At 51.8% G+C, this 57,251-nt stretch overlaps 3 protein-coding genes across 3 annotated transcripts; 2 read left to right on the top strand and 1 right to left on the bottom strand.

Moving 5' to 3' along the window:
• Positions 1–203: 203 nt before the first annotated feature.
• Positions 204–15,685, top strand: HHATL (hedgehog acyltransferase like). Its single transcript, XM_082285099.1, has 12 exons — positions 204–419; positions 2,040–2,190; positions 2,818–2,885; positions 3,210–3,323; positions 3,484–3,678; positions 4,729–4,938; positions 8,163–8,334; positions 9,749–9,893; positions 10,232–10,267; positions 10,976–11,177; positions 13,125–13,266; positions 14,510–15,685. The coding sequence occupies exons 2-12, from the start codon at positions 2,085–2,087 to the stop codon at positions 14,632–14,634; spliced, it is 1,515 nt and encodes a 504-aa protein (XP_082141225.1). The 5' UTR covers positions 204–419; positions 2,040–2,084; the 3' UTR covers positions 14,635–15,685.
• Positions 15,686–19,759: 4,074 nt separating this feature from the next.
• On the top strand, positions 19,760–30,177 carry KLHL40 (kelch like family member 40). Its single transcript, XM_082285086.1, has 6 exons — positions 19,760–21,065; positions 24,514–24,674; positions 26,076–26,183; positions 27,284–27,469; positions 28,043–28,189; positions 28,983–30,177. Exons 1-6 carry the CDS (start codon positions 19,926–19,928, stop codon positions 29,092–29,094), a joined length of 1,854 nt encoding a protein of 617 aa, XP_082141212.1. The 5' UTR covers positions 19,760–19,925; the 3' UTR covers positions 29,095–30,177.
• Positions 30,178–32,611: 2,434 nt separating this feature from the next.
• Positions 32,612–54,644, bottom strand: ZBTB47 (zinc finger and BTB domain containing 47). The gene is made up of 6 exons (XM_082292782.1): positions 54,253–54,644; positions 42,905–44,272; positions 39,442–39,589; positions 38,777–38,892; positions 38,241–38,385; positions 32,612–37,386 (listed from the first exon to the last, which is right to left on the bottom strand). Exons 1-6 carry the CDS (start codon positions 54,253–54,255, stop codon positions 37,019–37,021), a joined length of 2,148 nt encoding a protein of 715 aa, XP_082148908.1. The 5' UTR covers positions 54,256–54,644; the 3' UTR covers positions 32,612–37,018.
• Positions 54,645–57,251: the final 2,607 nt, after the last annotated feature.

Genomic DNA, 57,251 nt, shown 5'->3' on the forward strand with positions numbered 1-57,251 from the left:
CTCTGGAAGGAGCCAGTCCCTCCCTGGTGCTGCCGTGCCCCGGGGCTCCCCGGACCGACTCCCCTGGCTCGGGGTGAGCTTTGGCAGCCAGCACGGGCCCTCTCAGCAGCTGCCGTGACAGACAGCTCCCGAGCCACCCCCCTCTGCAGTGCTGCTCTAAAATAAAAATACCTCCCGCCTGCTCCGCTCCACTCCCAGCCAAACTTCCTCCAGGGGCAAGGTGGGGGACGGCAGCCCAAAAATACACCCGCTCCCCCCGCCCCAAACCGGGCTGAGAGATGCTGTAGGGCAAGTCAGCGGCCCCCCAAACCCTCTGTAGTGTCCCCCTGTCCCTTTTCCCCCTCCTGCCCCCCCGTCGCGGTGCCGGACGCTGGATCCCCGACCCTCGCCCGCCTTCCCCCGCGGCCCCGGGGCTCAAGGTCAGTAGCGGGGAGCGATGCGGGGCTTGGGGGGGCCACGCTGCGGGTGGTGACACGCTGCTCCCGCACCTCCAGCGCTTTCTGTCACCTCTGCCTGCCCCCACTGCCCGGCCGGGGTCCGGGGAGGGGAGCGGGGCGATGAGGATGATGAGGATGCTGCTGTCCAGCGGCCGCTCGGAGCTGCGGGGGGCTGTGCCGGGACCCCCCCCCCCCGAGCCTCACTCGGCAGCCCGGGAGCGATCAGGAGTTAAAATTGTCTGAGGAGTCCCCGCCAGCCGCCTCGCCCCCGCGGGGTCGGTCCTTTGCGGGGTGGCTTCGCCCGCTCCCCGACAAAAAAAAAAAAAAAAAAAAAAAAAAAAAAAAAAAAAAAAAGATAAAAGGAAGCTTTGAAAAGCGTGGGAATGAGGAAGAAAAGCTTTTTAAAGGCAGCTCCGTGCGTGCCCTCCCGCCGCAGGGGCACCGCAGCGCGGCGGCAGCGCCCGCCCGCAGCGGCTCCGCACCGGGAGTGACCGCGGGGCGACCCCCGAAATTCCCCCCGGGATGAGCCCAAAATTCCCCCCGGCAAACGCGTTTGGTCCACGCCGGGGGGAGATGAGGTCACCCCGCATCGCTGCTAAGGACTCCCTTGCCCCGCTTAAAAACCTCGGCGACCAAACAAAAAATAAACGTTTGAAATTAAACCAATAATTTTAATATGATTTTAATTGTTCTATGGAATTATTTGAATAACCGCAGAAGCTTTGCGACGCGGATGCCAAAGCTGAGGGTGACCGAGGCTCCTTTTACGCCTTAATCCCTTCAGCGCTCTCAGGGATGGTGGCGGGTGGGGGGAGGCAGCGCCGGGGGAGGGTGTCCCTGTCCCTGTCCCCCCGCATCCCTCATCCCGCACCCCGCCTGCTCCAGCCCTGAGCCGTGTTCTGGCAGCTGCCGGACAGGCAGTGAGGAGGCTGCGGAGCTGTAAGGCACGTCTCGCCGAGGTTAATTAGCCTCGGCAGGAGTAATTAGCCCAGGGCTAATTGCAGGGCTGGGTGTCGCCATCCCCCGAGCGCTGCGGATGCCGCTGGGGGGCTCGGCCGTGTCTGCGGGGTCCTAAAGGCTCCTGGCCGGGACAAATTAGGGACCACGGGGCTTTGGGAGCCCCCCAAGAGCCGGAGGTTGGGCAAATGCCCAGGAGAAGGTGAGGCAGCCCAGGGCAGAGGAGGTGGGGAAACCCATCACGTCCCCTCCGCCAGTGGTGTCCCCGTGCTCTGTCCTGGATCCCACTAGGAATTAGAGGTGGGGACATCAGAGACACACCGGAGGAACCCCATCCTGGACAGCTGGCATCCTGGAGCAGCTCTGAACATGGCGATAGATGGGAAGAGCCCCTCATCAGGAGCACCTGGCTGAGCTGCCCCAAATCCTGGCTCCCGGGTGGGGTTTGCAGGAACCTTTTCGCACCTGAGTTGTGCCCCGGGGCTCAGCTCCAGGTGTGACCCTCTTCTCCTTCCCTTCAGCCTCCAGGGAAGCCCACAAAGCAGAGCTGGGGAGGAGCAGCAGGAATTCCGGGTGTTTGAGGAGTATGAGGGCAGGTGAGCTCTCACTCCTGGTTTTCCTCCCTCTCCTCTCTCCCTTTCCCAGGTCTGGATCCCTCCCTCGTGCCGGCCGGGGCTGTGACCTCCCGCCATGGGGGTTAAAGCGATGCTCCCCAGCTACGAGCTGGGGTTTTATGCTCTCGTGGTGACCTGTGCTGTGCTCTACAGCGGCAGCGGGATCTTCGAGGCATCCAGAGGTAACGCTCCCATCACATCCCCGGGAGGGAGGATGGGTGTAAGGTGCCTGCTTTTACAGCTGTTGATACCAGCAGCAGATCCCTGGCTTTGATTGTTGCAGAGAACAGCTTGGAAATCCTTTTTAAAGGGATTTTTGCCTTGTTGCTTTCTTGTCCCTACTTCCAAGTGCTCAGGGCAAGAGGCTGTGGGATGTCACAGGTCTCCAGGCAGTGCCAAAACAGGCAACCAGCACCCTGCCTAATTCCCTTTTGTGTTGGTTTGTTTCTTGGGGGTTTTGTGTTTGTTTTGGTTTGGGATTTTTTTTTTTGTTTGTTCGGGGGGTTTTTTATTTGTTTTTGATCTTTTGGGGAGTGTTTGTTTGTTTTTCGTTTGGAAGCCCACAAACCTGAAAATTTCATGTGATCAGCCAGGGGATGTGTAGTGAGAAAAAGGCTTTGCTGAAAATTCCTGCAGAAACCTGTGGCCACTGACTATTTTGGTTGTCCATGGCAATCAGGCACTTTTGGGATGGGGCATTTGAGCCCTGCTAGCTCAGTATCACAACGATGAAGGTTCCCTGCCTGGCTTGAACACGGATCCCGTTTCCCAGAGCTGTTTCTCTCCCTGTAACTCTGGTTCTTTTGCAGACAGCATGAACAGAAAGGCCTTTCGGGATGGCATAAAGCCAGGCTGGCACTACTTCGGCAGAAAGATGGTGAGTGAGGAAGGGCTCGGGCTTTTCTAGCTACAGACAGCCTGGTCAGTGGAGACAGAGAGCTGGATTTCTGGTGCTGACACACTTTTGCAAAGTCCATGTAACTCGTATTTTTCTCCCTAAATTAGTGGGGGAAACACCAGCCCTGCAGGGCTGGGGATGCTCCGCTTCGTGTGTGCCGGGACGAGCGACCTCTGCACGCCCCTCCGGGGTTTTATGTCCCAGCTAAAGTGCTCGGGAGTCCTTGGGTGGAAAATGGGCAGAAAAGGCTTTAAAAGTTGTGGGGCTGGGGGCAGTTGAAAGTGCCTGGTGCTGCTCCTGCAGGACGTGGCCGATTTCGAGTGGGTGATGTGGTTCACCTCGTTCAGGAACGTCATCATCTTCGCCCTCTCGGGACACGTCCTCTTCGGCAAGGTCTGCTCCATGACTGTGCCACAGGTGAGCCAGGGATGTGGTGGCATGGATTTGAGAGCACCAGGGGTGGCCTGGCACCTGTGGAACAGGTTTTGGGGGATGCTCTGGGATGGGGGGATGTTCTGGGCTAGGGGGAGCAGGGTTCGGGCTTTCACCCTGCTGACCACGGCCGCTCTCTCCCCAGCACCGGGCTGTGATGTACATGATCTACGGGGTCCTGGCCGTGCTGGGCAGCATGGGGCCAGTCTACCTGATGATCATCCTGTCCCACTGCCTGGTCCTCTACTCGGTGGCGCTGGCCAAGCAGAAGTGGCTCTGCTACGTGGCCGGGCTCTGCTGCCTTGCCTCCTTCAAGGTGGAGCCATTCGGCTCGTGGCAGGTGGGTGCTGTCCTGGCTATGTGTCCGCCTCGTTTCCAGGCCATCTGGTGTCCATCTCCTTGGGTTTATCCCCAGGGAGGGCTCCAGGGGCAGCCCTAGACCCTGGTCATTTCTCCTGGCTGCATCAGAGCTCCCACAGTGTGTGAGAGGGAGGGGATTGTTGAGATGCTGATCTTGGGAATAAATCCCACAGCGACTATGCCATGTTTTGGTGGCTTCATGTTGTTCCAGTACAAAGGGCATCTGGGTCCTTCTTGCTGCCCAGGCAACAACTTGTCAGCCTGTGGCTGCCCTGTGGCTCAGTTTCCCCAACAGTAACACGCAGCTGGGATGGATTCAGCAATGCCCATCTTTTAGGTCACAGCCTAGTTAAGATTTTCTCTCACTGCTGGGTGGAGAAAAGCCCAGGAAGGGCCTTATTAAAATATTCGGTCTCTCAGCAGGACAATGCTGCCTCTCCCTGCCACCAGAGATGTGTTCCTTCTCTCTCCATCAACCATGTGCTGGCTCTGCTTTACTCCCTGGGGACACCTGTGACAGGGTGACATTGCCACCCCAGACCAAAGCCTGTGTGACCAACAGCTGCTTGGTGACACGGCCAAGAGGATCTACCACTTCCTGACTGCTCTGAGCTGCAGGAGCCAGCTGGGAAATCGAGCCCCAGTTTCCTCTTTTCAGCTCATTAACTTCAGAGACAATTGGTGTCAGAGCATAATTAGAGGTTTTTCTTGAACTGAAAACTAAACTGATGGAGGTCAGGGTTAGATGAGATGTTAGGAAAAAAATCCTCCTTGTGAGGGTGGGCAGGCCCTGGCACAGGGTGCCCAGAGCAGCTGAGGCTGCCCCTGGATCCCTGGCAGTGTCCAAGGCCAGGCTGGATGGGGTTTGGATCACCCTGGGACAGTGGGAGGTGTCCCTGCCCATGGCATGGACTTCAAGGTTCCTTCCAACTCAAACCATTTCTGCTGCCCCAGGAGTGGTGTCCCCAAAAGCAAGGGAGCACAGAAGTGACACCACACTCCTGGTGGTAACTCTCTGTTTCTTGTCCAGAGCGGGTTTGTAACGGGAGCTTTTGACCTCCAAGACGTCCTTTTCTATGGAGGATGCACCTTCACCATCATGCGCTGCATGAGCTTTGCCCTCGAGAGCTCCAAGAAGGAAGAGGGCATCTACTCCATCTTTGACCTCCTCAAGTACAACTTCTACCTCCCATTCTTCTTCTTTGGGCCTGTCATGACATTTGACCAGTTCCATGCCCAGGTGAGTGATCCTGAGGCCAGGCTGAAGCAGGACTTCTCCCCAGTTTTGGTTTTTTTTTGGTTTAATGTCTTCAAAAAATCCATCTTTTGCCACAATGAAGGTGCAAATGGTTGTAGAACTTCTTGTGGTCACCTGTAGTCTGTGGCTGTGCATTTTTGTGGGGAAGGGCATCAACTGATGGATTTTTAACCTTCTTTTTGGGTTTTTTTGGCCCTTTTCACTGACAGTGGAGGATCTTGCTGTGATGTCCTTGCTCACTGGACATCTGCACTGCTCAGTGCCTCAGTTTCCTCATGTTGTCACCCCAGGACCTTCATGGTGAGGGCCACACGTATGGTGCCCACCCGTGGGACCTCTGCAGGCTGTGACAGCAAGGACAGTCTCCATTTGCATCCAGCTACTTCACCCAGGGAGCAGGAGCTTCCAGGAGTGGCCTGTGTGTCTTTAAACCAAGTTATTTCCCAGGAAATAAATACGATTGGGTGGAAGCTGAGTTCCAGCAATCAGGGGCTCCATTAAATACCCTGATGCTCCAAGTCTTTGCCTGTTCCATACAACCAAGGGAGCTTTTAGACAAGCAGACTCCAAACAGCTCTGGAAAACACCAGCAGAAGCCTGGGCTGGGACTGACCTCTGGAGCTGCTCCACAGTCCAAGATCCAGGAAACCTGCAGTGCTGTGTCCCCCCTCACTCTTCCCACCTCAACCTCCTTCTACACCAAGGATCAGCCTTGGCCACCAAATCAAACTGGTGATGCTGGAAAAGGGAGGTGTCTGGTCAGCACTGATGCTGTGGAGGATTCCTACCATGCCCCTGGGTCCTTCTGCAGAAGAACAGCTACATCGAGTTTTTGGACCCAAATTGATGCCTGGGTACAAGAATGTTTTGGAAAAACACTTGTGAGTTCAGAGGAAAAACCAGCCCAGGCTGGGGGAGAGCAGCCAGAGCCTCATGGTGAGGAGGAGATCAAAGACTCACCAGCCCAGCACCTTCTCTCATGTGTGGGGCTGGTTCTGTTTGCCTAAGAAAGGCATGGGACCAGCACGAGCCACGATCCAAGCCCTGCTCCTTGCCTGCTCATCACCTGTGGAATTAACAACCTCATGGTGTCTCTTAAAAGGAACAAGTGCCCTTGGATCTTACTGGACATGTTAAAAAGGATTTTTAGAGCATTTGACCCCGAAGATCATAAGGTCAGCTCTGGTGTCCCCTTCAGGGATGCAGCCAGGTCCTTATAAATGAGGATGTTAAACTCCCCATGCCTCCAACACCTGAACTCCCACTGCTCCTGCAGAGTTGGATCCAGGGGGAGTTTTATTTCCTGCTCCTTTGCACAGCCCCCAATCAGGATGTCTGAAGCCACTTAACGAGCAATTCCCCTCTCTGCTGCTTCAAACGCTCACCCCAAAGGCACAAGGATTAAGTCTCCAACCCCGTTCCCCTGCCCTGGCCAGGGGTCCTGGCTTGGCCTGGCCACCACTGCCATCTCCTGGCTACATCCCCCCTGCACTGCTGGAGCTGCGGCTGGCTGCAGAGGTGAATTCTTAATTTCCCAAGAGCAATTAGGGCAGGAGGCAGATAGAGCCCTTCCCCAGGGTGGGATGTATAGCCCAGTTAGAGATCTGATCTGTCCCTTCGGATCCTACTGGTCCTGCATCCTGGTGGAGCTCTTGCATCCCTATGTGAGATGGGAACTCACCTGTACCAGGGCTTGGCCAGCCAAATTTGGGTGGAGAAGCATCTTTCTTAATGAGATCAAGGGAACAAATTCCCTTCTATAGGGTTGGGAATGTGGGGGACACAGCCCTGATCCCAAGGGGGTGGTGGCCAAGTGCTGGCACCACACACAGACAAGAGGATGAGAGGAAACAACCTCAGGTTGCACCAGGGGAGGCTTGGATTGGATATTAGGAATAATTTCTACAAGGAAACAGTTGTCAGGCATTGGAACAGGCTGCCTCAGGGATGGTGGAGTCACCATCCCTGAAGGTATTTCAAAGATGTGTGGATGTGGCACTTGGGGATGTGTTTTAGTGATGGGCTTGGCAGTGCTGGGTTAATGGTTGGACTCAATGATCTGAATGGATTTTTCCAACCTCAGCCATTCTGTGATTCCATGGAAGGAGGGTTCTGTGTCCTCCCACACAGCTCCATGGCAGACCCTGTCCTCCCTCAGCTCAGGGTCCAGCGACCTCTTTGTATCCTTAAAGCACCTGGTACTTAACAGACACAAACAAAAATCTGGCAGAGGCTTTAATTCTCAGGAATCATCTGGATTTGACAACAGGGCTGGTGCAGTAGCCTGTGGATTATGCAGGGAGAGCTCCCACCTCTCTCACGGAATAAAGGGGAAGTAATAAACATAAGAGGATTTTGAATACAGCAGCAATTTTACGGCGATGTGGGGAAGCAAGGACACGGCTCTGCCCCGTGTAATCCTGAGAGCTCACTCTGGTGATGTTTATACGACAACAACCAGAGATGTGACAGCTCCTGGAGGCAAACCCCAGCCCCTGTTCATGCAAGACACAGCAGAGATGAAATCCCCATCAATCAGGTCCCACCGATTCGGGACAGACCCTCGAGCAATTCTCCCTCTCGCTGACAGCCAGATCCGCAGCAGGAGCTTCAGAGAGCATCAGTTCTCCTCCTCCTTCTCCCAGACGACCCTGGACAAAAATACAGCAGAGCTGCCAGGTTGGGATTCCAACCCTGGAATCCATCCTGGAGATGTGATGGGTGCAAGCATTTGCTCCCTCTTAGTGACCTGTTCAAGGGGCTGTCCTGAAGCAAAGTTGATTTTCTGAGCAGGTTGCTGCAGAATGAGCATGAAATCCCGGCAGCTCCCTGGTCAGCGTGGATTTCACCGCACCTGGAGCCCTGAGTACAGCCAGACCTGTCACTGCTCTGTCTCACCACATGCCTGCTCTGCTGGAAACCCCAGAGATGGGACCAGGAGGGACATCCCTGCCGTCCTCAGCGCGGGGGGTGTGGGAGGGGTGCTCTGGGTGACATATGTCCTGCTCCTTGTGGATGTGCTCACCTGAGCCAGTCCTTGGGTCTTCCTTAACCAGTGGAAATTCGGGCCACATAGACCATGGTGTGATTTCTAAAGGCGAGTGATGAATCCATTCCTGCTTGGACTTGACCATCCTTCTGGATGAAGGAATGCTGCCCATCCTGTCCCTGTCCTCAGCCCCACCCTGCTTTGTCCCTCCCTGCAGGTGAGCACCCGAGAGCTGAGGCGCAAGGATGACGAGATGAAGAGTATCCGAGTCAATGCCCTGCTCCATGCTGGGGCCATCGTGGCTGTGGACATCTTCTTCCACTTCTTCTACATCCTCACCCTCCCTTCCGACCTGAAGTTTGTGAACCGCCTCTCGGACTGGTCCTTGGGTGAGTGGCCGTGCTCGGGCACGTTCACCCCTGTACTCAGCTCCAAAGCAGTGGTGAGTGATCCAGATCTCCATCCACCCCCCTTGAGAGGCTTTGGGAATGTCTGTGTTGGACAGGTTTGAGTAAAAAACCCCTCATCCTCTCCCTGGCCGTGCACAGAGCTGGGGTTGGGCAGCCCTGGAAGGGACACCTTGTGTTGGTCTGACCTTTTCACAGGGTAAATTGTTTAGTTTGGGGTTTAGGAAACTGAGCACCAAGACATTTTTGTTGCCTTTGGACTGGAAGGGAGTTCAGCACCTCCAAAAAATCAGCAGGGCACAGCAAACCATGTGCAGAAAGGCAAAGCCTGAGTGCATGTAAGGAATGGTGTCCACAGAGCAGTCAAACACTGGAGTAGGTGCCCAGATGGGTTACAGATGATCCCAAAAGAGTCATATTCAACACTTAAATGAACAATGTCCAGAGCAACAAATCTCTATTTAAAGTTGGGTGTTCTCCAAGCAGGGCTGGACTAGAGATTTCCAGAAGGCAAATTCCCAGGATAAGTGATGGTAGCAGCACTGGCCTTCAGCTGGCAGCTGGATGGAGGATTCCAGCTGGTCAAATCCATGTCTGATGGCAGCATTTCAGACACCACCACACAGCAGAGGAAAAGCAGGGGCTGGAGGAACCTCATATCTCTCCAGAGTAGCATCTGGAGACCAGGATAAAATCCTAACGCAGCTGGAATGTCACTAACATTGCTTTAGGGTGTCCCAAGAGTCGTGGATGGACTGATCCCAGGTTACTCCAGAGGGAGCTGAGCTCTTCTGACTGACCACCCCTGCCTGGCCCACGGTGGGAGCATCCCTTAGTGTGGGAGCTGGATCCCACCAAGATGGGTGCATTTTAGCTCCTGTTTGCAGAGGCATTTGAAGTCTTTAGTGGCTGTTCCTGCAGGGTTTGTTCCCCAGTGTGAGACACCTCTTTAAATCAGAGGTCCTGGCCCTGGCTCTGCTGTAACATCAGTGTTACATCCATGGCCAGAGGGAGCCGGGGTGGGAGGAATTTTGATGGAGGTGCCAAAAAAACCTCACAGGTCAGACCTGAGAACTGTGATAATTTCATCACGGCTTAACAAGCCTCAGAGGGAAGGAACAATGATGGAATAAATGACTGTATAAACAGAATTTCTTCACCAAGACCAATAAGCAGTTTGCTCCCAAATACCTCAAGAAGAGATTGTACTTTGGTTCAAGCCTCTTAAAAAACTTAGTTTCAAAAGATTTGCTGGTCCAACACAGCAGTGAGTGTCTTCTTGATGTTATATTTGTTGCAATGGACTCCACGCTCCCATGGGCCATGATATCCCCAGAAATCCTGGTGCATCATTCCATGCTCCTTTTCCCCCATTTGACTCCCATTTTTGCTCCAGCTGGCCTGGCCTACTCCAATTTGGTGTATGACTGGGTGAAAGCTGCTGTCATGTTTGGGGTCATCAACACCATCGCCAGACTGGACCACCTGGACCCACCCCAGCCCCCAAAATGCATCACCATGCTCTACATCTTTGCCGAAACGTGAGTACCCCGCGAGCATGAACAAAGAGCGTTTGAGAACCTCCACGAAGGGGAGATACCTGGGCTGTCCTGGGCAGCTGGTCTGTGAGTTGGAGGCCACCTGAAATTGTAGTCTAGACCTGGCCATAGCCCAGGGAAGTATTTGCTTCCAGGCAGGAAGCAAAAGATAAGGAGAGAAGTTAAACGCCATCTATAATGGCAGTGGTCCAAGGAAGGAGCATGGAGGGCTTCTGTGAGCAAGGCCCAAGTTGTGCCTTGCCAAGGGATTGGGTGTTTTCTCTGTTTTAACAGGTTTTTATCATCATTGTGTGTTTTAACATGTCCTTATCCTGTTTTAGGCATTTTGACAGAGGGATTAATGACTGGCTGTGCAAGTAAGTGTCTGATCCACCACCTCTGGTCTGGTTCAGGGTCTTCCCTTCCATCCCAGAGCAGTGAAGCATCACATGCTGTTCATCCCAAAGCTGAGCTGTCCTGTCTTCTGGATAAATGCCACTATTTGCTCTGTTTAACCCCAAACCCATTGAATTTATTGCACAAAGAGCAAAAGTCCCCTCCTCCAAAACTAGGAATAGAAGAGTCCTGTCCCCAAATCCCTGTAAGTCTGGTGGGTTTAGCATTCCCTCAGAGGAGGAAGAGCCAGGTTTATATTTCTCTAGGAGGAAAGGGGAACTGAGTCCTGTAGCTCCATCTTCATCTCCCTCAGCCCTTCACCTCCCTTCATCCATGAGTTCACCCCAGCAAACCTGTCCTGAGGGAGGTGGCTGCTCTGCGATAAGACCCTGAGCACCAGCAAGTCTGAGCCTGCAGCTCCAGAGACCCCAAGTTCTAGCAAATTTTACCTGCCAGAGGGGGAAAGGTGGATATTTTGTCCTCAAGCATTTTTAGGTTTGTAGGAACACAAGTCACAAGCGGTTGGGGCACAGCAAAAATCAGTTCATTGCAAGAATGTGTCAGCAGAACATCCTCCCTGTTTTACTGGGGTGTCCTGGACTGACCTGCCCGTGAGGAGCTTGGGAAAAGAGACTCCAGAAGGGTGTCCCAGACTACAGGGAGCACCAACCACCTTCCCTGGCCCTTAGATACGTGTATGACCACATTGGAGAGAACCACGACAACATCCTGAAGGAGCTGGTGGCCAGCATCTCCACCTTCGCCATCACCACGCTGTGGCTGGGGCCCTGCGAGGTCGTTTACATCTGGTCTCTCTTCAACTGCTTCGGCCTCAACTTCGAGCTCTGGGTGCAGAAGTTCTTCCAGCTGGGGCCCTTCGCCAGACTGGAGGTGAGGAGCTTGGCTGCAGTGGGGATGGGGAGGGGACAAGGGGGCTGGGGATAAGCTCTGGTGCTGGAAAATATCTGTGACTGGAGGGAGCTCACGCTGGTTTGTAGGAGTCAGATTTTCAGCTGAGGCTGAAGAGCAGAATCCCTGAGGATGCCATGAAGCTCCATGGCCTGGGCTCCTGCGTGGAAGCCTGAAGCTCTTTTCCTGTGGCATTTAAAGTTATGGAATCATTAAGGCTGGAAAAGACCATCAAGTCCAACTGTCAACCCAGCACCACCACTGTGTTCACCACTAAACTGCATCCCTAAGTGCCATAGCCACACGTTTTTTTGAACATTTCCAGGGATGGTGACATCCCTGGACAATCCTTGGGATCAGCTACTGCACTGTGCAAGGGAAGCACGGTCCTGGTGCTCTGTGCCCCTTCATTTTATGCACTTTGTCACCCATCCACGGCACACTCCTGCCCCTGTGATGCTTCACAGGAAATTTAGGTTGGGGTGGAGATCCCAGAGGGGAAAAAAGAGGTCCAAGAGAAGCAGAAATGCATCTCCAATGAGGCATCAAAGTGTCAAAGATGGACACAAAATATGAGGTCTGTCCTTGGAAATATGTTTATGCACATGGGGGTAACCCATGGGAATATTCCATGGGGAATGTCCGTATTCTATGATCCTGTGCAGAAGTGTTTATGTATTTCCTTACAGGAATAATTTGTTCTTCTTGTTCTACAAAGCATTTTGGCATTCTCAGTGGTTTTGATTTGATTTCTTTTAAAAGCAAGTGTTTAGATGCTAGAACAAATGATTTTTAAAACACTCCAAAGCTTAGTGCCCTGTCTCTGTTTGGGACCAAGGTGTCTCAGGGACATGCTGGAAACAAAACTTAGGGAACTCCATCCTGGAAACAGTTATGTTCCTTATTTCTTTTTCCCAATCTAAAGTCTGGAGCTCCTAACTGGGTAAATAAAGATCTATTTTTAATAAAAACCATGGAGAGCAATCCTCCTGTTTGCTCTCCTTGTTGAACTCCTAATCAGATTAAGACTCTCACAGGCAGTGAAATCTCCTTCCCTGTGGCACCACAATTCCCAGCACCAAGTGACCTGGGGATTCACCGTGCTCTTTGAGGGCTTCTATAAACTCCTTCCCTGCTCCACTCACAGCAGCTGATCCTGAAGATTATGTGCCAGTGACAATTTCACTCTGGTGCTGCCATTAGTTTTGAGCTTTTTAAATTTTTTTAATTCCTAAGAAAATATTTTTACCAGGACCCAGGAGTGATTTGCACGTAGGGCTAATAATAATCCTGGGATACAACAGATTCTTCTGCCTTGAGGAGTGGCTTACCCAAGGCAAGAGGTGGAGAAAGCAGGACTCAACCATTTCATTTTAAAGGGGCTCTGAGAGAACTGGAGAGGGACTTGTGACAAGGATGCGGAGGGACAGGACAAGGAGAAATAGATTTAAACTGACAGAAGGCAGGGTTAGATGGGATCTTGGGAAGAAGTCCTTCCCTGTGAGGGTGGGGAGGCCCTGGCACAGGGTGCCCAGAGAAGCTGTGGCTGCCCCTTGGAAGTGTCCAAGGCCAGGCTGGACAGGGCTTGGAGCCACCTGGGACAGTGGAAGGTGTCCCTGCCCATGGCAGGGGTGGCACTGGATGATCCTTAAGGTCCCTTCCAACCCAAACCACTCCATGTGTCTGTGATTCTACAATTATCATGAAGCTATCTAACATCTTGTCCTTACCCATGGGACACAGTCCAGGGTCCCTCATTCACCACAGCAGAAGTTTTGCCTTGTTCTTACATTTCTTTGTCCCAGAGGCACTAAAGGCTGCTCTGATTTTTGCCTCTTCTCTGGAATCCCAGCTGGAGTTTCCTGGAGTTGCACTGGTCCCCCCCTTTCCTTACAGACCCTTTTCCCTCTGCTCCTCTCCTCTCCACAGGCCAAACTGTCAGGGGCCATGTCTCGGCGGATCAGGGCAGCTTTTGGGGCTGTGAACTTCTGGGCCATCGTCCTCTACAACATCCTGGCTCTCAACAGCCTGGAGTTTGCACTGCTGGTGACCAAGAGACTCCTCGTGACGGGTAAGGTGCTGCCAGCCTTCCCCACGGAGAGACCCCTGTCTTAATGGGGGGACACTGGTGCAGGAGCTGAGGACTGGGATTCTGAGTCCTTGTGGGTCCGAAGTGTCCTGGCCAGTGGCTTGTGGCTGCTCCCAATGTCCTTAATTCTTATGGGGAAAGTGCAGGCAGTGGTTTCTTAGCCCCTACGCTCCTCAGTGGGTGTTCTGTGGTACCAGCTGCCTTCCAGGTGTGCTTGTACAGCTCCTGGCACAGCCTGACACTGGTTTAGGCTCCCTGGAGCACTGCAAGGGTCACATTCACCTCACCAAGCAGGGCTGAGACCCTGCCTGTGAAACAGTCCCCTTGCTGGAGAAAGGGATCTACTCATCCTGCCTCATTTCCTCTGCTTCGGCAGACATTCCTGCATCGTCCTGAGGGTGACAGGTACAAATCCTCATCCTTGCAGTCTGTACATTTCTAATCAGTGGGTTGTGGCACTATTTTAAAGTCTTCTTGAGCTATAAATAACCATCCTCTCTGGGATGGGGCTGGCTTAGGGAATGGATAATGTCACGCTCTGGGCTCCGTGTGCCAGGAGTGCCTGCCCGCTGAGCTCGGTGGCTTTTGCTGGTTGCATTATTCATTGCAGAGGTCCTGTTTTAGCAAGAACAAACCCTGGATCCACCTCTCTGCTGTGGATACCGGATTTGTGATTGCAAACACCGTCAGACCCTTCCTAAGCGGAGGGAGAGCTTCAGGCTCTGTCACTGACGTAAGTGACAAAAAATATGTATTTTCCTGGGCGGACACTGTGTCCCCACTAAGTCCAGGGCAAGGCTGGGCTTGATCCTCAGCATCAGTGGGGCCCAGAGCTTCCAGAAGGTCACAGTGTTGAGTCACAATGGACATGGGCAGGTTCAATGGGCAGAAAGTCAACCATGATGTCTGAACTTGGGGAGCAGAAGGATTTCTGGGGGTAAGAGGGGCTCAAAGCCCCTCCAGCATGTCCCCACGTTAGCTGCAATCCATGGTGCCTTCGTGGGCTCAGGCACCAAGGTGAGCTTCATCTAAAATCTGATTCTGAGGATTTCCCTTTTCTCTCAGTGAAGCTGCAGGGCTGGATCTAGGATGAAAAACGTCATTGGCCATCGTGAGCTTGTGGGGCCTCCCAAACCCACCTGAGAGGCAGCTGTGCTGGTGAAGGATTGGCATTGTTAGGCAAGCTAACAGGCCCTGGATGACCGTGTCTCCCTCCCTGCTCTAGGTTTCCCTGTCAGCACCTTGTCCATCTGGTTCATCACGTACTGCGGAGTGCAGCTGATCAAGGAGCGCGAGCGCATCCTGGCCATCGAGGAGGAGGAGAAGGGTGACAAGGCAAAGGTGGAGTAGGGGAGGCACCAGCAGGCTTGTCCCGAAGCCTTGTCCCCTTCCCAGCCACTGCTGCCAGGTCAGCCACTGGCCAGGGCTCTCCAAGCCCTCCTGGCAATCGGACTGCTGTAGCTCATCCACGTAGAAGTCACCTGGAAGGCACAGGTCACCCCCTTGCTGCAGGAAAGATTTTCCATCAGGCACAGTGGGCATTTCACAGGCTCCCCAGGCATGGCAGGATGCTGAGGCAACTCCCACGACATTTCTTTCATGCCAGAGCCATGCCCATGAATTTTCTGACCCTCTGACATTGTGCAGGCCCAGAGATTTCACCCCACAGCACTTGGTCCACCAGCACTGGACTCTTCCACAGCCCATGTCGCCCAGAGGAGACTCTCTAGGTCCCATGGCTGGAGCTTTTAGGGTTCTGCACTGCTGGATCTGAGAATGAAGTGGCCACCACAACCACCCTGCTGTGACACGTGCCCTGGGACTCAAGCCAAACCCCACCTCTATTTCTTTATATGCCGCGGACAAAGGTCTAAGGTCACATTCCTGCCCATGGCTGAGGGACAGAATGTGCTGTAGCCAATCCTTGCTCATCTCCAGCCACCCATCCCTTTCCTCAGCTGCCTTTGGTGTGCCAAGCCCACGGCTGTAGGGCTGAGTGAGCACACAGGTAAATACAACCAAAGGAGAAAAACCCTGAATCAAGGGCAGGGACTTGGGGCTGGGTGGTGGAGGGAAAGCCATGGGAGACTCCTTGGAGAAATAGACTTTGGGAGTGTGTGAAACACGGTGCCTTGGGGGAAAGGTGGGTTTGTAACTGAAAAATAGCTCTGGCTCTCTTGCACTTTAGAGTAACTCTCAGTGGCCTTATGTCTGAGTGATGTCGGTGTTTGGTGAGGGCAGGATCCAGACCCCTTTGCAACGAGGGTCGAGACTCTTGGTGCATCCCTGTGGATGAAACGGGATGGGTTCCTAGCCAGCTTTCAGCTCTGCCAAAGTAATTCGTGAAGTCCTTGATAAATGTCACTTATTTATGTAGCCAATAAATGTTGGATAACTCTGGCACCTGCTGCTCATCCCTGCTACGCTGCTGTGCTGCAGGTGACACCCCCGGCAACGCCCGGCCACCGGAGCTGAGAGGACAAGGATCTGTTTGCAGGTCCTCACCTGCCCCCCAAAAACAGTGACGCAAGGTATTTCTGACTTCAGCAGAAACCCTCCTTGGTGGCATCACCAGACTGAAGGTTGGGCTGCAGCTGGATTCATACCTTTATTTTGACTCTGCTTTCATACGTATGTTGAGCCTGTGGCCAGCAAACTGTCACCCATATGGGTTTGGGGTTAGAAGCTGGGTTTGTTTTATTTCTGGCAGCCTGACCAACAATGCTGGGAGTCAGGGGCAGGTATTGTGCCTTGGTGGGATCTCGTCACATCCCCTAAACCTCTCCAGATGCCAGGCACATCCCTTTTTGACACATCTATTGTTGCTGGACTTTTTGTAGGTGTTTCTTGGCACCTCCATTATTCCAAGTTTACTTTTTCCATCCAAACAGCTCTGCCACCATGTGCTTCCTGCAGGGATAAATTCATCTCTTCCCCTCCCTGGGGGTGTCCTTGCACAGGTGGAACCACCCTGAGGTGCCAAAACCAAGGGCTCTGTGGTGGCTCAGCTCAGCCCTGCGGCTGCCTGGGAGGACAGAGTCACCTCCCAGTGTCGAAGTGGGTGACTCACATGGCAAAGCCCAGTGACTCTGCACTGCCCTCCTGACTTGGATGCTCCAGGAGAGAAAATAGCCCATTCACTAAGGGTCTATATTTACCCAGCAGCTGCATCTGCTGAAGCTGCCAGAAGGAGATAATCTTAGAGACCAGCCCAGCGAGTGATTTGTCAGAGACACTTTGTGGGAGAATTTGGGCTTTGTCCTCCTTTTCCAGGAGTTGTCCCTTTAGTTTTCACTGCTCTGACAAGCCCAGGAGGTCTGGTGGGGCAGGAGCACCCTGGTGCTATCTCAACCAGCTCAGCCTTGCACAGAACACCCTCAGCATCCCTGAATGCCTCTGTAGGGTGGGATTTATCCACTGCTCATCTCTCTGGAGAAGAGCATCTCATCTGCTCTGGTTGTTGCCTGCCCCTTCATAAAATTCAACCAAGAAGCCAAGAAAAGCAATTATTTATTGCAATTGAATTCCCAGTTAATAGCCCTGCACTGGGCACTTCCTTGTTCAGGCTGACATGGCTAAAATTCCTGCATTCATCCTTTTTGTTAGAACATTTTGTAGGGGAGGGAGTGATCCTGCAACACTGCATCCCTCTAGGATGTATCCATGTATCCTCACTGTTGTGGTTTAATCCCACACAGTTTCTCACTCACTCACTCCCCCTCACCCTGCCATAAGGAGGAGAATCAGAAAGAAGAGGTAAACAGGTAAATCTGTTGAGATAAGAACAGTTTAACATTTGAGATCAAACATAGTGATGATGATGATAACAATAATGATAAGGAGAGGAGAAAGAGCGACAGAACCCAAGAGAAAAAAGTGATGCACAACTCAATTGCTCATCACCCACTGACTGGCACCCAGCCTGTCCCCAGACAGCAAGTTGGCTCCCTCCTGGGTCATTTCCACAGTTTATATACTGGGAATGATGTTCTGTGGAAGGGAATACCCCTCTGACCAGATCAGGTCAGCTCTCCTGGCCACGCTGCTTCCCAGCTTTTGGTGCAGCTCCTCACTGGCAGAGTGTGAGACATGGAAAATCCTTGACTCAGGGTGAGAATGACTCAGTAAGAGCCAAAACATGGGTGAGTTATCAATATTATCCCCATCCTGACTCAGGAAAAACACAGCACTGAAGGAGGAAAATTAGCTCTGTTCCAGACAAAACCAGGACATTCACCCTCTCCCATGTCCTGGGGGAACTATTGCCCACTTGGGAACACACTTAGTGACTGGTGGAGTCCACTCATCATTGGGAATCCCTGGCTGTGGCCCTGTCAGGTCTGGGGGACAGCACACCCAGGCTCTTGGAAAACCAGGGCTGCTTCCCCAAGCCTTGGAGCTGCTCCAGCTGCTGAGCAAAGCCACTGATGCCCATGGAGTCCCCAGAGCAGGTTTGGGACCAGCACAGTGCCCTTTCCCTGGGTGAAACACAAACCTGGGAGATGCCAGAGACCCACCAGGTCCCAGAGCTCCTCTGGGAAGGGCTGTAGCTGCATTTTAGCAGCGGCATCTCGTGGGGTGGGGAATTAGGAAGCCAAACTCAGATGGCAGCACAACGAAAAGGAAAACAACTCAGGGCTCAAGGGCGATTAAAGGCAGAGGGCGGGGGGAAATCCTGGCTGGTGGCACAACAACACAGGATTAAAGTTGGGATGATACAGAGCTAATGCAGAGGGAGCAGAGAGAGGAGGGGGGTGTCCAGCCCCAGATGTCAGGGAGCAAAGATTCCTGAAGTTCGACCCAGTTCAAAGATCAGCACTCAGCGTTTGATCCCATCACAGATGAGCAGCACAGAAGAGCTTATGATGTGAGCTCTGAAAACAGCTTGAGATTATTTCCCTGCTATATTGGTACTTCCCAGATGCTGCTGGAACCACACCAGTACAGAAGGGCTTCATACCAGTATAGCTCCCTCCCTCTTCCCACTTCTAAAACAACCACCATGGCAATTTTTATAAATACATCCGTGCCAGGGTAAGGGGTTATGTGGTTTTAAATGCACCAAGAATAGTGGCTAATATTTTTTCATAGACTTAATTAAATCGTTAATTAAATCTGTGCCATCACTGAGTGTCAGACAGCCCACAGGGTACACAGTAAGAGATAAAACAGACTCATGCACAAGTTTTACTCTAGGTATAAATAATTATAGCTACTCTGCTCACCCATGCCTGTCAAAACTAATTTGCTTCTTTGTGAGCTCCGTGGGAATAGCTGGACCTGGACTGGCCATTTCAGGGCCCATGGGACTTCCTAGACATCCATGGGCAGGCAAGCAGGACACAAGAGCTACTGGAGAACTCAGCCACTATGGAGCACTGGCTCCAGGCCAGGCAGGTTGTCCTGCTGTGGCTCTAGACTTCATCATGGGGGTGATGAACCAGAAGATTGGAGCAGAACACCCTCAATTTGCTAAAGGTACTTGTGTTTAGATGTCTTAATCTGTGAGCTGAAGCCCACCATTGCATTTCCTTTGCTTCTGTTCTGCCTCGGACACTCTCTCTGTCACCAGGATCTGGAAAAGATGGATTTGTTGGTGCCAAGGTGCCCAGAGACTGTGCCACTGGGACCCATTTGCAGGTATGATGGAGTCACAGAATCAGTGAGGCAGGAAAAGAGCCTTGGGACTGACTCCAGCCTATGATTGAACCAGACCATGGCACTGAGTGCCACGTCCAGTCTTTCCTTAAACACTTCCAGGGACGGTGACTCCACAACCTATTGCAGGGAAAAAGAGCCATCCCTCTCCCACAGTCCTCAAATCTCCTGCTTTAGAGAGAATTTTAAAATAACTTCCAGTGCAGGTCTCATATCCCATACAGGGCTGTAATTAAACAGCTCTACCTCCATTTCCCACCCCCTTCCAGACCCCTGAAAAGTGACTCTAGAGGAGAATAAAGGACAAACCTGTGCAGCAAAGCAGCCCTGTGTGGCAGCTGGCTGGAGTTTGAGATGCCACAAAGCCCACATAAGACCCTCCCTTAGCGCATCTTTCCAGCTTTGACTTCACAGACTATTTTTAGCACAGCTAAAGGTCCAGCACTTTCGGAGCAGCCCGTTTAGCATCATTAGGAGGAAGTCCCAGCCTTGCCACCCATGACCCAAAAGGCAGATTGGGCTGTTAGACTCACCCAGAGGCCGCTTCCCAAGCCCACGGGTCGCACGCGTCCCCTGTGGTGTCACGGCGGTGAAACCTCCTGCTCCCCCCGTGGTGACTCATGAGCTGACAGACCCTTCCTGAATTACTGAGGCTGGAATTACAGCTGCTCCCCCTGCCCCCTCCCTTCCTCCTTGTCCAATGTGTCATATTAAAGGGTGATCGGCTTACACATGCTGCAGTATGGATTCCTTAAGCTCTGCAGCGCTGTGTCTATATATAAAGCCCCGAGCTGGAAACTGAAGTACACAGACAGCTGGGAGCGTAGCGAGCGTTTCACATTCCCAGTGTGCCGGCGGTCTGGGAGCCCGCGAGGCTGCGAGCCCTGCTTTGAGCAAGTTTCCTCAGTCAGTTATAGATATAGCCACCAATATTTAGCCATAAAAGAAGGATTGCGGAAAACGACGAGAGGTTACTCGTCACCATGGGTTTGCCTCTTGATCAAGTGGAAGAGTTGCGTCTCTACCAGCAAACTCTTCTCCAAGATGGACTCAAAGACATGTTGGACCACAATAAGTTTCTGGATTGTGTCTTAAAAGTCAAAGGGAAGGAGTTTCCCTGCCATCGGCTGGTGCTGGCAGCCTGCAGCCCGTATTTCCGGGCGATGTTCCTTTCAGACATGGAAGAGAGCAAGAAGAGGGAAGTCAGCTTGGAAGATGTTGATCCAGACGTCATGGGCAAGATCCTCCATTACATCTACACCTCCGAGCTGGAGATCACCGAGCAGAACGTGCAGGACATCTTCTCCGTGGCCAACATGTTCCAGATCCCCTCCATCTTCACCGTGTGCGTGTCCTTCCTGCAGAAGCGGCTCTGCCTCAGCAACTGCCTGGCCATCTTCCGGCTGGGATTGATGCTGGATTGCGCCCGGCTGGCCGTGGCCGCCCGGGATTTCATCTGTGACCGCTTCGCGCTGGTCTCGCGGGACGAGGAGTTCTACCAGCTCTCCCCCGACGAGCTGATTGCCATCATCTCCAGCGACTCCCTCAACATCGAGAAGGAGGAGAGTGTCTTTGAGGTGGTGATGAAGTGGGTGGGGACCAAGGACCGTGAGAGCCGACAGAAGGCCTTGCCCGTCATCTTTGAAAGCATCCGCTTCCGCCTCATGCCCAACAACTACATCACGGACCACGTGGAGAAGCACACCATGGTCAAGTCCAGCCCGGAGCTGCTCAAGAAGCTGCAGATGGTGAAGGATGCCCAGAAAGGCAAATTCACGGTGGTGAAGAAGAGGAAAGTGAAGAAGAACAGTGAGAATCAAGCGAAGGAGAATGTTGTCAATGGAGCAGTAGATGAAGATACAGAGGAGGAGGCTCTCCCTGGGATCCTGAATGACACGATGCGCTTTGGGATGTTCCTCCAGGACCTTATTTTCATGGTGAGCGACAGTGGGGCAGTGGCCTATGACCCCAATGCCAATGAGTGCTATTTTGCCTCCCTGTCTACTCAAATCCCGAAGAACCACATCAGTCTGGTGACCAAAGAGAATCAGATCTTCATTGTTGGAGGCGTATACTACAATGAAGACAACAAAGAGGATCCCATGAGCTCCTACTTCCTACAGGTACTACCTTTATCTTTTGTTTCTTTTACCACTTGGGAGCATCACGAGGCTTTAGCTTCCATGTGAAGCCAGTAATATTTTTGGTCACATGATGTTAAAATGAAAGTTGTAAATGAAGGAGAAGCATCTGAATTGCTTTACTAGAGGTTCTTCTCCCTTTATTTTTAAGGCAGATGCCACTGAGGGGTGGTTCTGGTAGTTGAAGAAGAAGGTTTGAAGGAGTAAGAAATAGGAATGAGCCTTCCTGATCCAAGTTCTGAATGGAGGATTGTTTAGAACAGTGAATTTGGCCCAGCCCTGGCTGCCATAGTGCTCACAAACTGGGAGGTTTGTGGCATCAGACCCAGGTTCTGCTTTGCATCTCCTGTGTTCCCTGGTTACGAACCCCAGCAAAACCCAAGGGTGAAGCTGCCGGGTGCCAAAAAAGGAGCAGCAGCAGCAGCAGCAGCTGCAGCCACAGAGCGAACACCCCAAGGACACAGGGCATGTCCTGCCTCCCAACATGTGTCCCATTCCTAGGGCTGTTCCTGCCCCTGGAGATGGATTTGTTCCAGCTCAGAGTCTGTGCCTCAGCCATTTCCATCCTGAGAGGGAGAAACCACCATGTGGTGTCTTTGGGGATAATCCTCAGGGAAAGTGGCTGTTCTAGCTCAGCAGTGACCGAACTGTGGCTGGATTGAGCTGCACAGGCAATCTGAGCCCCAGCTTGGGCTGTAGCCCAGATGTCTTTCCCTGTAGACAGCTAAGGCAAGGCGCCTACCCTTCCTGCTGACCCCGAGGAATCCAGTAAATCCTCTGTTCTTCCTCCCATACCCAGAAATACTTTTTTTGTTTTTCTCCATGGCTCAAGTCTTCTGGGAAGAAACAATAACGTGTCCCAGGCTCACATCTTCTGGGGAAAACAATAACATCTCCAGGCAGAAAGGATAAAATGAGGGTGGTTGTCAAGTTGAGACACAGAGCCCTGATGCCTCCTTGCCCTCATCAGTACGGCTGCATACCATGCAGGGACCATGTTTGTCCTCACCTGGAAAGGGGCAGGAGGTTGTGCAGGCCAGGTGAAGTCCAGGGAATGAGAAGCAGGAGGGAGTGGGGAAACTGTGGAAGTGCTGGGGGTGTCCTGTTTGAGACACAGCCTTTCACACTGGACAATCCATGATGACAGAGATGTGTCCAACCCCACCTGTGCAGAGCAGGCAGATTCATTCAGCCCAAACCTGTGGCTAAAGATCAATCTTCCCAGCAGAGGTGGAGCAGGGTCCAGAGAGGTCACAGAACATCCATAGAATCATAGAATGGCCTAGGTTGGGAGGGACCTTGAAGATCATCTAGTTCCAAACCCCTGCCATGAGCAGGGATACCTTCCACTACACCAAGTTGCTCAGAGCTCCATCCAGCCTGGCCTTGGACACTTCCAGGGGTGGGGCAACACTGGAAACATTCCTTGGAAACATTTAATATTTGACTGCAGAAAGCCCTCCAATCTTCTCCAACTCTGTGCCCCTTTGAACATGGGGGTTGGATGAAAGACCTTTGGAGATCCTTCCTCCCAAAGCACTCTGTGGTTCTAAACTGCAAACAGCAAGATTTCTCTATTCAGCTCCCAGTTTGCACTGACTCAGTGGTAAATGCCTTGAGCATCGTGAGGTCATTTTTAGCTCTCCCCCACAAGAAGGGGACAGTGATCCTTCCACACCTCACTGTGTCACTTGTGCTTGTGAGAAGCAGACAAGTCCTGGGGCTGGAGAGTGCCATCAGTTTGCAAATGTTTAATTTATTACATCAGTGTCATTTTGTAGCTCATGGTTGTTGTACGAGCAAGAGAAGTTTTGAGCCCTTTTTTTCAGCTGAAATGACATAGTTAGATGCGCACCTTGATGACAAGCTCTTGAACCACTGTGCTGCAGCTCCCTACACCTTCTGACTGTTTCTATCCTCCCAAATTTCACATTCTCCCTGCTGAAGTCAGGACCGCTAGGTCAGGGATAATTTAGATTTAAGAACAGGCACCAAAATATAAAAATGCTGATAAATCCCAGAGGCCTTGCAGATTTTGGCAGGAGCAAAATGATTCCATTGACATTTCAGATGGAAAAAGGGTATCCTTTCTTTGTCACTTGAAAGATTTATGACTCGAAAACAATGCTGAATCCATCAAGAAGCAGGAACTATCCTGATGACTGAACTGCTCAGGGTCGCACTATAAATAACACATATGTGGACCACAGCTTACAAAGAGACAAAAACCACAGGCACCCAGCTGAGGCTGAGTCTTTGGAGCCAACCCATGAGGCTGGAGCTCCTTGGCCTGAGCCCACGGCAAACAGTGCTCCCAGGCAATGCTGCGTCACAGCTCATCCTGCAGTCCCACTAAATTGGCTGCAAGACATCCCTCCCTCCTCTATCAAGCTACATTAATTTTTTTTTGCCCCAGTTCCCATTAAGCCACAGTTCTCAGAGTCCTCAGTCTCAGATTCTTTCTTTTTTCTGGTGGGAGATGAGGCATTGCCTTGATCTACGGATGTCCAAGGATTCGGTGGTCTGATCCAGCAGCTTGCTCATCTGTCAGATGGGTCTGGCACACTTTATCTGTGTAGCCAACATTGCTGGCACCACCCTGTTACCTGGCAGAGAGGGAGAATATCAGGATGAAGCACTGTGAGGTGTTCTACATATGAAAAGGTTCAGGAAAATTTCCAAGACTGAAATGCTTCCCTCCTCCAGTCCCAGGAAAAATCCATTGTAAGTCCATCATGGAAGTCTGTCACCCAAAGATGACCAAGCTTGTTCATAGTTCCAATTTTTGAAGGGAGACTCGAGAGAAAGCTTATCCCCCTCTACACCTCCCTAAAAGGAGGCTGTAGCCAGGTGGGGGTTGGCCTCTTCTCCCAGGCAACCAGTGATAAGACAAGAGGACAAGGCCTCCAGCTGCACAAAGAGAAATTCAGGTCAGATATCATGGAGAATTTTTTCACTGGAAAGGTGTTCAGGCATTGAGATGGGCTGTCCAGGGAACTGGTGGAGTCACCATCCCTGGAGGTGCTCAAGAAATGACCAGAGGAGGCACTTAACACCATGATTTATTTGACAAGGTGGTGATTAGTCAAAGACTGGACCCAATGATCACAGAGAGATTTTCCAGCTTTAATGTGATTCTATAAAGTCCAGGCTTTGATGAATAGAGCATATCATGTTGCTGCAGACCCATCTCTGCTCATATGCCTTGTCATAAAATGTTTATCATACAATATGTGGCTTGGGTTTGCCCTCAGATCTCCCATCCTGCTCCAGGTGACAAAGGCACAGCCACAGGAATATTGCACAGAGTGCTGCTGGGGTGACCAAGCTGCACATGGGGACAGACTTCACCCTTGTCCTCTGGACCCTGACTTTTGCTAACCAAATGGGCATGGTGAGCACAAACTAATGACCATATGTTCCCTTCCAGTATGACCATCTGGATGCAGACTGGCTGGGGATGCCCCCGCTGCCCTCCCCTCGCTGCCTCTTCGGCCTGGGAGAGGCAGAAAACTCAATTTTTGTGGTTGGAGGGAAGGAACTGAAGGAGGGAGAGAAGACCTTGGATTCGGTCCTGTGCTACGACCGGCTGTGAGTGCTCAGTGCGAGTGTGGGGCGGGAGGGGGTTAGAGGAGAAGGTGGAGCAGCTGCCATGCAAAGTGACTCCAGCTCTCCAGGGGTCAAAAGGTTTGGGAGAAGGGCTTGAACTCTGTATCTGGATGCTGGGACTGTCTCGAGCTGTGCCCTGGGGCTCTGAGCTGCCTCACTCCAGCTGCTCTGTTTATTGAGTCTCCTGGAGATGGAAGCCTTTGTGGGAATATTTTGTTATCTGGGACTGATATCAGTAGATGTTCATGTGAGACATGTACAGAGGAATTTTTCCTTCTGCTAAACCTTCTGCTCTTGCCCATTGATTAAAGGTTCAGTGACATTCACTGTAGTCTCACCAAAAGAGGTTTGAACAGAAAAGCTTGTTTTTAAAATTTTCAGATGTGTCACAGAACGGCTCATCCTGATTGATATCAGGCTCAATATCTGATTATTTTTGGACAATGGGCTCTGACCCATGCTAGCTCATGAGCTTTATTAAAAGGCACCATCCTGTTCTGCTCTCAGGAGACAGAAACTTCCAAAGCCTGCTGCTCTGTGCCCCAAAGAGACAGAGCAGCAGGCATCAACAAGCCTTTGCTTGGTCTATATTTAGCTGTGTGTGCTTCCAAGCCTGTTTTATAGGCAGAGATTTGAAACCAGTTCCATTCCCACAGAACAGGGCATTTATCTGCCCCTGCAGACTCTGGGAAAGAATTTGTCTGCCCCCACTAAGTGCTCATGGGGCGGTTTGAGTGTCAATTTGCAGCTGGTAGAGATGTGATCAGCATCACTTTATCTCTGGTTTTATTTGGTTGATATTATTCCAGCATTATTCTGATGGACAGTGGCTGAACATGAGCCAGCTGTGTGCCCAGGTGGCCAAGAAGGCCAGTGGCATCCTGGATGTATCAGCAGGACGGTGGCCAGCAGGACCAGGGAAATCTTTCTTCCTTTGTGCTGGGCACTGGTGAGGCTGCACCTCAAATCCTGTGCCCAGTTTTGGGGCTCTCATGACAAGAAGGACATTGAGGGGCTGGAGGGATCCCAGAGAAGGGAACAGAGCTGGGGAAGGGTCTGGAGCACCAGGAGCAGCTGAAGGAGCTGGGAGGGGGTCTCAGCTTGGAGAAAAGGAGGTTCAAGGGGAAATTATTGCTCCCTCCCTACACCTACCTGAAGACCTCAAGAAAATAATAGCTATTAGCATAAATATTCTGCTTATTTTATTGTCAACTTTTTTTTAGGATCACAAAATTTACTGGATGAGCCTGTCTCATTGCAGACCTTGTGTTTTTGAGATTGAGTCCAACCCCGTGCTCCCCTCTAGGCTGGGAAATGCCATCTCCTCTAACTGTCACCCAGCAAGCGACAAATCCTTTTGCTTCCCATCTTTCTCTGAGCCAGGTCCTTCAAGTGGGGCGAGGCCGATCCCCTTCCCTACGCAGTCTATGGCCATGCAGTGGTATCACACAAGGATCTTGTCTACGTCATCGGGGGCAAAGGAAGTGACAAGTAAGTCAAAAAGCAAGAGAAAATCCCCAAACCAGTGGGAGTGCAGGCTTGGTACCTCCTCAACATGGTTTAAGGAGGGCTGGATGGGCTGGGAGATGTGGATCTTTCCTTCCCAGCTCACCTTTGTGCCTGCAGCCCTTTCCAAAACCTTAGGAGGCCAACAGGGACATCAGGAAGGTGGCAGTGTCCTTACAGGAGAAAGAATGTATTGCCCCATCCCTGGTGGCATGCTGGAAGGGGCTTTAAGGAAAACTGGTCTAGTGGAAGGTGGCCCTGCCCATGGGGATTGGAATGAGATGGTCTTTGAAGATCCTTCCAAATCAAAACATTCTGTGTTCCCGTTTGCTCACAAAAAAGTAAATGTCACACAGATTGGGAGAGGCACTGACGAGCGAGAAGCCCCTTCACTTTTAGGGTCTCCTGTCTTGGACTTGTGGAGCAGAGTGGTCACAACAGCCAAATCCAGACGTGTATTTGCAACAGGAGGGAAAATCCTCATTCCCCCTGACCCCATCCTGCCCTCCTGCAGGAGATGTGCTCAGCAGGAAAAGCCTCTCAGGAGCGTCACAGTGGCTGCCTTGCAGGGCACAAATGTGAGTGTTTGCAGAGCAAACATTCCACAATCCAGCAAAGATTGGTCCTGCTTGGGAAGGGTTATGGTCTGAAAGGTGTGAACATGCATATATTCACACCTCACGCTGCTGACCTGGGGACAGGGACGTCACTGAGGATATTTTGCAGCATCACAGTGGATCAGGAGCACTAAAACAATGGATGTGAGAGCTCCTGAGAGGCTGCTGGTTACATGGACCCATATCTAGGTGCATGAGCACAAAGCTGAGCTTTCAGGGCTCCTATCCACAGTGGGCACAGCAGGAGGGATGTGTTACACACACAAGTGGTGACTCCAGGCATGGACATCATTGGGTGCACACCCAACACAACAAAGGTTGTGTTCCTCCACTCATGCCGATGTGGAGGAGCAAAATCCTCCCTAGACACCCCCCATTTTCCCCAGCAGACACCCCCAAACCCCTGCAGTGCAAAACCACCCCTTGGCAGGCGACCGAGGCTCCTTTTTCCCTCTCATTTTCCTCCAGGAAGTGCCTGAAGAAGATGTATGTCTACAACCCAGCCAAGTTTGAGTGGAAGGAGATGGCTCCCATGAAAACCGCCCGCTCCTTGTTCGGAGCTGCCGTGCACAAGGACAAAATCTACGTGGCAGCCGGTGTGACCGACTCCGGTTTGACCAACTCGGTGGAGGTCTACGACATTGCCACCAACAAGTACGTCCTGAGTTGTGGTTACACAAGTAGTAGCTGCAGGTGTACAGTCAGCAATTTCCAGCCGTTCTGGAGTTTGTTTGTGACTCCTGATGTCAGTTCCTCCAGTTTATATGGCCATGGCAGGGGAGTTGGAACTGGATAATCTTTAAGGTCCCTTCCAACTCAAGCCATTCTAGGATTCTATGGTTCCTCAGAGAGCTGGGCATCACCAATGTCACTGTGGTTGGGCTGTGGATCACCTCAGGTTCATCCTCAAAGTGGTTCCACCCACTGGTGCAGTCCTTGAGTTCCCTGAGAGCTTCACCCAACACAATAAATGCTCTGATTTTGGGTGGCTCTTGCAGCTGCAGTCCCAGCACTGGGACATACTGGTCCACATGCTCAAAACAAACTTAAACAATGATGATGGAAACAGCTGCCCCTAAAAACAGCCAGCGAATGTTCCCATCCCACCTAGACTTGCACTACTGAATCTGTCACTAGTGAGCTCAGTAGCTGAATCCTCATTTGAGGCCATCCTCACTGTGGGGGTGGCCAGGGTGCTCTAACTTGTCCCCTCTCTCAACGTGGCAGGTGGGACACCTTCACTGAGTTCCCTCAGGAGCGCAGCTCCGTCAGCCTGGTCAGCCTGTCCGGGGTGCTCTACCTGCTCGGGGGGTTTGCCACAGTGGAGACAGAGTCGGGAGAGCTGGTGCCAACAGAGCTGAACGATGTTTGGAGGTGATGATCTTCCCCAGGGCTGTCCAAGGGAGCGTGGGAGGGATGTCAGTGATGAAATGGATAATTTCTCTCTTTTTTGATGCCGTCAGTGTGAGATGGATTTTGTCACCCCAGCATGAGGCTGCAGGCTCAGCGCAGGGTCACCTGGTGGGAAGTCTGCCCAGTGCTCTGCTGGAGAGCACATTAGTGCTTCAGTGATCTCTCCCAGCCTCAAACAGCAGCAGACCAGGGAAAACCTGCTCCTTTGGCTTTGTTGTGTGTTGACATTTTGCCTGGAGCTGGTTCCAGCCTCCCCTTTGGTGTGGAGCAGCATCTGTATGATGCTTCCTCCCCCTGGGAACAGCCACTGCTCGGGCTGGGAGGCAGATAGGCCTGGATGGGAAGCAGAGAGTCTGGGCTGGGAAGCAGAAAGACTTACATGTGAGAGGAGTGGGATGAAAGCACTTTGTGACAGCTGCTAATGCAGTGTTGGCTGCTCCTGTCCCTCACATCAGTGCTCTGGCACCCTCAGCAGGATCCTGCTGTCCTTTACTGTGGATGTTCCACCTTGGTGCCATCAACCCCTTTCCTAGAGGAAAAATATCCCCTCCCCTGCAAGACCACATGCTGATATCCAGGTTCCCCCAAACCAGAGCACACCAGGGCTGAAAGTCTCTGTGCAGCTCCCATAGATTCTTGTGCCCAAATATCTCCAGTGGGACATCACACCAGGGTTCCCACCACTATGGAGAGCAGCTGGAGGGAGGGACAGGAGTCTTTTCCTCAGTGTAACTGCCTGTCTGCCTCTCCCCAGGTATGATGAGGAGCAGAAGAAGTGGGAAGGGGTTCTCCGGGAAATCCAGTACGCCTCCGGTGCCACGTTCCTTCCCGTGCGCCTCAATGTTCTGCGCCTAACGAAGATGTAGTGATTGGTCTTCTTTTCATGGGGGTCTGGGGCAAGGAGGGATGGGGGGAGATGGGGAGATGCTTATGAGAGATGTGGCATCTGGACACTGTGCAGGACATTGCATCTGTGATTGGCAGTTTTTTGTAGAAGTGGGAAAGAGGAGAGTGTGTCTGGAAAACCTCTGGGAACTTGAAGGTGCTCACAAGGCAATTGGAGAGGGGATCTGGAGCCTGCAAGGAGCTGGGGAAGACTGAGAAGCACGGAAAAATTAGTTATTCCAGTCCCAGGAGACAGGACAAATAGATCATACATTTTTTCACTTCTTTCTCCATGTTTTCACCATCTTTTCAACTGCAGTTGGACCTCCCCAGCAAAGAGTGGAAGCAGAAAGTGGGGCCTAGGTTGACATTCCCCAGGGAAAGGGTTCTACAGAGTATTTCCTCACCTAAGGTGTCTGTGAGCATGGTGTTCCTTGGAGAGGAGAAGGAAGGGTCAAAGTCAAGTGGTACAGGGGAGACCTGATGGAATTTGGAGTTCCTGGGTGAAGTTAAAAGAAAAGATCATATGAGCAACAGAAGGGCTTTGGAAATTGAAATGGAAAGCAAATAATCTTAGTTCTTTGCCTCCACCTTGACTTTGGAGTGATGAGAGGCCGGGAGCTGAGTCTCAACAGGGGAGGAGTCGTGCAAGTTGTAGGGTAGGGAAGGGGGAGAGCTGGACAGGGGAGGCCATGTGTGCTCATCTCCAGCCTTTTGGGCTTCTCATCTTCAATCACAGATCACAATGTCCTCACCTATGGATGGAAAAACCTGTTTTTTAGGGAAAGGTTTTATATTTTTGCTGTTTCTCTTATTTTTAATGTTCAGACTTTTTTTTTTTTAAAGAGTATTTTACTTTGCTAAGGAGATCTCAGATGTGTTTGGCTCAAGGAGAGCTTCTGACTGAGGAAAAATGCATATTTATTTTAAAGTTGTCAATAATGAAGTTTTGATAGAACTCTACTGGCAGCAGGACAAAGATCTGTTAGAGCAGAAATCTCCTGATGCCCACACCATCTGACCAGTGGTTTGTTTAAAAATAAATGTTACTATTCCAAAGGAAATCCCCTGTGTTTGCACGTTTATAGAGCTGAAACTGATCCTTCACAGCAACCAAAGACAAGGACCAAGCGCAAGTTGTGATGGACACACAGAGCAAAACAGCCCCATGGAGAGCCCCAACGTTTATTCTGATTTTCTCCCATTTGAGTGCTGACATTTTAGGATTCATATCCTTACAGCTCTTCCCCATGGATACCACAACTAAGAGTTTACCCAGGACTAGAAGAAAGCTGGATGCCTACAGTGTCAGGACGAGAGGAAACAGCCTCAAGTTGTGCCAGGGGAGGTTTAGATTGGATATTAAGATGCATTCTTTCACAGAAAGGGTTGTAAAGCACTGGAAGAGGCAGTGGAGTTCCAGGGATGGAGTCACCATCACTGGAAGTGTTCAAAAAACATGTGGATGTGGCACTTAGGGACATGGTTTAGTGGTGAACACGGTGCTGGTGCTGGGTTGGTGGTTGGACTTGTTGAGATTAAAGGTCTTTTCCAACGTTAACAATTCTCTGATTCTATGATGCCTTAGTACCACTAACAGGGGTGATAATCAATGATAATTTTTAGAAAGAACAAATGCAAACATTGCAAAATAATTGCCTCACAGTGGTATGAAAATTCTGGTATCATAAATCATACCTGGCTGATTCATCTAGATCAAAATGCAGTTGTGGAGGAACTAAAACACGTTTGGAAGGAAAAAGAATTCAGGGCGAGTAAAAGAACCAGTCCTGGTTTCATTTGAAGGATTTAAAAAGTTACAGGATAAACTCCTTAGAGGACAATCACATCAGAACAGTAATGAAATATTTTCAGAAGAAAAAGAAATCCAAGGTGACTGGCTGTCACAAAGTAGCTTGAAAAAAAAAAAGGAATAAAAATCTTTGAAACAATCAAATGTGTGAAAAATGCACTGAAAAGAAATAAACACTTTCTGCCCAGCTCTGCAGAAATTCATGTAGACAATTCCCAAGCTAATTAAAGATGAATCTTCCAAATAGCTTCTGGCAGAAAAGAAAAAAAGAAAAATTAAGAAAATAATAAAAAAAAATCCCTGCATAGAATTACTATTTTTAAAAGTCATGTATTGCAGTGTCAGGATTCCACCTCCTGCCTCCACCACCACCATCCCTGGAAGTGTTCAAGGAATGAGTGGGAGTTGCACTCAGTGCTCTGGTCTGGTTGACAAGGTGGTGATTGGTCAAAGGTTGACTCAACGGTCTCAGAGTTATTTTCCAGCCTTAACGATTCTGTGATTCCGTGACCTTTGCTTCAGCTCCTCTTGCTGAATGCAGACTGGAAAGTTGTTGACGACCCTAAGAGAGGGTTAATCCCCATTCACTTCCTGCCACATTTCTTGGCTCTCCTGGAGGAATTTTGGACTTTTTGAAGCCAGCAGGAGAATGTTGCTGACCTTCCATGAGTTGTTGTGATGTGGCCCCTGATACAGGCTCCAGAAGTCTCAAATAAACTGGAGTTTGGTGCTCCCATGTGGTTCACGTCCATTATAAAGCTGTGGAGATGCCACCACTGGCACAGGGCAGGAAACCATAAAAGAAGAAAAGCTGTTGTATAAAAAGACCCAGAAGAACTTGAAATATCCCGTTGCTTGAACAACAAGAACCATATCTCAGCATGTTGGTCTGAGGACGGCAGCAAAGTTGGACATCACCGAGTGAAAGTCTGGCCTGAGGATGCTCTTCCACCTCTCCAAGAAGCTGCGTCAGTCCAAAGGCCATCACAGGTAAGAGCTGCCACCAGGAATGCTGAGAGGCATCACTTCTCACTGCTGCCTGGTGTTTTCCTGGCTCAAATGCAGCAGCTCTGGTGGCTCAGGTCCCCTTACAGATAATGGCAGTGGCAAAGACTACATCCAAAGGCTGAGGAAAACTATCTCTTCTTTTATTATCTTCCCAATATCCATGCTGATATTGTTGGTGAGGTTCCCCCTGTTCCATTTTAAACTAATCAAGGCACTGGGTGCTTTTGGGTGTGCTCCTTGGTTTCTCCACTGCCAACAGAGGAGATCAGAGAGACCCTACTCAGAGTTCACACAAACCTGATGGAGCCAGTAGGACCAGGAGCTCAGTCCTTACCCCAGGGCTGTAAGCACTGAATCCCTTCTTTTATCCACTCATCACCCTTCCCTGAAAAGCTCTTTTTTTGTTGGCCCCACAACAGTCAAGTTGTCTCACACATACACACACACCTCCCACCAAACCCAGCACGGAGCCTATACATGCGAAGCAGTGGCAGCAGTCAACATTCCATAGGAAGCTCATCCTCCCCGTCTCTGACTGCTCACACTGTTGCCTGAAAAAAAAACCCTTTAAAAGAAAAGAAAAAAAAGGGGGGGAAGAAAAAGATAAAGCAAAATTAAGGTAACAAAGAAAGTGGTGGAGCTTTAGGTTTTCTTTTATAAAAGACAAATTGTTTATTGATCCAGTCCTTCCACTTGCAACCTCTTTGGTAACAGTCATAACACTTACAGACTGGGAGAACGCAGTGGAAAGGCCCAGTTCTGACCTCTCACCAATTTCAGAGCTCAGTGAGCCCCAACGTGCCTTGGTGAGAGGCCAAAAGCAGGTTTCAAAGCATGGCCAAGGACCTGGCCTCGAGGGACAACCCAAACCAGCCTCCCTACCGTGACTTGTCATGCTTGTGGGCAGCCCAGAGAGCAGCCCCAGCACCCCCAGGCAGAAGATGGCTTGGGATGGGGATGTCTGACTGGGAGTTGTGCCCTGGGAGGTGGCTTTGATGAACCTCTTGGGACCTCCGGGACACTAGCCAACGGGACCGTCGACGAAGCAAGACTCGCCCGTTCCTGCGGTAGACAATGACTTGCCTCAGTTGGTCCCACGGGGATGGACTAATCCAACCATCTCAGCCTCCCCCTCCTCACACCATCCCAAAGAGAGTAACTGCTGTACTTGGAGTTAAAGATAAACATATATTGATTACACATGGTCATAAAAAAAAAGTAATAATAATAATAATAATAATACATTTCCTAGAACATTACTTAAGACGCTTCCGAAAAGCATCCAAGCTTCCCCTCCCCTCCCCGCCTTCCCTTAATCTATACAGAATAAAGTGCTTCGTTTAGTTTGTTCACACTTGTAGAGCCACCAATACACTCTTAACTTGGCATGTTTGGGCAACCAATACTGAATGCCATAAAATAATACAGAGCCAAACACCAGGCATGAGAAACTAGTTTTGAGGCAAGTGCTTGGGGTTTCATTCATTTCCTTCAAGTTCCATGCTACAGAGGTTGTTCTTATTCCTATTTTTTTTTTCTCTTTTTTTTTTTTTTTAATTATTATTTTCTTCCTTTTTGAGTTCAACCCAATTCCCATCGTGGTTCCGTGTCTCTAGGCAGGGCTGCATGTGGGGAAGCTCTTGACGTCCGTGTGAACAAAGGGCGTCTGTCCATCTGTCCTTCCCTCCTGACTTCGGGCAAACCAAGAGTCACCTCAGAGGAGTTGTCTAGCAGCGGATGCTCGTCTCTATTGCACTGTCACAGCCATTCCCACCCGTCCATCCATCCATCCATCCACCTTCCCACCACGCCGCGGTTATGGCTGTGGTCCGAAGGGCCAGCTGTGCCCCATGGATACGTGAGGCGAACTGGTCTGTGCTACCAGGCTCCTGGGATATATAAACCAAAAATGACCCTCCCCACATGATTCCCTCCCTCCCCAAAGTTCAAATGAAGGGTGGAGTGGGGAGAAGAAAAATTCCAACCCAGACAGGTCTGGGGTTTAGGTGTGTGGGAAGAACTGTCAGCTGAATGTTGCGTTGCGGCGTATTCAGGAACTGCGTAATGGAAATCAAGCCCCTCTCCACCCTCGCGGTCTGTCAAAGAAGGGATGTGAGAGATTAAGGTGCAAGAGTTAAAAAAGAAAGAATTTTAAAAAATTTAAAATAAAACAAAAATCTTGAAAACAAAACGGACCCAACTCTCCTGCCTCCTGCCCTGTCTAACCCCAAGGGGTGCAACAGGGCCAGCTGGGACGGATCCAGGATGGACGAGACACCTCAGGAGCGGCTCGTCTGAGCTCTTAGCACGCGAAAGAAAACCAGACATGGAGACACACTGGGACTGAGTCCGGGTGTAGACAAAAGGGCTTGGAGGCCTTGTAGGACTCCTGGGAACTACGCAGGCCTTGGAGAGGGGAGGGAGCAGCAGGGATCTGGTTCTCCAAAGTGCTGTGTGCATGGTCACATCTCGACGTCTCCAAGTGGCTCTACGAGCAGGCTCTTGAAGGGGATTGGACGCAGCTGGGACCAGTCACTGGGCTTTCCACTGGGCTTCCAGCCTCAAGGAAGTGCTCTCATCTCACAGAGATATCCGAGGGGGCAGGTCCTCACTGGGGGAGGATGAACCGGGACAAGAACAGGGAAAGCCACCTCCAGGTGAATGGAACAAGGGAGCACACGTTGGCATGGGTGTTTACATGGGGGGAAATCTGTCAGCTGATGGGCTCCATCACAGAAGACCATAAAAGCAAGGTGAGCCCTCCTCAGGGCACAGCACTCCCATCCTGTCTCAAGGCTGAACATGAAGGGAAAGAAGCACAAGGAAGCCCAAGGGAATGGGATCTGGAAGGCAGCAGAGGAGGAGACAGCATGGACCACTCCAACACCTCCACGGGTATCACTGAATGCTTCTGTAAAGCAATTGTCTTCCAGTATGGGTCATGGTCCCTTCAGACAGACAATGGCCCCAAGAGCCCTCATCCCTCATGGGTGTGTGTTTGAGAAGGTTTTGCACCATCCCAATGAGCCCTAGGGTTGTGGAGGGGGATAGCAGAGAAGCCTTTGGAACCCACCTGAAAAGGTCAATATGGTGAGGCAGCTCCACCATAGCAACCTCATTTTGCTCGGAGCAGGTGGAGTTAGGGGTGAGCTCACTGGTACTGGGAGAGGCGCTTGGGATCCACAGGATCCCAGACAACACAAAGATGAAAAGAAATTTGTTGCTCCAAAATGTTAACATCAGTCAGCTTTCCCAAGATGCCAGGCATGGGGGGCACCACTCAGCAGGAGGTGGCACCAGTCACTCAAAGAGCACTCAGGAGAACAGCAGATGCTGCCCTGTCCTGTCCCTGTCAGGCTCCTGCATGTCCCCAGTCAGCAAAGCCCCTGAGCATGTGGCTGAATCCTCCCATCTCTGCAGGGACAGCCCCAATGTTGCCCAAGTGCTTTGCTGATTTGGTCCAGGAGATGAAACACCAAGACTTTTCGCAGAGTCAGACCTGGCTCCCTGTCCCCAGCACTCTGTTGTCACCCAGCACAAGCTGCAAATGAGAAAGGGCTCCTGCAGCCCACTCAGCGACCTCTTTCCTTCTTGCCTACCAACAGTGCTGTTCACCACCTCCTCCATGACCTAACCCATGTCCGTAGGTGACCTCAACATTGGCTTTAGGAGCACGGCATCAGCTGCAACAGCCCCCCACCTCTTGCCAGCCCTTCTCTGCCCATACTGGGTGCTCTCTGACTCCAAAGGGGACATTACCCCAGGCAGGGACCACATACAACCAGTCAGTCCAATGCATGACACCCTGGGGCAGAGCACAGCAGCGAGAGACCCTGCTGGGACCTCAGTGCCCAACAAAAAGGTGACAGCAAAGCCTTCCTCTTCTCCGCCTCCTCCTCAGCATGAAGCCAGCCATATTACTTGTAAGTGAAACCAAAGACCAGCTCGACTTCAACATCTTCAACAAGCACTAAGCAATACCACAGGGCATCACCAAAACAAGCACAGCCCTCACTGGTCCACTCTGGTCCCCCCAAAACCAGGACAGGGCAACAGATGCCAGCACCACAATGAGAGGTGAAGCTTGGGAGAGCAACGCAGGCAACAAACCAGAGATTGGGACATCACCATCCCCAGGCTGAACACGGTGTAACTTTAGCTCTGAACCTTGCAATGGGACCGACCTGGAGCTCACTCGTCACTCAGGGGTTTATTCGGATTGTTAAGGCACTATTCTGGGCCGATTCTGCCGAGAAACAGAAGCGTCCTGCTGCTCTGTCCCAGGCTACCCTCCTGCCAGTCCCAAAGCTAGCTGATCTCTCCCAGGAGCAGCTCCCTGACTCCAGAGCATCCCCAGGAGCCCAGCTCCTGCTGGGATTAGCAGAAAGGGCACACCAGAACCCAGTTCCCTTAGGGCACCCCAAAACTGAACCAACACTGAGCTGCAGATGCCCCAAGATGCAAGGCGGGTGTTTGTGCTTTTGCCTGTGGAGGAGGAAAACCTGTTGCAGGGAAGGAAGACGTGTCGAGGGCTGCTAACGAGAGCGTGCTAATGGCTTTCCAATGGGGACATCTGCTCGCTCACCACGGGCCACTGGGGCTGGCAGTGGTGGGCTCTTCTGTGGTGCCCACCTCTCAACCCCGTGGGTGAAGAGCCTGACTTGAAAGACCAGCTTTACAGTACAGGGATTCAAGCACCACTAACTAGAATTCGGCTTAGAAGTATAGATGCACTGGCCAGCAAGCTCAAGCCCAGATATCCTGCTCCTCCCAGCCCCACCAGCATCCCAGCAGGAAGATGAAGCCGGCGTGTGGGAAGATGAAATGGACAGTGACGCCTTTTACCTACACCCTTATGGACGGATGGCAGTTTCCCCCCAACACCCACGCTCCTCGGGGGGACTTCCTCCCGCTCCCCCTCTCTGCAGAGAATGATGGGTGAGAAAAAGGAATAAAAACCCAAAACAACCCCAAAACGAGGAGGAAGGGGGGTAGAGAGCAAGCAAAGCCTTGGCTCCCCGGGGGAAAGGCATTCCCGAAGGGCAGAGCAGTCCGTGCAGGCGCGTGGCCGGGGTGGGGGACACCTAATTGTTGTTTGAATTTATCCTCCCCGCAGGAAAAAGGGGAGGGGGTGGTGGTAGGTGAGGAGGAGGAGGGAGGGTCTGTGGAAGAGGATGGAGCAGCGGCAGGGGCAAGGGGGAGACGCCGGGGCCGGGGGGCAGTGGAGCCGGGCTGGTGGCGGGTTGGGGGACGGCCGTGTCCGAAGCCAAGGGGTTGCTGACGCGGAAACATTTCTCCTTGTGGGCTTTGAGCATGTTGGAGAAGCGGAAGCGCTGGCCGCAGACGTCGCAGGGGTACGGCTTCTCCCCGGTGTGGGTCCGGCGGTGCCGCTTCATGTTGGGGCGGCTGGTGAAGCTCTTCCCGCAGATCTCACAGATGTAGGGCTTCTCGCCTGAGGATGCGAGGAGAGGGATGAGAAGCTGCTGGTTAGGCTGGGTGTCAGAGACTGGAAAGATTTGGTATTTTGAGGCATTTTGGGGTATATGTGTGTGGGGGAAGGGCAGGTTGGGGCTCGTCCTGATGAGGCAGTGGACGACCCCACACACCCCAACCCCAGAGCCTGTATCCCAGCCTGGCAGGGTCTGCCAATCGTGGCACACTGGAGGCGGTGCTCCACTCTCCCCTAATCCACCTCATGAGTGAGCAAATGACCAGAAGTCCCACCTGGGAGAAGGGCCCTTGAGGAACAAGAGGTATTTAAGGCCAAACACCAGGCCATCATGTTCATCTATACCCTACTTTTGTTTTGGAAGTTCTGTCTGAACCCAGGAGTTGGTAGCTATATGTGTGCTTTTCTATACCTTTTCTGTCTTTCTCTCTTTCTCTTTCTTCTCCTTCCAATTCCCTCTCCTTGGAATATTTTGAGCAACTTAACATCAAATGGGTTTAAAGTTTGCTAAGTTGAATTGGCCAAGTTAAATTCTGTGAGAAGTGTTTGATGTTGCTTGAATGCTCTACTAAGCCTTTTGCCAAAGTTCCCTGATTTTTCTAAAGTTTGCCGGCAAACCTTTTGTTGTTTTGACCTCTTTAGAGTCCTGTTGGTATTTCTTCCATGTGTCCAACTCAGAGATCGTGAACCATTGTAAGCCCTTTCAAAAGTCTCATCAAGCGAGTTGATTGGGGCCTTACCAATGTCCCCCAAAACCCTATCCTTCCACCCACTCAAAGATGTTACTCCCATCCCAATGCTCTTTCCATGGGAGAATCTGACTGAGGGGATTTGGGCCCAGGCAAGGGGGGACTCACCCGTGTGCGTCTTCATGTGCTCATCAAAGTACTGCTTCATGTTGAAGTCCTTGCCACACCACTGGCACATGAACTGCTTGTGGCCGATGTGGATGCTCATGTGGGAGCGCAGCTGGTACTTGTACTGGAAGCGCTCATTGCAGTTCTGCAGGGGCAATGAGTTCTTGATGAGCACCCAAAATATCCCCACATTCCCCTCAATCATCAGCAGCAAAGAAATCCTTTTTTTCCCCCCCAAAAAAAACCCTAAAAATGGATTTTTGGGACCCACCCAGCCAGGTTTGCAGGCTAGATGGGCTTAGGGTGGGATGCAAAGTCCAGGCACTGGGGAACAGATCCTGGCATTGGACAAGTTTCATCATAAAGTTGGTGGGACCTTGAAGCCAGGAGGGGATGCAAAGTTTGGAAAAGCATGGGATCATCCCTACAGCTGCACTGGCACAAAGCAAGGTGGAAGCCCCTAGAAGTGGAAAATCTTTCCCCAGATCAGTGGTTTTGCCCTTGTTTCAGGGGTGGGGCAATAGCCAGGACCTTACCTCGCATTTGAAAGGCTTTTCCCCGGAGTGCTGGAGCGAGTGGACCTTGAGGGACATGCTGCGCTTGAAGGACTTCCCACAGGTCTCACAGGTGAAGGGCATGTCCTTGGTGTGTGCTGGTGGGGACAGGGGCAGGGTCAGGAGCCCTCCACACCCCTCCACCATCCATCTCCCCACACCCCAGCTGTGGCTCCCAACGCCAGTGCCCAACCCCAGCAAACCCAAAGCATCTCTGGAAGATATATGGCAGCAACATTTCAAGCATTTCCCTGCCAAATCCCCATTCTTTCAGGTCTCTTTGGTGGCTCCAAGGCCCAGGGACCTGACCACTGTTGCCATGTACAGCTTGCTTTTCAAAGCCCAGCACTGGTGTGGTCTGGTCGTCTTACACTGGTTACACTTCAAACCTTCCTTTGACCACTTCTGAACAATAAAATAAATGGGATTCCCCAGCACCATGTCCAAACCCAGCACTGAGCAGACATTGGTTCAGCATTGAATATCAGGCCAAATTTCAAGATGGTGATGTGAGAAAGCTCACCCAAGAGTAAGCCCAGCCCTGAACACCCAACATGACAGCAACAGAAAACACTTTTCATTGCCAAATTGATGGATCAACACCCCCAACAAGATCTCCCCGTGCCACTGGTTCCTCCCACACTCACCAACCATGTGTTTGCGCACGTGGGCCATGGTGTAGAACTTCTTCTCACAGATCTCGCAGGAGAACTTCTTCTCTGCATAGCCATGGACAATCTTGTTGTGCTCATGGAGAGACCAGAGCTTCTTGAACCCCTTCCCACACGTCACGCACTGCAAGGAGACAGGAGATGGTCAGGGAAGCAGGGGAAGCAGCTTCATCCATGGAAAGGGAACATCACTGTGAAAGCTACAGCTGAGACCAAAAATCATAACCAGCAAGTCTGATACAGATCTTGCCACTTCAAAACCTCCAAACTTCAGATATCTATCCATGGGATGAGCAAGGGATAATGACCTTCCAGGGGAGGATGTGGCATCTCCATCAATGGCTGTATCAGGTGTTGCATAAGCAACAGCTCATGCACCAAGGTCCTATTCCCAACTGGGAATTTTATTCCTAAATGAAGATGTTACATAAAATAATCCCAACCCTCTGTGCACTGGAAAGTTGCAAAAAATATAAAAAGAAGGAGAATCCCAAACCAGGGCAGCGGCACAACTCCAGTCTTTAGCAGATATTATGGATACTTCACCACTAAATTGGTTTTCCAAACAGAGCTGTGATTCCATTTTATCCAAATAGACCAAAATGGACCCAAACCACCTGTCCATCAGCACAAGGAGAACAACATGACATGCAAAGTCTTTCCCAAGAAATTATGGTAGAGAATCACTTCAACTCCAACAAGTTCAATGTTCCTCTGGAAGTCCCCAGGAAAAGCTCCAGCTTTAGTGTGAGACCTGTTTGAGGCATGTGAGACCAGATCAGTGCTCAGGGAAACACAGGAGAGAGGTGTGCACAAAGGAAACCACTGCCAGAAGCCAAGGGTCAACTCCTTCCCCTTCATCTTTCCATGACTCACATTCCTCTTGGTCAACAGGGATAAAACCATCCCTTCTCTCCTTGCAGATTTGTTGAGAAAATCATGCCTTGAAGGTATCTTGCAACAACGTGGCTGAGTGGTACTCGTGAACCCAGGGAGGGATTCCTCCACTTCTTCTCCTTCCCAGAGGAACAGATGCTCCTTGATGGGCTTCAACCAAATTTTGCTGTGATACTGTGGAAAACACACCATTATGCTGTGCAGTCACAGTATTTTTCTGTATATATTTATATTTATGTGCCTCAAAGGAAAAACTAGGGTCACAGAGCCATTCCCAAGCCTCATCATCTTCATCTTGTCATGCTCGAATGTCAACATGAGTAATCCTCCGAGTCCCACTGTTCCCAAGTATGTATTTCTATGGATTAGAACAGCTTTATCCCTGTTTTAAGTGATATTTCAGGGCTAATTCAGGACTAGAGCCTAATATCAAAGACACATCAATATCCATTTTCTCCACTTAAAATGAAAGAGGCTGAGGGGAATTTCAAAATGAAAGGTAGAGGGAAAGCAGCAGAGGTAGGAAAACCCCCGGGGCTGGGACCAAACACCCTGGAGGGCCGAGTTCTCTGTCCTCAGTTACTGCTGAAAATCATCACTCAAAAATGTGGAAGTAATGCCCAAATGAGGGGAAAAAATGAGGATATAAATTCTTGCAGGTTAAAAGGAAAACCATACTGAAGCTGGCCAAAAAACCAGCTTGAAGGACAACTCCATAAAGCAAAGGATGAATCACTTCTCAGGTGGTGGAATAGGATGCACATTATGGGATGGGGAATGAACACGAGGAGCAGGATGGTGCTTAAAACCTGGAGCTTTATGGATGAAATTTGGGGACAAAACAGGGAAAGAAAGCAGGAGACCCATCTGGGATAAGATGGATGGTCCCTCCATGGATCTGATTAAAACCCGAGAAATAAAAACTGCCTATCGTAGGTACAGAGCTGAAAAAAATTCCTTTTCCATCCAGACATAATTCCATGGTATGTTGATAGTTATTAAATATTATCAGAGCAAATGGAGTGGATTTGGCTATTTGTAAAATTAAAAATGTTCAGGTAAGTGGGAGACACTGATCCCTTTTTCCGCAGAAGGAGGTCACTGCACAGGCAGTTGTGGTTCATCCTATTCCAAAATGGTCTGGAAAAGGGATAAAAAAAAGGGGGGGGGGGGGGGGGAGGGGGAAGAAACAATGAGGTGACAGCCCCATGTTATCCACCTGGAAAGTAGATGAAGCTGAAGAAACATTCTGGGGAAACTCCTTTTTAACTGCTCAGGTTTTATGTCAGGCTCTGAAACAACGACCACCACACAGGTACTGGAGATGGCACTCATCCATTCTGGGAAAAAGCATCCAAAAAAAGCAACTTCAGCGCTGGGAATTTGTCTGGAAGAAGCACCAAAGGGTCAGTGACTGCTTCACCTATGAGCCAAGACTGTTCCTGCCTCCATGTTCCCTGCTCATTCCCTATTTCATTTGGGATGCCATCGATGAAGGGCTCCAGTAGCACTTGGGTTGTGTTACCTTCATCCAGGAGAGCTGTGAGATCATTTAAAATCCAGTCTCTGGTGGAAAGGGTGATGGGAGAAGCTCTCCAAAAATTGGTATATTTTAATTATTAGCAGCAGCATCCTGTAAAACAGCTCATCAGGAATTACAAGATGGGATTTTGGAGGGATCTTCAGGAACACACATTTGCTGCTCTGATTGGGTGCCTCCCTATCCCCCCAAAACTGCATGGATTTAACGGAGTCAATTTGCCAACACAGGATTTCATTAGCACAGCGGAAGGACACACCAAGCCCGAGCCATGCATGGATGTCAAAAGCACTCAGAAATTTGCTAATACACACAAAAAAAAGCACAAAAGGCAGATTAAAACCATCTTAACTCCTGTCAGCAAATCTTCAAATTAAGCTAAAGGGGGTTCAGCCTGGGTGGGAACACTGGAGTGTGTCTCCAACAGGAGCTCACAGTGTTTTATCCAGATTAACTGAATAAATTCAAAAGAAAAATTATCCCTCAAAAATTAACTCAGTGTTTTCGCCCAGCCAGACAAGAGGAAGCCACAGTCCCCCTGGGACAAATCCTCTGATCCCAGGCCACTGTGGGACCCTCCTGAGCCTGAATATGGGTCATGGGTGAAGGAAGGTTCCCTCCCAGCTGCCCTGTGCCAGCTGCAACATTATCTGAGCATGAGCTCATCCCATGGTGTAGCTGGGTGGGATGACCTCCATGGTGTTTGGGATGTCACTCCTTCACTGGGATGTCCCATCGTGGTGGGATGCTCCTCCTTTGGTGGGATGTCCCCACCTTGATGGGACATCCATCCCCTGTGAGATGCTTCACACTTTGGTGGGGTATTTTCCCCTTGGTGGAACATCCATCTCCTGTAGGATGCTCCACACCTTGCTGGGCTGTTTCCCTCTTGGTGGGGTGTTCATCCCTTGGGGCATGGTCCACCACGGGGTAAGGTATTTGCCCCTTGGTGGGATGCACACCCCAGTGGGATCCACGCCCTGGATGGATGGGCCTGCTCACCTGGATGTTCTTCTCACAGTCGGTCTGGTGGTGCAGCAGGAGCTCGCTCTCCAGCAGGAAGCGCTTCCCGCACTTGTCGCAGATCTGCATCCGGCTGTGCGTGACGTTCATGTGCTTCTCCAGGTACCAGCGGTTGTTGAAGATCCGGGGACACTTCTTGCAAGGATAATGTTGCTTCTCCTCCAGCTTCACCTTCTGGCCCAAGCCATCCTGTTCCTTCTTTCTCTTCCTTCCCCTCTGGCCTTCTTCTTCCTCCTCCTCCTCCTCTTCCACCTTGGCCATCTCCTGGGACCTGGTTGCCATGGCAGGTTTGGTGGCTTTGGATGCCCGGCTGCCCCTGCGGGGCTGCCCACTCTTTTCCCTTTTCATCTCTGAGGCATCTTCATCATCATCGTCATCGTCCTCTTCTTCCGTCGTCTCCTCCAGGTCTTCCTCCTCGCTGCGCTCCTCCTCCTCCTCCTCCCCCACCTCAGCATCCTCCTCCTCTTCCTCCTCCTCCTCCCCTTCCTCATTCTCCTCCTCCCCGTCCTCCTCCGTGTCGCGACCATCCCCGTCCGGCCGCCCCATCACAGCTGCCTCACTGGTGGCTGCCTTCCCCTCTGTGCCCTTGGAGACATTGAGGGTTTGGTTGTTGAGGTTCACCTCCACAATGATCTGCTCCCGGTTGTAGGAGCCCTGGCTGTCCAGATCCTCCTCAGACTCCTCACCCTCCATCTTACAGACAGCAGGACCTCCATCTTTCTCCTCCTTGTAGTACTGCTTGGCTGGGCCAGGGGGGAGCGTCCCACTGCCTGTCCCATCCTCCACCCGCACCGAGAAGGGGTCGTTGCCCTCCCGGGCATAGATTTTGGGGTGAGGGGCATCCACCTCCTGTTTGATCTCGCAGTAGTAGGGCGGGGGTCCGGCACAGCCCTCAGCAGGCAGGGCCATGTCGGTGGCCAGGCTGAGCGAGCGGGTGTCCAGCAGGTCCTGGCAGGAGGATGCGATGTTGTTCATCTGCAGCACGGCGGCCGCGTTCAGCACGTCCTGCACATTGCAGGAGTTGACGAGCAGCTTGGAGGTGTAGATGAAGTTGAGGATCTGCTGGAGGCCCTGCGAGGTGAGGGCCTCCAGAGAGAGCTCCACGCGCTGCAGCTGCTTGTTCTGGGTGAAGAGGGAGTGGAAGAACTGGCTGTAGGCTGCCAGGACCCCCTTGTGCGCCGGGAAGATGCTCTTGTGCTGCACCAGCACGATGTCCACGTCGCACAGGTCCGGCTGAAAGAGGCGCTGCTCGTTCAGTCTGTCCATCAAACACGTGAAGTGGAGGGCTACATCCTCCACCAGGGAGTACTCAGCTGAAGGGTAGTCAGTCGTTTTTTCGACTATCAGCTGTGGGGAGGAAGGAAATAAAATCATTCAGGACTCTTTCCACCCCAAAGTCATCCTCCTGGCCATGCCACCCATCCCTGTCTATGCATCATAAGTCAGCAATACCAACCAAGAAGCTCAACCACCACTCCCAGCTTGGAGACACCAACCATGAATTTCTACCACCAGCCCCAATTTGGAGATACCAACCAAAACATCCCATCACCAACCCCAGTTTGGAGATACCAACCAAAACATCCCATCACCAACCCCAGTTTGGAGATACCAACCAAAACATCCCATCACCAACCCCAGTTTGGAGATACCAACCAAAATGCTCCACCACCAGCCCCAGCTTCAGAACACCAAGAAGCTCCACCATCAGGCCCAGCTTGAAGACACCAACCAAGAAGCTCCACCACCAACTTGAGTCCAGGAGACTCAACCAGGGAGGAGAAACCCCAGTGAAAGGGCAGGTCAGGGCCACACGAGCACCCACTGATATCCCTTCAAGGTGGGTAGAAGACACCATGGCCACCAAGGAGGTCTAAAGCCAGGCTCAGGTGTCCACACTCACTCAGAGATGTCATACAGGAGAGGAGATGGCTTGACCTCCTGAAACAGATGGAGATCCAGGTGGATATTTGCCCCTAGCAGGAAGCCAATTTTAGGCACCCACTGAGATTTAACCCCCTAAATAAAAGGAAATTAGGATTTTATAACTCCCTGCTTCCACAGATAATTACACAAAGCCCAATATCCTTTGATATTTCTGAATTATGCTGCGTGCTCTTGCTCACGACAGCAGCTCACTCGCAGCTGGATTCATTGGGATGATTTATGCACTTTTTAATGCTCATTTTCCATTGCCTGGGGAAAGGCACTACCTGGAAAAATTCAAATCAGGGAGCAGCACCCCCAGGCTGGGAAATGCTGCGACTGCCAACCCTCCCCAGGCTGAGTTTGCTGGGTGTTTAATCCAACTCCCACATATTTTGCATGGTCCAGACCATCCCGGATGTTCATCCCCTCTCCTGGTCTTACCTGAGCCCCAGGATGCGTGTGACTGCTACATCCCAAATCCGAGGGATATCCCACACCCTAAATCCAGTGCCTTGTGTTAAAAGAAGGTGGGACACAACCTTTCACTCTGCTTCCCTTGCTGAATGCCCAATTCACGGATGGAGACAGATCTGGACCTCTTAACACCCTCTCTCCTGACCTTTGCAGGATGTGACCAAGGACATGGTGCAGAATAGGAGCAGAGATGGAGGGTTCAAACCTGCCAGGTTTATCCTGCACCTCCTGCTCCAAAAAGAGTTTTTCAGCTCCCATTTTTTCTGGAACAAATGACAGCTCTCAATCAACACACAAATTCCAGCGAGACACATTTTGTTTGTCTTTTCCTTTCTTTTTTTTTCTGGCGAGCCAAAGGCAAAAGCACACACAGACAAAAAAGTTTAAATAACAAAAAAGGGTGTTTTCTTCTCTGTTTTCCCAACAAGCAAAAAAACCTCTTCCCCCTCCCTGCCAAATTTTTTCATTTTCATTGGATTTCTGCTTCAAAACCAACCCATCCAACCAATTGGGATCTCAGCTTTGCATGGTTCTGATAGCCCTGGAGAGCCCCAGCAAGTGCTGGCACCCAGGGAAAAACATGGAAAAACCAGTTCTGCTCCAAATTCTTGGCTCTGCAGCCTGGAGTGGGGCAAAGAGGTGGGACAAGTGTTGGGTGTTTACATATTTTTATATACATTTTATAATTTATATATATTTAATATTTTCAATATTTTATACATGCATGCTTATTTATAGTTAAACGACTGATACATAAAAATATATAAATATATAAATACATAAACATTCTTTATATATGTGTTTGCTACAAAATGCTGCATCCCAGCTGGAACATCCATCCATCCACCCCCCATTTTCTGAGCCTCGCCACTGCCAAGAACATTTTGATGAGATCTTGGATGGTTCAGCCATCCCCCCCCCCAAGACACGTAGAAAATAAATAACGATATAATAAGTATCAAAAAACTGAAGAGACAGCAGGAATTCAGCAGAGCTGTTTGCCAGGTTCTCCCCTGTAAAAAACCCTACATTCAGGTTTTTCCCCGGGGATCCGTCTTACCTCTTTCCCCATATAGGACACCCCAAGCTTGGCACGGAGCAATGGGTGCAAAATAGGGGGAAATGGGTCTGTCGGGCGGCATCGCCCAGCCTCAGAAACAAAAGCCGGCTTTTTTTTTTCCCCTCCGGATCGAGGATTTTTGGCAAAAGGGGCTGATCCCTCACCCAGAGCCGGTCCTTGCCAGGCAGCTCTAATCAGTCCCAGCAGCGGCGAGGACAATGCGTGTCTTGGCCGCGTCCCGCCGGTGACTTCAGCCCGGGCTTGTCAGCGGGAGGCTTTTGCTCTTTATTGCTCTCAGATGCTTTTCGTGAGCTTGCCCGGAGCCAGAGCCCCGGCCGAGACAAGAGGCGCCTGCCGGGGTGAGATGCCGAGAAAGACCCCAACTTGCCCCAAAATGCCCCTCCGGCAGCTCCACTGGAGCGGAGAAGCCTGACTAATGGGGATTAATGGGAGGGTTAAATCCAGTGCTCTCCCTCTGGGAAAACGCAAATATTTGAAATACATATCTCTTTTAATATTTAAAAAAATACTTATATTAAAAATACATATTTAAAAAAAAAAAAAAAGAATTACGAGTTCTGCTCTTTTCCACCATCACCACCCTGCTCCTCTGGCTCTGTTTAGTCCCAGGAGCAAGTCACCCATCCCATCTCCATCCCCTGTCCGAACTTGGGGAGCTCACTGGATGCACTAACCCAGGATGAACCCTAAAACTGCGGGCCCCCACCACACACACTGCCAACCTCTAAGCAAGCTTTTGGCACCATTAGCGCAAAAAAACACCCCTAAAAATTATTAGAAAGCAGCGTGGCCATGAATTCGCCACCCCGAGGGGCCGGCGGCGCCTCCAGCCAGCCCTCCCCGCCCTGACGCTGCCCTCCGGCTCTATTTTAAGAGTTTTCACGTGATGCTGCCCAAGTCCCATCCCAAAACAGCTGCTGGGGCAGGAGGGCGGCCAGAGGATGGGGAGGATGCTCGGGGCGAGGGATGGGTTGGATGAGGCCCGATGGCGGGGGATGGAAGGAAAGGATGAGTAAGGAATGGTGGTGGAAGGAGATGCTGCTGCTCGAGCAGCCTCTCTCCAGCAGAGCCACCAAAGATCCCACCACAGGAGGTGGATCCCAAGCTCCGTTTCCACCCACATCCCCCCACCGTGTGCCTCAGTTTCCCTAAACAGCCCCACCAACACCTGATCACCTGCCCAGAAAGGTGTTTGCTGCCGGATTTAAATCAAGGTACCAGGATAAAACGCTATTTCTTTTAGCAGCTATGGAGAACCAGATCCTTAAACGTTCCTGCATCTCTAAATCTCCCCAAAGGACCAGTAGGTTGGGCCACTTTGGATATATTTAAATACTCAAATCCTCAGTCCCCCAGAAGACCATCTCTGACCTTCACCTGCCTCTTATTTATTTAATTAAATATTTATTCATTTCTATCGCCCTCATCACCACAGCATAGAGGACCATGAGCAATTCTTTCCCATATAAGCACAAGGACAGGGGGTTTTAGGATATAAAACTCACATTTAAGTGGTGACAAGACCAGCTGCCTGTGAACCACTTTCCATTCAGCACAAAATTTGGGTGTTTCTTTAAATTTTTCACCCTCAAGATGTACAAGGAAAAACAGCAATCTGCTTTTCTGTATCATTTCCAACCACCCAAGCATTCATAGTTGACCTTCAGTATTAAATTGCATTAAAGAAAAGTGCTTTAATAAGGAGCTAAATACAATGTCAGCACTTGCTCCTCAAAAAAAAGAAGTGCCCCATGCTTTCTTCCCGGTTTGGACATTGCTGCAGTTCAGGGTGAAAGAGCTGGGCTGAAACTATTTAATGTCAAAACTTGACTTTTGCTAAAGAAAGAAATATTATTAAATCCCCGTTTTTACAGATTAGTTCAGATGACACAAAGGAACATCGTTACAAATCCCAAACACCGGCGCTTTCGGTTTTAATCCTTGGCCTCCTACAACTTGCCCTCTACCTTCCAGGCCCTTGCATGAAACCTTCAGCCTTTTCTCTCTAGTTTTGAGGCCATTAGAGGATTTTTTAAAAAATGATGTAACGCTCGTGTCTTCCCGCAGCTCCCCAAACCAGGATGCACCGAGACGAAGCCGCCCCAGAACGAGCAGCGCTGCTTGGACCGTGCACATCCCATTGGCAACCCACCCATTTCTGGAGCACGGCCATGCATGGAAACCCGGCAGAGGGATAAACCACATCCCCAGGCGCCCGCCCCTCACCTACCTTCACCGCTCTGCCGTCCCTCCCTCCCCGGGGAGCTCTCCCGTGGGGGCTCTCGGCACGGGACCGCGCTGGGGGTGGGGTCTGCTCGCTTCTCCGACGGGTGTTTTTATTTAATTAGGAGAGGGTTGTCCGGAAAAACAAGCAGGAAGGGAAAACAATAGCCCGGCCACAGCCCCGCCTGGCGAGGCGCCGGCCCGCACGGCCCCGAGCGCCCACCGCCGGCATCCTGCCCGCCGGGATGTGCCGCGCACCCGCCGGGGACCGGAGGCCTTAGGGATGCAGGTGACAGCTCTCGAGGAGGTGATTTTTTTTCCCTGCGTGTTGTCTAAAAGGCTTAAGGGTGCCCAAAGTAGAGCCATGTGCAGCAAGAGCAGGTGAGGGGAAGGGGCTCAGCGATGTTCCCAGAGCCTGTGGCATCCCAGGGCGTTGGGCAGCCCAAAAAACACCTCCCGGCCTCTGCTGGGTGAAGAAGAGCATTAACCCAACTGCAGGACAGTCAGATGCTTCCCAGGCTTTTTTTTTTTTTTCTCCTGCCTTTTGGTTGTTCCTAATATTTTATTAATGATATCCAGCATTTACAGGTTTTGGCTCAAGGATGTTTTTCCCAGGAATAGCCTGGGAAGTTGGTAGCAGCACCAGGCCCACCAGGACTCCTCAGTGCAAGGGAACAGGGACAACTCCTTCCCCCATCCCTGTCTCCCTGAAACCATGGGCACACCTTTGCAAAGCGGAAAAAGATTAATTTGGAGTTTTTCTGGCAGTGCCATGGCTGCCAGCAACGTGGGGAGAGCAGCGGGATGAGGTGGGATGAGCAACACGAGGCTTCATCCACTGGGAGCAGGCACTGGCTTCCCAACAGCACAGCCCACAGAGGGTTAATGGCTTTGTGCTTTTTTATTTATCTCATATTTTTAGAAATGTTTAAATCCTACCTGGGTGCTTTTCTCCTTTCCTTTTGCACACAGAGCTGCAAAGCCACAGTGACACTTCCAAGGAAGGAGGAACAGATCAACCCCACCATCACCCCCCATCCTGAAACCGATGAGGTGATGCTGCTCCTGGGGGATGCCGCCACCGTGATGGCATCGAGGACACTGCCCCTCTGTTCCACCAGGGGTGACAGTGAGGGCAGTGCCAAGCCCTGGGAGTCCATCCCGACGCTTCCCGTGGGAAGTCGAGCACTGTCCCCTGCACCAAGCACAGCCTCTGCTGCAAAAATACCGGGGCTTCAGCAACGCCGCATTAGTTTCATCCCAAGACAAATCCCAATCCCTCCAGGAGAGCAGAGGCATCGCAGCCGGGCTGGATGGACCCTTCTGTCTGTCCCTGTCCCCTCTGCCAGGGCTGAAAGAGGTGCAGCTCAGCCAGACCCAACACGTGGTGCAAAAGCTCTGCAGGTAATTCCAGAGCTGTGCCAGGCCAGGTTTGGGGTGAAATCCCGAAGGGATGCTGATGGATTTCAGCAGAGCTGGCATCGCCCTGGCAAATGCTGAGGACAGACAGGACAGAAGGGCCATGGGGGCCCTGCCAGCGCCTGGCACAGCCAGTGACACCCAGCTGATAGAGATGTCCCTGAGCCATCGCGCTGGCATGGGAGCAGGCAGCGGGATGGCATGGGATGGGATGGCATGGGATGGGATGCTGCCCTCCATCTACAGGATGCAGGACCGCCCGCAGAGTCACTGCCAGGGTGGAAGAGCACCGGGGACACGCACACACGCAAAGCCACTGTCCCCCTCCCTCCTGTGCCCAAGAAAAACAAGCGGAGGGAAGATTGAGGGAGGAAACGAGGACAAAACCCAAGGCTGACCTCCCCAGCCGGGCTGTCGGCCAAGTGGCTGCACCAGGGGCCAGCTCCAGACCGCTGCCCAGCCCAGAGCACCGCGCAAGGCCGGGGAGGAGGCATCACCCCCCAGAGACCCTACGGATGTCCCCAGTGCCACTGAGGGAAGGGATGGATGCAGCAGGGCAGGCGGTGCTCAGAGCCACCCCACAGCTCATAGGATCCCCCCAGGAGCCCCAAATTCAGTGCAGGAGCAGGGATGGGTGCAGGAGCAGGGACGGGTGCGGAGGAGCAGCCACCACATTGCTTGTGCAGAGCCTGAAGGCATCGTAGCCCCAAGGCAGCCCCACGTCCGTGTGCAGCCAGGCAGTGCCTGGGAAGGGGCCGGGATACCCAGAAGCAAGGTAGGGGGATGGATGGATGGATGGATGGATGGATGGATGGATGGATGGATGGGGGGGTGGGTGGAGGGATAGAGGGATGGATGGATGAGTGGGGGGAGGGATGGAGGGAGCCTCCTCCCAAGCGCTGCTGAACGAGCCTTTCATCAGAGGGCAGCATCCCCCTGCCTGGCACCACAGTGCCCATCCCTGGGGCAGCCCCCATGGCCTTCCAGGTGGATCAACAGCGTGGTGGGATGTGACACCTCCAGGGTTTTCCCCACACTCAGCTCCCAGTAAACCCTAAAACCACAGCATTTCCTAACCCAACCACAAACTTGCCAGAGATGTCCAGGATTGAACCTGTCCCAACATCCTGGGCAGGACTTTCCACCCCAGAGCATTCTCTCCAAACCCTGGCTCTGACCCCAGGAATGGTCCCCATCTCCAGCTCCATCCTAAACCCAGCCTTGACCAGGGCTCTTTGGGAAGCACCAGTCAAGCTCCTCTAATCCAGCCATGGAATGGTTTGTGTTGGATGGAACCATAAAGATTTTCTTGTTCCAACTCCTCTGCCATGGGCCATCTTCCTTTAGATCCAGTTGCCCAGATCAAGGATCTGGATGCATCAGATCCCTCCTGCCCAACACTTTTAACATTTTTATGAACATGCATTATTTTTATCCTTATTTTTATCCCAATTTTCCCAGTAACTTGGGGAGCAGGGCTTTAACTCAGACAGGGTGTCAGCAGCCCTGGCTCCAGGCAAAAGATATAATCATAAAAATAATAATAAAAAATGACAGTTTATTGTAATTAAGTCCTCTACCCATCACATCTGCGCCACCATGGCCAGTCTTTCCCCATATCCAAAGGCATCCCAGTTTTCCTCAGCAGGAGAGGTGGATGAAGACTGAGTTGGCTCAAGAGGGGACAGCAGCCCCAAAGGACACAGGGACAAGTCCTCAGGTGTCCCCATGCAGGAAACCCAACAGGGCCATCCCTGCCCTGCACAAACCACTCTGACAACACAACACATTTCCCTTAGAAATAAGGAAAAATTAGGGGCAGGAGGTGCAAGGCCTGGCCCCGAGCTCATCCTCCCCACCAACGTCCACTCCTCCAGTTTTACAGGGACCCGTGGGATGTCAGGGGACATCTAGGATGCAAAAGCACATGGAGGATATAGATATCCACATTTTTGGGGCCAGGAAAATGTGGCAGCAAATTGAAAACTTCATCCCTTGCTGCTCCTGGAGAGTCACTTTGTCACGGCCATCACCAGGTCCCCATCTATAAAGGCTTAAATGCAGCAGCGTGGGAGAGCCTCGGTTTTTCTCCTCCAGCTGGAGCACGGAGGGAGGACGGGAAAATCAGCAATTCCCCCAAAACCTTCAAAGGCCCTCTGATGTTTTGACACATTCAGTTCATCCGCAAAGGGTTTAGGGCTCCCCCCCCACCCCCACCCCCCCACCCCCCCCTTTATTTTTCCTCGAGCAGAAAAATCTGCATCTTAAAAATAACCAATATTTAATTAAGCGGGCAGCAACCAACCTCCCGCTTCTCCCTCCCTTTTCCAAAGGATCCATCTCCAAAGGCGGCAGCGGGTTATTTTTGTGGAGGGGGTGACAATGTCTCTGCTCCAGACGCGAGACAGGAACACAGGGCCGTTTATCTCGCCTGGTGATAACCGAACGCTCCGTTAATTCCTCCCGGGGAGAACAAAGCTCCGCCGTCATTCCAAGCCCAGGTGGCAAAGGGGACCCTGCGGCCACCCCGGGAAAAGCCCCTGGAGCGGTGCTGAGCCCAGCCAGCATTCTCAGGGAAACTCTGCAGTTGGAGCCAGAACGTTTGCACCCAGCAAGATTTCACCACAGATCCAGGGGGAAAAAAAAAAAAAAATTAAAAAATAATAAATCCCTTAGTGTCTTTCCAAGGAGGAATTTTGCTTCGTAAAGCAAATCTTCCTCTGGTTCTTGCCGAGGCAGGGTGTGGAAGGAAGGTCGAATTCCCAACTTTTCCCCGTCTTCCTCGCGGGGCTGCTGGCTTGGGTGGGCTCTGGGTATCTCCATCTCCACCTCAGGGCGTGAAACGCACCCCAAAACAGCCCGGTGTGCCCCCGGTCCCTCAGCATCTCCTCCGGGAAGGGATGCAGGGGCGGTTTCAGCAGTGATTTCACGCCAGAAGGAATTTCACAGGCCGAGTGTGATTGCCCAGCGTGAACCCAAACCCAATCCCGACCAGTTTAACCCCAGTACCGCGGTCGGGGGTGCCGAGCCCCATCCCACCATCCCATCCATCATCGTTTCCTTATTTTTCCAAGCCTGGACTTTCTTCCCCTTCCCAAAAATCCACTCGGACGCTTCCCGGGGCGTTAGGACGGGCACGGAGCCAGCACTGGGGTAACCACAACCCCGCACTTTTAGGGATGGGGGAGGCACCGAGGTACCGGGAGCCGCGATCCCGTGGTCACGGCACATCCCAGGGGAATTCTCGTGGATCTTCCCAGCTCAGGCCTGCCCTCTGCAACTCCAGCTAAGCCCCCCCCAAAACTCCACCGGCCGATAAAATAGGTCACTGCTGCAGGCGAGAGCCCCATCTCTGGTGTTGTTATTATTATTATTACCATCATTATTTTTTAAGAGCAGGAATGGAAAATCCCTTTCCCGGCCCGGAGAGGGGTGGGATGCTGTGCCCTCCCTGCAGCCTCGTTCCTCCGGGATGTTGGGGAGCGCCCAAGACGCCCCAGACCCCCCGGGAAAAGGGGGCCCACGACGGGAACCAGCCATGGAGAGGGGGGGAAGGCGGGCAGGAATTGGCACAAGGATGGAGTCATCCGGGGAATGGGAATGGCCGAGGAAGCGGCATCTCGTGCGCCCCCCCCAGCGAATCCTCTGGCCTGGGGGCTCCAAAAGTGTGTGCGTCCCCCCAAATCCTCCCAGTGACCCCCGAGCTGGGCTGGGGTCCTCCCAAGGGGTGGGGGGGAGGGGGGGGGTCAGACCCCTCCGCGCGGCTCTTCTGCACCCCCATCCCCCCCTAAGGCACCCCAAAGGTGCGGAGGGGGCGCGTTTTTAATGCCATTTTCACCAAACACAGCCCATTTTCGCCTTGCAGGAGGGGGGACCCCCACGCAGCCCCCCAGACCCCCCCCCCCCCCCCGCTCCAGCAGAGCGTCACCGGCCCCAAGCCCGGCCCGGCTGCGCTTTTTGTACCCCCCCAAAAAATCCACGATCCCCCCCCCCCCCACGCGTGGATGCAGCATCGCCCATGCAACCTCCCCCTCCCGCATCCACCTCCGCCGCCCTGGCCGGGATTTGGGCAAGTTTCGAGGCCTTTGGGAAGTCGGCAAAGCCCCGGGAGCGCGAGGAAGCGACGGAGGAAGGAAGGGGAAGGGAGAGGAGAAAATAAAAGCGAGGAGAAAAGGGAGAAGGGGGGGGGTTCAGGCTCTACCATTTTGATGCAAAGGTCTCCGCGCTGAGGAGTCCCGGTCCTCCTCCGCTGGCCTGGGGTTTGTGCTCTCCATGAAAAAAACAAGGAATTGGTGGGTTGGGTGGGTTGCTGGTTTGGTGGCTTTTTTTTTTTCCTTTTTTTTCCTTTTTGGCTGCCTTATTTCTGTTTTGGTTTTTTTTTTTTTTTTTTCTCGCCTTTTGGAGGAGGAGGGGTGGGGGGGGAGGAAATCACCGCGCCAGCGCTGCTTGCATCCCCGTCCCTCTTTTCCTTTTCTTTCCTATATTTTCCTTTCTTTAATTTTTCCTCTCCCCCGTTTAATCTTTTCTCTTTTTTTCCCCCTTTCTTGTCTTTTTTTTTTTTTCTGTTTTCCTCTCCTCCTCCTCTTCACCTCATCCTGCCCATCGCCATGTTCGCCCCTTTTGGGAAGCCGGAGGAATGCGGAGCGGCGGCGGCTCCGGCTGCCAAGAGCCCCGGGGCCGCTGATTGGAGCCGCCGCATCAGCTGGGGCCGCGGCTGCCCCTTTAAAGCGACAGCAGCCACCGCCACCCCCACGGGGACACCCCCCCGTCCCCTGTCCCCGCACCCCAACCCCTCCGCTACAGCCGCCTCTGCAGCGCAGCATCCCCCGGGAGCATCCCCTGGATCCCTCTGGGGCGGGGAAACTGAGGCACGCACAGCCCCTGCCCGGCCTCATAAAGACACCCCGAGTTTTTTTTTTTGGGGTGTAAAACCTCCGTTTGGGGTGTCGTGGAGTAACACTGAGTTATTTGAAACTGGGCTTTTGGAGCGTTCTCCCGTTTTTTTGGAGGAAATGAGGATCCCCCACCTGGATGTGTTCAAGGGACATTTGGAGCATTAATTGGGAGCACCCTCTAGATCCCACTGGGGTGGGGAAACTGGGGCACACAACCCCTCACCCGCTCCCCAAACCCAGTAAAAAGAGTCCAATATTTTTTGGGCATAAAACTCCAACTTGGGGCATTGTGGAATAACGCAGATTGATTTAAAAATGGGATTTTTTGGAGTGTTCTCCTGCTGTTTGGAGGAAATGGAGATCCCCCACCTGGATGTGTTTATGGCAGATTTGGTTATTGGGAGCACCCTCTGGATCCTGCTGTGGAGAGGGAAACTGAGGCACACAATCCCCTCACACCACCCCCTCATCCCCAAACCCAATAATAAGACCCCAAGGTTTTTTTGGGGCATAAAACTCCAATCCGAGGAATAAAGAGGTAATGTTAATTATTTTAAAGGGTATTTTTGGCACGTTCTCCCACTGGTCAGAGGAAATGGAGATCCTCCGCTTGGAGGGTGTTTAAGGAACATTTCCTTACAGGAGAGGGATCCCCCAAACCCCCTCAGGGCCTGGAATGGGACCTGTGGGACACAGCCAGTCCTCAATACCCTCCAAAACAAAGTAAAACCTCATTATTTCACCCGCAGCTCTGCTTGGCTCTCCCTGATGGTGAGCGAGGGGTGGATTTTATCTTCCCAACACCCCCCAGCCTCATCCAGGAGCTGGGTACCCCAAAATCCTCGTTCTGGGGACCTAGGGGGCAAAGCTGGAGCAGCTCCAAGGTATCTGTGGAGGACCTGTGCAGAGTCCCGCAGCGGTCCCACACCTCCAGCACCAGGACAGGCTCTGCCCCTCATCAGGAGAAGCCCAGGAGGTGACCAGCCAAGGCTCATCGGGATGGCGACCACCCCCAAGACCCATCCTGCTCTCACCCTTCCTGCAGACTCCACCCAAAACGCCACGGGCACACGGATTCCCTTCCACCGCCCTAAAAGCAGAGCAGCACGATGGCTCTGAAGGGCACTGGGGGCACCGCCGGAACGGCGGGGCTGCTCCATCTTCATCCCACCTTCCCCTCTCCTCTGGTTTCCCGAGCCACTCCGTGCTGCCCACGTCCATGTGGTAACGTCTTGCACTTGTTTAGACTCAGCCCCGCTTGCCGTGTGCAGTAACTTCTTCCAGATGTGAGCAGCTCTTTGCATAACGTCCCCGTGGCCACGTCCTGCCTGCGCCGGGTTCATTTCAGAGCTTTTTAGCTATTTATTTATTTATTTAATGCCCTTTCTCACTCTCAGCCCTGCTCTGCTCTACAGGAAAAAATTCCTGGCCGATGCCACCAGAACATCGTTCCTATCAGAAAGCTTTTTGTGAGATAAGTGTTTGGCCCGTCCGACATCTCTCCTACCCTGGAAACTTTTCCAAAAAGCTACATAAGCTCCTGGAAGTGCAGCCAGTGCCGAGGGTGAGGGTGAGATGAGGCTGGACATGGGAGACAGGGATTTAAGTTCTGTTCCAGAGCCCAAACCCCTGTGGCCTTTTCATGGATGTGGCACAGGGGACCAGGGAGCTCTAGAGCTTGAAGTCCTCATAGCTCTGAACTGTGAAGGTCTTTGGGGGTGGTCAAAGCCCTGATGCCACTCTGGGGGGATCACCAAGAGGTTCTGGCTTTTTGGAAGGAGCTGAGCCCACCTCTCACATGGAGACCGGGTCTTTGCCAGACACAGTTTTTCCTTCCTGATGTGGGAGAAGCTGTTCCCACCGAGACAAGGGGAAAAGCCTTGGAAGGGGCACAACCAATGACACACTTGTGAGAAATAATGTATTTGACCACAGTGAGCACAGCAATGTTCCTGAGAGACAAAACACAGGTGGTTTTGTGGCCACAACCACGCAGGGGCTACGTGGGGTTTGCTGAAACAGCTTCCCAAAGCTCCCAGCAAATCCCACCCAACCCAGTGGGGTGAGATCCCACCCAGCCTGGTTTGGGGGCTTTGTTGTGTTGGTTACTGAGGCATGTGGGTGACTGATCCCTCGCTGGAGCTTCTTCAGCTGCTGGGATTTCTTACTGAGGGTAACTCCAAGCTCTTCGTGCCTTCACATAAAGTTCTGGAAGTTCTGGAGTCTTTCTGGAAGGCTGTGGGCTGGGAAACGGCTCTGGCACACCTTGCACAGTGTCACTAACTGTGGAAAATGATCAAGGAAA

Source organism: Coloeus monedula, assembly GCF_965178545.1.
Source record: "Coloeus monedula genome assembly, chromosome: 1".
NCBI lineage: Eukaryota > Metazoa > Chordata > Aves > Passeriformes > Corvidae > Coloeus > Coloeus monedula.

What these genes read in the sequence shown, in the direction of transcription:
- KLHL40 (XM_082285086.1), top strand. Translation starts at nt 19,926, where the DNA reads ATGGGTTTGCCTCTTGATCAAGTGGAAGAGTTGCGTCTCTACCAGCAA. An exon ending in TACGACATTGCCACCAACAA is followed by an intron (nt 27,470 to 28,042) that starts GTACGTCCTGAG and finishes TCAACGTGGCAG; the next exon opens with GTGGGACACCTTCACTGAGT. An exon ending in GAGCTGAACGATGTTTGGAG is followed by an intron (nt 28,190 to 28,982) that starts GTGATGATCTTC and finishes GCCTCTCCCCAG; the next exon opens with GTATGATGAGGAGCAGAAGA.
- ZBTB47 (XM_082292782.1), bottom strand. An exon ending in ACTGTGAGAAGAACATCCAG is followed by an intron (nt 39,590 to 42,904) that starts GTGAGCAGGCCC and finishes GTCTCCTTGCAG; the next exon opens with TGCGTGACGTGTGGGAAGGG. An exon ending in AAAAGCCTTTCAAATGCGAG is followed by an intron (nt 38,386 to 38,776) that starts GTAAGGTCCTGG and finishes TTGCCCCTGCAG; the next exon opens with AACTGCAATGAGCGCTTCCA.
- HHATL (XM_082285099.1), top strand. Translation starts at nt 2,085, where the DNA reads ATGGGGGTTAAAGCGATGCTCCCCAGCTACGAGCTGGGGTTTTATGCT. An exon ending in CCTCTCGGACTGGTCCTTGG is followed by an intron (nt 8,335 to 9,748) that starts GTGAGTGGCCGT and finishes TTTTTGCTCCAG; the next exon opens with CTGGCCTGGCCTACTCCAAT. An exon ending in CTCTACATCTTTGCCGAAAC is followed by an intron (nt 9,894 to 10,231) that starts GTGAGTACCCCG and finishes ATCCTGTTTTAG; the next exon opens with GCATTTTGACAGAGGGATTA.